Source organism: Pinus tabuliformis, chromosome J (genome assembly GCF_031772625.1).
Source record: "Pinus tabuliformis cultivar Carrire ecotype Pingquan chromosome J, CPIR1, whole genome shotgun sequence".
Lineage (NCBI taxonomy): Eukaryota > Viridiplantae > Streptophyta > Pinopsida > Pinales > Pinaceae > Pinus > Pinus tabuliformis.
This window is the reverse complement of record NC_142295.1, coordinates 130,286,342-130,358,430: the sequence shown is the minus strand read 5'-3', so window position 1 is coordinate 130,358,430 and position 72,089 is coordinate 130,286,342. Positions and strand designations below refer to the sequence as shown.

General features: G+C 36.3%; 1 protein-coding gene across 1 annotated transcript; it reads left to right on the top strand.

Moving 5' to 3' along the window:
• Positions 1-33,298: 33,298 nt before the first annotated feature.
• Positions 33,299-36,346, top strand: LOC149225962 (Galactose oxidase/kelch repeat superfamily protein). Its single transcript, XM_089377352.1, has 2 exons — positions 33,299-33,959; positions 34,493-36,346. Exon 2 carries the CDS (start codon positions 34,507-34,509, stop codon positions 35,803-35,805), a length of 1,299 nt encoding a protein of 432 aa, XP_089233478.1. The 5' UTR covers positions 33,299-33,959; positions 34,493-34,506; the 3' UTR covers positions 35,806-36,346.
• The last annotated feature ends 35,743 nt before the right edge of the window (positions 36,347-72,089 follow it).

Below are 72,089 nucleotides of genomic sequence, written 5' to 3'. Positions count from 1 at the left end.
CATTCTCTCTATCATCATCTGAAGAAGAAATATTTTCAGAAGTAGAAGGGATAGAGAGAGGTGGCACATCCGCCGAACTAGGCTCATAGGCCGATATATTTTCAGCAAACTTTACATCTCTTCTAATGATAACATTTTTGGACTTAAGTGGAATAAGTCTATAACCTTTTACATCTTAATAATATCCAACAAAAATACATTTTTCACTCTTAGGTTCTAAAGATTTATGTTACTCATCTAGAATATGGGCCCATGCTTCACTTCCAAAAACATGAAAGTGACTTACATCTCGTTTAATTGAGCTTCATGCTTCTTCTGGAGTGATATTCTTTAAAACCTTAGTAGGAGTGCGATTTACTATGTAATTTGCACAGTTAATTGCTTCTACCCAAAAATTAAGACTAAGTCCTTTAGATTGAAGCATACAATTAGCCATTTCCTTTAAGGTGTGATTCTTCCTTTCACCTACACCATTTTGTTGTGGAGTATATGGAACAATATGTTGCATTTGAATTCCATTCTCAGTGAAAAAGTTGATGGATTTTTTGTTAACATATTCTCCATCATTATTAGATCTTAGCTTAAGAATTTGATGTCCAGATTGTTTTTCAACAAAGGCCTTAAAGGACAAGAACATGTTAAATACTTCACTCTTGAGTTTTAAGAAGTATACCCAAGTGTGTTTGGAGAAATCATCAATGAAAGTTAAGAAATACATGTAGCTAGAGAATGAAACAACTAGAAGTGGACCACATAAATCACTATGCACAAGTTGTAAAGGGCTGAGGCGTGCCAAGAGGCACGTTTTTCAAAACTATCCCGATGATGTTTTCCCAGTACACATCTGGAACAAACACCATCTCTGCAAGATACCATTGGAAGACCTGTCACCATATTTTCTTTACATGGATTCTGAAGGGAGTGATAGTTTAAGTGACCAAATCGCTCATGACAAAGTTTGATCACTTCATCATTATGAGCAACAAATACTGAGGGAAGATTTGATGACCCAAATTTGTTAAACTTATACAACCTTGTAGAATCATCAGCAATGCCAGTAGCTAAAATCTATTTAGGATCTCTTAGGTCCTTAATTACAACATCGTGAGGTGAAAATTCAACGATTTTACCTTCACCTGAATGAGTTATCTGATATATAGATAGAAGGTTGCAGGATAAGGTTGGAACACATAATATATCATTAAATTGACCATTGTCTAGATGAACAGTTCCAATCCCTACAACACTAAGAGATCTATCATCACCAACATATATATTTTTGGTGTTACAATCATTTAAAGAAGAAAACATGGCTTTGTTTTTGGCCATGTGATAAGAAGATCCAGAATCAATGAGCCACTCATGAGAATGAGAAGAAGAAGATACATTTATTGCATAACCAGACCGAGATGCTTGACAACCACATGCAGAAAGTGATATTCCTGAAGATGAAGTTGAAGTTGAAGAGTGCTCCAAATGGATGTTATGCTTCTTCGTTGGCACTTCCAAGGCTTCCATCTTCTTAAAGCATTTGGATTCTAAGTGGCCATCTCGATTACAAAAGTGGCAATGTCTATCAGTCTTCTTCCCTTTGTTTTATTTGCCTTATCATTTTGCTGAAATGATTTTTCATTTTGAGACTGAAATTTCTTAGGACCCTTATTTGTTTTAGGACCATTTTTTTTAGGATACTGCTTCTTAGGATTCTTTGAATTTGGTTGCTGCTGGGCGGTTAAGGCTTTCTTAAAAGAGTTTCCAAGATTAAGAAGACCAAGATATAAGAGCTTTTCTTGTTCTCTTATTAAAGAATCACAAAAGGCATCAAAAGAGGGGGACTTGTAGTCTTGTCTTTGAGAAATAAAGGCTTCTCTAGTAGAATGGAAGGTGGAAACAAATGTAGAGTAGGTTGGTCCCAACTTAGTAAGAATGGAATAGATAAGGCTTCCATCTTATTTCTTAACCTTAACACCTTCCAAGAGAAGTCTAAGGGTCTTGACCTTGGACAAAAAATCTTCAATGGAAGAAAAATTATTGGGGTCTAATGTAAGCAACTCATTTTCGAGTTGATGGGCTCTAATTTCATTTTTTATTCCAAAAGCTTTAGTGAGTTGTTTCGTTGATTCATTAGGACTATTAAGTTCTGTGATATGTAATCTAAGGTCTAAAGAAATAGACATCCCTATCAACCCACGTGCTTGATCTTGCCTATTTTCCCATTTGGCTGCCTTATCTTCATCTTGAGGTTTGGTTTCTTGGCCTGAGGCTATTCTGTAAAGACCTTTACTTCTAAGTAAATCCACAATGTAGGACCACCATTAGAAGTAGTTGGTGTTGTCAAGAATAAATTGGCATGGACTTTCCATTTTAACAGAAACTGAAGTTGTAGATGCTGAAACTAAGTGTTTCAATGGAAAGATCTTGAAAAATTAGGCTGATTCAAAAAAGGCTCTGAAAACGGCTTCCGGATGAAGAAGTTATGGCTTTTTGAAGAAAAGTTGTTGAAGATGCCAACGAAGTGCGTGAATGTGTGGAAATGAATGATAATGTTATATTTCAAAAAATCCCCCCCCCCTCCAAACTTAATCTAATTAGCTCACTTTAAAAAAATATTTTGTGCGACTCACTTTATAAATAAGTGAAAGTCACTTTTACAATGGTACTTTATGAGCTACCCACTAAATTGTAACTTAAATAAAAGATAAAGAGACTTTAGAATTATAAGCGACTCACTTTTTATAATGGGTGAGAACACTTTTACATAAAGTAACTTTAAAGCATAAGCTACATGTGCTTTTTGAAAAAGTAACTCAACGAAAAGAAAGACTTGAACTCAAGACCTCTATTCTCATAAAGTAACTTTGGACCAAGTGAGCTAGTTTAAACGGTTAGTAATTTTTGGAAAAGAGGAAGGATTTTTTTTTTAGTCGCTGAAGCTTTGGGGTGCGTGCTTACTTGAAAAAGATCCTTTTTGCCTCCAGATCTTAAAAATGACGTAGCTAGGGCTACTGGGAACTTTTTTGCGTGAAACGAAAGGGGTTCCTCACTGGAACAGATGCTCCTAACACAATAGAGTAGTCCTCTCGGCTCGAAAGTAGTCAGAAACAGTAGATCTAGGAAACGATAGTCAGATGTAGTTGTACTGGCTTCAGATTTGGATCACCAATGGATGCGGCCCTCAAATAGCTCTGATACCATGTAGGAATTTACAGGGTAAGTTCCTCAGACAGAACACCAAAGGACACCGCTCACAAATAGATCATAGATCAATACACCAGTATTCTTAACGTGGTTAAAACCCTCAAAGAGAGAAACATTCCATGGCTTGAGCCAACACGGCCACTTCAGGCAGTTTATTAATAAAAGAATGAAAATTTACATAAGCTTCTCTCATGAACAGTTACCCTACAAATGACCCTTTGTGCTCTTTAAATAGAGATCATGGACCAATCGGGTATTAAGCCATGGATCAAGTGTCGGTGATACCGAGGAGAGAATGAACCGTCGGATCACTTCATGTCTAGAACATATCATGACCGTCAGATTGTAAGTTACAAAAGTACATAGTAAAGAAACACACGTTACCTCACTCTACACTAGACCAAGTTATACTTAACTATTTCCTATGTGTCGGTATATCCTAACAAATAGCTATATAAATGTTGATTGGTTATGGATGTTGGCAAATATTGAGAAGCATATAAAGGCTTTGAGTTTTAGATGGTTATCTCGCTTAGATAGACTGGTGCTCATAAATTCTACTCTAAAGGCAATTTCGGTCTTTTGGATGTCTTTGGCCTAGATTCCTAAAGGAATTCTTCAGTTGGTAATGAGATGTTGCAGTAGATTTTTGTGGAAAAGTTATCATGATGGTAGGAATTTTTCATGGGTAAATTGGGATAAGATTACTCTTCCTAAGAAGTGGTGGGGGTGGGCTCTTAAGAATCTCTTTGGTTTTTCTAAGGTGCATTCTGCAAAAGTGGGTTGGAGACTCATTTCCACAAGCATCTTATGGATAAAAGTAGCTTACAGGAAATACATGTTTTCATCCTCCCTAGAAGATTAGATTAGGAGTCTGCCAAGTGAAAATTCAATATATTTTTTCTCTGGAAAGCAGTGATTTATTCCTTCCTTGTCATTGAAAGTGGTTTGGCATGGAGGGTGGGCTTTAGGATGTGGGTAAAAATTGATCAGTATCCTTTTATCGGGTATGGGCCAAATTTTCAGTTTCCTCAAGACATGATAATTATTTTAGTAGAACAGGGTATCATAACCATAAGATAGGTGGTTGATCCAGGGACCACCTCAATTTTGGCTCAAGGCTGGTTATCACCTCAAGATTTTAACCTCCCTGAAGAATGGCACTATCTCTAGATTAACTACACTCGTGCCATTAATCTTTCCCATGTCAAAATTCAGGAGGAAGGGTATGAGATTCAATGGATTCACTCTCCTTCTGAAACCTATTATCCAAAGGAAGGTTATCTCGATATCTTCCCAGACAAGGAACCAAGGGAACCAGCTTGCCGATGTAAGCCTTTATGGAAGCTGAGGTGCCCTGCAAAAGTGTGCCTCTTTCAATGGTGTTAGTTGGAAAATAAAGTTCCCATGGGATAAAACCTCAAAAAACATATTTGTGTTGGCCCTAGATGTTGTCCCTTATGTAGGCAAGCAAAGTAATCAGTTGGTCATTTTTTTTTGTTCTATCCTATTTTTTTCTTTTATCTAATTGTGTAAGCTCAATTTCCCTTCAGGAGGATGGATTTTGAGGAAGGTCTTAAGTATTTGGGTTTTCATTTAAAACCTAATAGCTATAGAAATGTTGTTTGGTTATGGATGTTGGAAAAGATTGAGAAGTGTCTAAAGGTTTGGAGCTTTAAATCGTTATCTTGTGCAGGAATATTGGTGCTCATAAAATCTATTCTTGAGGCAATTCCGGTCTTTTGGATGTCTCTGTACTAGCTTTCTAAAGGAATTCTTCAGTTTGTAAGGATATGTTGCATTAGATTTTTGTGGAAAGGTTCTCATGATGGTAGGAATTTTTCATGGGTAAATTGGGATAAGATTACTCTTCTTAAGAAGTCGAGGGGGGGACGGGATCTTAAGAATCTCTTTGGATTTTCTAAGGCACGTGTTGCAAAAGTGGGTTGGAGACTCATTTCCACAAACATCTTATGGATAGAAGTAGCTTACAGGAAATACATTTTTCCATCCTCCCTAGAATATTGGATTAGGAGTCCACCAAGTGGAAATTCACTGATATATTTGTTCTCTGGAAAGCAGTCATTGATTCCTTCCCTGTCATTGAAAGTGGTTTGGCATGGAGGGTGGGCTTTGGCATGCGGGTAAAAATTGGTCAGGATCCTTTGACTGGGTGTGGGCCAAATTTTTGGCTTCCTCAAGATCTGATAATTTTTTTAGTAGAGGGGGGAATCAGAACTTTAAGTCAAGTGGTTGATCCAGAGACCACCTCAATTTTGGCTCAAGGTTGGTTATCGCCTCAAGCTTTGAACCTCCTTGAAGAATGGCACTATCTTTGGATTAACTACACTCGTTCCATTAATCGTTCCCATGTCAAAATTCACGAGGTAGGGTACAGGATTCAGCGGATTCACTCTCCTTCTAGAACCTATTCTCGAAAGGAAGGCTATCTATATATATTTGCAGACAAGGAACCAAGGGAACCATCTTGGTGGTGGAAACCTTTATGGAAGCTGAGGTGCCCTGCAAAAGCGTGCCTCTTCAATGGTATTTGTTAGAAAATAAAAGTTCCCACAGGAGAAAACCTCAAAAAATGTAATTTTGTTGGCTCTAGATGGTGTCCCTTATGCAGGTCAATAGAGGAATCAGTTGATCATTTGTTTTTGTTCTATCCTATTTCTGGTCAAATATGGAAATCAGTGGTTGTGGCTATAGATGTAAATCAGCATTGGTAGGGTATCTCCTTTTATGATGATTGGTCCTCTCGGTGGCAATCAATTTCAAAGCCAAAATTGAGGAACTTACCTCCTTTGATTAGTTGGGGTATTTGGATCGGGAGAAGTAACCTTATCTTCCAAGAAAAGGGTCTCTTTCTGGATCATATCATAGGTCAAGTGGTTGTTATTTATGAGTTGATTATGGAGGAAGTGGAAAGGATAAGGCCCCATATTATCAGGGAGGAACATATCGATAAATCAAGACCGTGGGCCTTTTTTATGGTTCTTCTCAAAGGGATGGTTCGTGTGGTGGAGGAGCGATCCCTTTTTTGTCAAAAAATCATTCCTTCATATTAAAATGTGGGTTGGGCAAAGGCTCAAACAATTACACTGAGCTTTTAAGCTTGAAACGTCTCCTTCTTTTTTCTCTTGAAAATGGGTGTCAATAGCTTCAAGTTTTTGGTGATTCCCGTGTGGTCGTCAATTGGTTTAATGAATCATTTGATTGTCACATGCACACACTTAAGCCTATTCTTGATGAAGTTCTTTTCATTAAGCGAAATTTGATCATATTTCACATCAAGATATTTACAGGGAGTGAAATTCCATCAATGATGCTCTTTCCAAGGAAGGCTTGCAGCAGGCTTGTGGTTCATGCAAGATTTATGAGCAGGTGAATGGTGACCATTATGAGTACTATCATCATCCTTTTATAAAGGGTATTCCATCTGACACTGAGCAAGGCTGAGATTCTTTTCCATAGCAGCACTCGAGGGTATATGGTTTGTGAATACATATGGTTTTGTTACAATAGCTTTGGTATATGCACAGTTTCTTATGCTCGCAGTTTTGGCTTTTCACAGCAGCACCTAACTATGTTTATCCTCTTTCAGGGGTTTTTTTTTAATGTATTTAGCTTATATGATATGTTTATTTTACTCAATCAGGTTGTATATAGCCTCCTATTAAGGACTATGTTATTTTTTAAACTTTGCTTTTTTTATATGCCTTTAGGCATCTTTAGTATGTATCCTAGACATTTTTTATATGCCTTCAAGCATCTATAGCATGTAATTTTCATTCCTTATTAATGGAAATTACAATTTTTCCATATATATATATATATATATATATATATATATATATATATATATATATATATATATATATATATATATATAATTGTGATGAGAATACTCGGATGCGGGTGCTCTCGAGGCTCATTCAATGCGGGCTCATGTCAAGCCGGCAGCTGGATATGCACCTAGCAATCCTGCACGGCCTTCAATCTCCTCCCGCGGATGATATGAATCACTCTCGGTACCGGCAGTTTGTCAAGCATTCGGTATTGAATGCGCTCCCTGTTCGAGACTCTTCGCAGGTTGTTATATTCATGGCTTCGTCTGTGGTTTCGGCTGTCATTCTTATCGGGTCTCTCTTCATCAGCCTGTCTTTATTCCTGCATCCCTGTGTTGCTCTGGTAGCTTGGTGGTTTCTCCGGTGTAAGCTCCTTACCTGGCTTGCCCACCTTCGTTCCTGTTCTGTCTGGTCCTGTTCATCTCTTCCCTCAGGTCTCTTTGTTCTCCTGAAGATGGTGCGCCGCCGTGGTTGCTCTCGCCGTGGAGGCACCAGTGGAAACCGCGGACGTTCTCAGCCTGCTCCCCAGAATATCATACCTCTGGCTTCGGCTTCCCCGTCCTCTGATCATGGTAAGCCCTTCCCGCATAATTCATTCCAAACCACCCGCTTTAAATTTCACAGTCGTCTCAACAGACCGATTCTCTCAGCTAGCATTACTGTCATTTTAGCTGAGGAAGAAGACAGGCCCAGTAGCTCGGTCCATACCTCACCCTCGCAGTCTCAGGATGACAGCGTGCTCCAGGGAGATGTGGTAGGAACTGTGTTTAATCATGATGATTTGCAGGTTGTGGGGAACGTTCCTGAGGTCCCTAAGCCTCCAGAAGATAATGCTCAGAACAATTTGACCGCGGTCGATCCGGCGCACCCATCTGATTGCAATCTGTGTTTGGTAGCTCCTCCAGGTGGCAGCGACACGGGCGCCGGGGACAATGTCGATGACATGTGGATGGGCTCTCCTTGCCGGGTGGAGAAGGATGCTTGGGACCCTTTGCAAAATGCATGATGCCTCCGGAACCGTGCCTACTGTTGCAGTTTCCCTTCTGGTTCTTCTATCCTATGTGTTATGCTATTTTGTATTTTGTTAACATGTTTTATATCAGGTATTGGCTAGGCATAGTTATCAGCTCTCATGGTCATATGCTCTGTATCAGGTCTTGGCTCGGCAAGTTTATCAGGCCCTTGTTTTTATTAAGTTTTTCATATGGTTATCATGGCAGCACAGAAATTATCATGGCCACAGTTCTCATATGCCCTGTAATGTTGTTTACCACCTTGGCCAGCATTTTTTGTATGTATGGATTCTGGGAATTATGTATTGGGTCATCTCAATCCCGGAATTGGGTTATCGGGTTATCTGGTCATCTAGTTATCTGGTCTTATGTTCTCTGGGTCAGTGTTGTTGGATGGCTTCGGCCTCCTCTGAGGTCTTGACCTCCTTGTAAATATTTTCTCTTTATTAATAGATTTAGCCTTTACTTAGAAAAAAAATTGTGATGAGAATGTTGTATTAAATCAAATTCATGCTTGGATTGCGGCCTATGCAGCAAGTGAGTACAATGAAAATCCTTCAAGGCCAATTATACTTGTAATCTCAAGAGGGTCTTTATTACCAATATCCATTAGCAACTTCACTATCCTAAAGGATATAGGGTCTTTGGAGGTGTAGATTTTCCAAAAGATCGGTAAATACAGACAAAATTTACATTGCATATCAAACTCATTGTTAAGGAATAGTTGCGAAGTAAGGAATATTGTTTCTCATTATGACTCTTGTGTCTAAGTTTACATCTTTATTGGTGAGATCATCTACAGCAAGAATTGTTCATTCTCAACACATGAAAGAAACTAATAATAGAGAAAGCTAGTTTCAAATTCCTATTTCAACCAATAATGCTTCGCAACTTGCAATCCTTAAGCAAAGATGCATAAACAAGGTGGTGGATAACCATATGAGAATTTCCCAACAATACCAAATCTTCAATGTTTATTTTTTGACAAAAAAATCTTGAACTAATCCATATACCTATATTACATTATTTGTGCTTTTTTCTGACTCTCAAATATATTCAATTTCAATTTTTCTCTAAAATTGAGAATAACCCCTCCTATAAATTATAATATTATATGCATGTGTCCATTCATAAAAATATATATATGTTATAAATATATATGGGTGATTATAAATATATTCATTTAAGTTATATATTTTTGTATGTTGAGATACTAAAAAGAAGATATTACAGTGGAATATAATTATATAAATGTATATATTATATATTTATGTATATTATATTTTTGAGAAAATTAATACAAGAGAATATTATAATAAACAAATTTAATGTAGTAATTTTTTTATTTTAATATAATAGTTAGATTTGTAAGTGGTAAATATAAATTTTATATTTAATGTATATTTACAATTGTATTTATTTATTTTTTAATTTAATTTAATGTATATATGTTTCATTCATATAACTTTTGATTTAATATTTAAATATAATAGAGATTATACAATATCACATTTGTTAATACAATCTTTATGATGTTTGTAAGTGAATGAGATTCTTTTCCTTTTATTTATTTTCATTTAACTGATAAGTTTGAGGTTGATCGAAGTTAAAGTCAAAGATTTAATAGAGATTATATTAATATCACTTTTTTTATATATAATCTTTTATAATGTTGATATGTGAATGGGATTTTCTTTAACTTTCGAAATTTTTATTTATTTCATTTAACCAATTAATTTAATTTGAGGCTGATAAAAGTTCAAATACAGTCAAATGTATTGTTTCTTTTAATTTGATTAAATATTTTGTTTTTCTTTATTTGAACTATCTAATTCTGGTCACCTCTTCACCTTCGTAGTAGTGTATGAAAGAGGAGGTAGCTATTTGATATATGCCCAACACATATTCACATTATCTCCGGTTGGGGTCATATTTTTTTGTTTTTTCCTTTTAACTTTTAATATTTTTATTTTAAATATACATTTTTATATAATATACATCTATTACCTAAATGATAAATAATAATTTATTGATTATATTATTATTTAAATTTTAATATATTAATAATTATAGAATAATTTAATATTTTAATTTTATAAATTTCTGTTTATACAAAATTATATATTTTTTATTTATGTCAAATTTTATATATATATATATATATATATAATGCAAAGTAACTAGATTTTTATTTATTTACCCGGATGCGGGTGATCCCTCTAGCGATCAATGAAAAACCACAACGGACAGACAGCTGGCCCCATGGATGGCAGGCCGGCGGACTGCATGGTACAGGCCGTAGGTAGATTTAACAGGTTCAAGGTGAGCGAATTAACTCTGTTGCAGCCTCGGAGTTGGCTCGAATTCATTTCGAGCATGGCGACTATGATAGCTCTCTGGTTCCGGGCTTTGGATCAGTGCAATGCCATTAATGCTTCAGGGTTTTATAGGGCTATGTCGCCTCAGTTCTGGAGCATTGTCATTTGGGTTTGGCTGCTTGATCGGCACTGGAGACGCCCTGAGATTTTCAGAGCTCTCTCTGCTCCTGGTCAACTTCATTTCATTTGTCTTCATTGGTTCTCTGCCCTCGCAACCATGCTGCGTAGAAGAGGCATCCCTCGTAGGGGAAGTAATTCAGGAAATAGAGGAGGTCGTGCTCGTCCCGTGCCTCAGATTGTTGATCCTATTACATCTGCTCCGCCCTCATCTCCGACGTCGGAACCGGATAGGTCTCGTCTGAACAACTCATTTCAGACCTCCAGCTTCTCCTTCCAGAGTCAGCTCAATAGACCCATTGTGACAATCAATTTCACAGTTTTTGTCTCTGAAGAGGAGGGTAATTCTTCTAGCTCGGCTCCTTCTGATTACGCTCCTTCACAAGACGACAGCGTCTTGCTCGGGGACCTATCAGGACCAGTTTATCATGTGGACCATAGGCAGGAAGTCGCCCCGACTCCGGAACAAACTTAACAACCGACTCCAGCTCAGGAAGACGTTTTAATTTGCAGACCCTCTCAACGAAATTCCGGAGTTCTGCACCTAGTTACTCATCCGGATGGCGAACCAGTTCTGGATGAAGATGGTTTCGTTACCTAGCTTGCCTCCACCAGCCAGGAAAAGGAGGACACGCCACCTTTGCCAAGACATGTCGGTTGAGCACAGTAACTTCTTGTCGGGAGGCTCTCTTGCTCATACGTTTTGTTTTTTTGTTCTTATGGTTTTGAGTCAGAAGTTAGTGGTTGATGACTGGTCTACTCTTTCATATGATTATGCCGGAGGTTTTTTTGTACTGGCCGTCAATGCAAGCCAAGAAAATTGTAAGTATGCTAAATCTAGTCAGCAGGACTACATTGTAATTTTGACTGAAGGGCTAAATTGTAAAATCCCTGTTTTTCTGGCTGAGGACTAGCTTAGGCCTCCTCTGAGGACTTAACCTTACTGTACATATTTTTTCACTTTCTTAATAGAATTAGCATTTACAGAGAAAAAAAAAAAACTAGATTTTTATTTATTTAAATATTTTTTTAATTATATATATAATCTTTATTTTTTAGTTTTGATAAATTATATTAGTTTTGGTAGACATTAGAAATATGGGTAAAAAAATATTATTCGTTTTAAAGTTTAAAATAATAATAATATATCTAATTAAAACTTACTCAGGTAGAATAGAAGATGACAAGGTGTTTTGTTAAGGCATCTCATGGCGTAAAAGGCACCATCAAAACCTTGTGGATAAAAATTCAGTGATTTTAAGGGCTAGTGTGGCCCGTGTTAAGTGTGACCCTCAGATGCTTTTGATAGCTTGGATGCTCAAACCACAGGATAAAAGTACCACTCATCTCATGATATATATATATATATATATATATATATATATAATTAAAAAACTAAACTTTAATTATATTAAAATTATATTAAAAAAAAATTGTAAGTCAATATTTTATTCATGGTTCCAAAAAGAGGTACATTAGAAGAAAATGCAGGTCGTTTCACCCCGACCAAGTTTGTTGACTACCACTAAAAGAAAATGACAATGAAACAAAAAAACATAAAGAGACACAATCCACAACTTAAGAGGCCATAGGCACCAGTAAACAGACAGAACATATAAAACACCTGTATCCATGCTAGTCGTCAGAAGTGATGGAGGTTGGGTTGTCTGGGGTTGTTCCAGGAGGCGGCGGAGGATGAAAGGAGCATTGGACATGCTCCTTGAAATGGGCCATCCAGGCCTCCAACTTCTCAACCTTCTTCGATAACAAATTCTGGCCTTGCCAGACCACCACTACACACTCTCGGACATGGCACTAGAAATAATGCATTTTATTCAAAGTTGTTATCAATTCAGTATGCTCCTCCTGTTGAACCCACTCCAAAGTCTCTAGACGCTCCAAAATTGACTGAATCAAGTCCCGACATCGCTCAACACAACAAACTTGTTGTTGACCACGACCACCATGACGTGCCAGCACACGACGCCCAGAAACACCACCACAAGCCGAGCCCCCTCGCTGCTGGACAGGCGAAGTGTGGCCACCTGACCCACGTCGAGCTGTCGTGCCTACCACCCCGAGCAGTAGGCCCTGCACGCCTAGAGCGCCTTGACCACCCACCTCCTCTACCCTCCAATGTCACGTGACTCGACCCACCACCGCTCCGACCACCCTGAACCGGGCCATCGCTGCCACTCACCATCTCGAGCCTAGAATTGGATGTGTCCGCACCAGAACTACCCAAATTGGGTTGCACTTGGGCAGAGGAATGCCCCAAGCAAGGAACAAGGCACATGGTTAGCTTCCTGACACCACTGGAATGAATAAAGGACCACCCGCTTGATATCACTCAAACTTCCCGCACATAAGGAGACACCACCAACCTCGGATGAACCTCCAAACCCCACGGTGCTGAGAACACGCGGTACATAAACCAACCACCCACCACGAACCAGAAACATGCACCTCCCCTTAAGCGACCACCCGCGAACCCCACTAACCAGAGCCCGAGATTTTCGCTCCAATGGCTCCACCCAGCAACATAGAAGTCTGAAAATGGACCAAAGAGGACCCCTACTACTTGCCTGTTCCAGAAAAAACTAGTTCCCACCCAACCTGGACTGAAACTGCGCAAGTTGAAATGGAAACAACAGAATACCACCTCAAATAGACAACCATACCCTACTTTCCTTGCACAGTCACAGTGACAAAGCTCAATTCAGCAATTAACAAGGACACACACCTGAAAGCAGGGTGGGAAACGTTGATGGCGATGTCGTCCCCTTGCCTGGATAGGGGAACCTCTGCAACTCCTGCTTCTTCCCATAATGCCCACACCACAGACACCAATACTTGTGCATACGCAAAATGCCCAATGAACACCCCTCCCCCCTCACCCTCCATAACGTTCAGACATTCACCACTACCCTCGAGACCCCTATACTCAAGGTGTTATGGGAAGGCAAGGAGGCCAGCCCGCCCACCTGAAACAATGTGCCTAACATGAATGTCCATGCATTCTCTCAAGAACACTATCCTCTCCGCTTATGACCCCATCAGGGAATATATTAAAATTATATAATTATACATAAATATTTTAATAAAAAGATTTAGTAACATTACATTAAAATTATATAATTATACATAAAAAAAAAAATTAATAAAAATTTTAATAATATTACATTAAAATTAATTTAAATAAAAATTAATATATTTGTTTAATCCATACTAAATACTTAGAAAGGTTATTCACTTAATTCATTACACTGTACACCCAGAAAGATGTATCAGTTTAATTCATGGTATCTTTACCTTTCACAACTTTAGTTAACTGTATTTTCAATTGTTGAGCCAACATACTTGACACATGAAGATAACTTCAAGGTTCTAGAAAATTCAATTGTATAATCAATATTTATTTATTAATACTGTATTTTTTCGAATGTTAAATACTAACTTTTTTCTTTGTGCCTTTGGGATATGCCCAGAATTGGAACCGCCTTGATACTTGATAGTTACTTTAATTTTTTATTTTTAAGTGGATTTCAGTTGGACTTGGATGTGATGTAAGTTTTTTAATATATTAATAACCATAAAATTTTGACACTGTTTATATATATAAACTTACTCAAAAAAAATGTTTAAATTTTATTTAATATTAAAAATATTAGCTATTAATTAATATATATAGGTTTTTTCCTTATGATATTTTTAATGAGTACTTTCTACTTTCTTTAATACATCTATATATTTTATTTGTGTGGTGCTCATTCTTACACTGCTATCATCAGGAGTAAAAGGGACTTGCAACTTAGATGATGTTGACTAGTGGCATAAAATTAGGGGTAAGTGGGTTAAACACTGATGGATGCATATGAGAATCAATATTGAAATTTTGATTAGAATTAAAATAAGGTTTAGACATGTTATCAATGAGTGATGGGAATATGTAACTGATTCTAAGGTCAACATAGATACTGTGATTGAGGAGACCAATCACACAACTTTACAGCTTGAAGGTTAACCATGACTGACATAGGAATCTATTGAAAGGAGAATATATTATAATTCAATTCCCTGTCTAAGTGATTCTTTTGAGTTAGGTGGCAGAAACATGTGGTTATTTTACACACAAAAATGGTGTAGACCCAATTCAAACCATATTATCATGTCCAACCACTTTTTTTGTTGTTTAGTTACTTGTGTTTAAAGACTTGGTGTGAAGGATGAGTTGTTACATCAGCGATGGAATGGTGCAGGATACTGTATTCCAAATAGTTTTCTTTTCTTTTTACTTTTTTTTTCCTGAAATATTAGATAATAAATTTGAAAAAAAAAAAAATAGTTCAAATTATGGTTTTATGAATTAAATATTGAGATATAGATTTTCCATATTTCCAAAATGGTTTTTAATCCACTTAAAATTTAAATAAATGAATAATTAAAAAAATATGAATATTATTATTATTATCTAATTTTTAAAGTCACAATTCAAGCCAAACATCAAATTGGTGTATGAGACTCTCTTGTTTGTGGGACAAGAGACCTATTTCCACGCAGGTATTTGACTTGCTAAGTCTATGAAGGCATACATACTCTACCTCTCTAGTTTTGACCATGTAACTTCTTAGAAAAAAACACATGCGCTTAACCATTAACCCCACTCAAACTATATAATTTATAATGCTAATTAAATTTCAGTTATTTATTTGATTGAATTTAAAAAAAAAGAAAATTTTAAAAATCATTTTAAATAAAAAATATATTTTCCATAATAAAATAGATTGTGCTTTTATGTAAAGATAAATTCATTTAGATGAAGTTATTTTATTATTAGTTTTAGTTTTTTTTTATAAATTTGTAAGGAAAGATCAATTTTCATATCAATATAATATAAATCCAAGAAATATATTTAAATTTTGTTTTTCCTAGGTTTTTTTTTAAATAAAATATAAAGTTAGTTTTGAACCACATCTATGTGCATATAAATATTGTTATGTATATTTTATATTTTTATCCATTACTATATGAATATTGTTATGTATATTTTATATTTTTATCCATTACTTAAATATTGTTATTTATATTTTATACTTTTATCCATTACTATATGAATATTGTTATGTATATTTTATATTTTTCTCCATTACTTACCAATATTTTATAGATAACTTAAAATAAAAATAAAAATAAAAAATAGTTTGACCTTTCTTAAAAGAATATGGGAATAGACTTTGATTTAGGTAAAGATAGATATATACCTTGGGAAATTATAATATAAACTTTAGTAAAATTATTCTCTATTTAGATTTTAAAAAATATATTTATATTAATTATTAGATTTCTATTTTTTATTTTTTATTTTTTATTTTTTATTAAATTGATATTAAATATATATTTCAAATTTATTTGTAAATTTAATAACTAAATTTTTAATCCTAATAAATATATATTTTGCAAAATTGACTTTTTTTTCTAATTTTTATATTTATAATATAAATAAGTTTTGATTTTTCTTTATTAAATTAATAATTATATCACTAATTATTTATATATATATATATATATATATAATGAAAGAAATCATTTTTTTTTAGTCCAAGGGTTAGAGCGAGGTTGTTGGTACTAGATTAATCCACATGTATACCAAGTTAAAGTTCACAAGGCTAGAAATCATGTTCATAGGTACGAAGTAATTACAACAATATTCATAGGTATCAAGACATTACAGCTCATCATGTCACTAGCAGAGATTTGAACTTGGGTGGGGAAGATAACAACAATTCCACCCAACCACCCATAACTCAAAATAACCCTAATTAAGAATTCTAATAAAAATATAAATAGATTTTGATTTTTCCTTACAAGATTACAAACTTTGTGTCATATTAACCTGTAATATATCACATTTTTATAATGTTATTGAAAATTTCATAACTTAAAGATTGATATCCACACCAAAATAATATGTAGTATATCAAAGAATATATGTTTAAAAAAAATAATAAATAAATAAAAATTGAATTTAAATTTTATTTTTATTTTTATTATATAAAATATTTACGAAATTGTTTATCGATAATGACGATTAGTGTTCATTGAGATCCGTATGGTATATCGAATCTTATGAAGGTAAGAGATTATTTGGAATTCTTTAGCATTATATTTCTATGCTCAGAAAACAATATGTGAAGTATTCATAGTTTTACAAACATAAAGGGTTAAGAAAGTTGGTAGTATGACAAATATTTTGAAAATTAGATTGAATGTGAAAATAAGATGGATAATCTAAGAGAAAGTGCTTTTCATCTTGAACCCTCTTAGGATAGAAAAGGTGACAAACTCTTTTATTCCATGGTGTTTTGGGAATTCACCAACACTCAATTTCACTATGAAAAGTTTATGAGAATTTGTTCTCATTTTAGTGTTGTTTATTTCCTTCTTAACAATAATCAAGACGAAGAGATGTTTTTTTATTGTTTATGAGAATTTGTTCTCATTTGAGTGTTGTTTATTTTCTTCTTAACAATAATCAAGACAAACAGATATTTTTTTATTTTCCAGATTGGGGTTGATCACCCTCTTATAATATCTTATTTTTGTACCCTCTAACTCTTTGTTTCTATCATGTCAAAAGAGGGAATAATCAATCAGCTGATGAGTTAGCCAATCAAGGGGCATGTTTGGAACAATGGGTGCTCCTTCAAGATCAAGGCGATCCCTTATTTCATTACATCCCATGAAAACTATTTGGATTAGAAAGGAGATCACAATAAGAAGCATGTCAAATCAAAGGAAATGGACCTCAAAGCCTATCATGAATTTAATTACCAAAGATAATGTGGTGGTAATCATGCCTATGGTTAGTTGTCTCTTGGTCTTTGTTGAATGCTTCTCTAGGTGGATGAAGAAGGAGGAAAATGTCACACCCAAGGACGGAATGTGTCATCCCGCATGCAGCACTAGGACTAGCCATAAATTTCTCAAGATGAGCATTGCCGTTCAAAACACAAATAGTAAATGTGAGTTTTCGGAGTGCAGGCTAAAGGATTTGGTGCAGAGATTAGGTAATCTGAGTAGGAAATTCACGCATATGAGCATTCAATGCAATTTTATGGGAGTTGGTAAGGAAATTGGAGACCAGCCTGGTTATAAATGGAGAAGAGTAATGACGGAGTTGCATTGTATCAAGGTGATGCTCTGACTATTTATCTCCATGAATTCTCCTCGTCATGAAGACCATGTAAATGCAGAGATGGTCCCAATTGCGGTTTCATCGAAGAATGGCTTGGTCAAAGGTGATGTGTATGAAGAGCAAGTTGTGCTTGAAGCTCACTCCCATTTTTCTTTGATTATCCAACAATTAGAGGAGATGCAAGAAGAAATGGAGCGTCTTTAGCTGTCATTAGATCACTTGGTTGCAAAAGTGGAAAATCTGGCTTCAAAAGTGGATGGCATTGAGGTAAAGGTAGAGTTAGTGTAGAAAATCTTGTAGATTCACAAGCTCATGCAATTTACTAAAGCACGGGACAAGAATCTACTTCTACTTCAACTACTGGAAGCCAATAGATCGATGAAAACCATATGAACAAGAATAAGATAAATCAATGGCACATAACACAAGATGTATCTGGGGAAAGCCACTGCGCAAAACCCCGCTATATGTATTGCATATATAAGAAATGTGAGTGAAGATACAAATCTTGTTCTCACTGGAACAATTCCGCACAAGTATGCTCAACTCTCTCAGCTCATAAGCTAGCTCTTGTCTAACACTTAGCCAATTCTACAGCTCTCCAAACCCCTAATCTCTTGCATAATTCCTATGATGAATAGCCTATATTTAAAGGGAATTCATGCTTCCAATGCTATGCAATCCAGACATAGGATTAATCTTTGATGCATGCATGATATTTACACTCCAGTAAATAATACCATTGATAGTACATTGTCCCGGCACTCTAGTCCCAACTGGGTCTTTCTCTGAACTGACATGCATGAGTTTCTCATGAGGGAATATTCAGTTAACTAGAGTAGCACTAGTGGATGCATTAGTGCACCAACTGACTATTAGTCCTCTATTAGTTCCTCAAACAATTTGGAACTAATTTAACTTAACTTAACTCAGTAGACTGAGTGATCTAATTTCCAACTCAATTTAAACTCATATTGGAACCCTAAAACTTAAAGGAACATATACATGACTACAGAAAGACTTCCGACTCGAAATTCTTAAGTTAATTAAGTTAATTAAACTTAATTAACTATTTACAAGTTGCTATGAGAATAGACTTCGATTTTAATTCTCAATTTAATTCAAGAACAAATTAAATTGGAATTTCTTGTTGCCATTTCTCAACACTCCCTCTCAACAAGAAAGGGATTATCAACTACCCTAATCATGTCTCTTTGAAACTCGAATTGAAATCTTGAGAATGCCTTTGTCAAAATGTTAGCATCTTGCTCCTCCATGGGAATGTACTCTAACAACATGATCTGCCTCAATACACAATCTCTGAGATGATGATATCGGATCTGAATATGCTTAGACCGTTCATGAAAAACTAGATTTTCAGATTTTGATACAACTCTAATTATCGCAGTAAATCACAGTTGGATCCATCTGTTGACCAAACAAACCAACCAGGATCTTCCTCATCCAAATGGCCTCACATGCTGCCTGACTCGTAGCCATGTACTCTGCCTCTGCCAAACTAAGTGCAACTGATCTCTATTTCCTATTGTACCAAGAAATTGTCGTTGATCCAATACTGAAGATCCCTCCTAATGTGATTTTCTTGTCGGATGGACTCCCTGCCCAATCTGCATCGGCGAAGCCTTGAAGCTTCACTCCCTCTGTCCGTCTATACCATAATCCATACTAAGAAGTAACCCTGAGGCATCTCAACACATGCTTTGCCGCCTGCCAATACAGCTTGGTAGGCCTAACCATCGCTTGACTAAGTTGGTTAACTGCATAGCACATATACAGTCGTGTGTTCACCAAGTACATGAGTGAACCCACAAACTGCCTATAAACAATAGCTTCCACTATTTCTCCCGTAGTAGCATCCTCCTTCCTCTAGTTACCTACTAGAGGAGTCTCCGTGGGTTTGCTGCTCTCCATGTGGAATCTCCAGAGTATCTCGTTGGCATACTTGCCCTGAGACAAAAACAACTCCCCATCTCCCTATCATACCTCCATGCCAAGAAAGTAATGCATAAGCCCCATGTCCTTCATCTCAAACTCTCTTGCAAGGTCCTCCTTACAAGACTTGATTAGCTTATCATCACCTATCAATATGATATCATCAACATAAAGTACAATGATCAAGATCTTACCTTCCACCACTATGTGGTACAAGTTCACATCCGCTTCACACTTTGTGAAGCCCAACCCGATGAAGTAGTTATCTATCATGGTTACCAAGCACAAGGTGCTTACTTCAGCCCATACAACGCTCTCTTGAGTCAGCACACATGCGAGTCATGGTCAAAGGTATCAAAACCTTCAAGCTGCTTATGTAAACCCCTTCCTCAATCGTGCCATTAAGGAAGGTTGTCTTTACACCCATCTGATGTATCTTCCACCCCAACTGTGCTGATAGTGCCAATATAGATTTGATTGACGAGTACCTTGCAATAGGAGAAAAGGTCTCATCATAGTCAATCCCCTCTACCTGTGAAAATCCACGAGCCATAAATCTAGCCTTATGCTTCTCCACACTACCATCTGCAGCTTGCTTTACCTTGTAAAGCCAACGGGAGCTCACCACTGACTTGTCCTTCGGTCTTGGGACCACATCCCAAACACTGTTACGAACTATGGAGTCATACTCCTCCACCATGGCATCAACCCAAACCGGCTACTACACTGCTTCCTTAAAGGAAGATGGCTCTGTCACAACACATTCGCCCATAAGAGCCATGTATCCAATGTACCTCTCAGGTGACCTCCTCTGCCTGCGCTGAGAAGTGGGTGCTCCCACATTCTCCTGTGCATCATCCAACAATCTGTCAGCCTCTTTGGTGCGCTTTATTCCCTCTCTGGAAGACTCTACCTAAGTGGATATCTCCACTCCCAGATCCTCTGCATGTGGATGCTCCACATCAATCTGAGGCTCCTCAACCTTAGGAGCTAAAAGCTCCTCATCCGCATGTAGCTCAAGCTACCTCTCAAGGGAAACTCGCATGGCCTTCTCCTCATCAAATCTAACATCCCTGTGAACCATTGTCATCCTGTTGGTCTGCAAGTACACCTGATAGTTGTGAGGTTTATCAGTGTACCCCACAAATATCCCCAACTCTGATGTTGGTTCAAGCTCCTTCTGTGCATATTTAGTCACATGGCAATACACTGATGACCCAAAAAATCCTGAAGTGACCAACATCTGGCTTCTTACTGGAATAAGCATCTTCTGGTATCTTCATCTCAAGTATCTGATGTGGGCTACGGTTCTAAACACAAACCATTGTGTTGCATTCCTTATCCCACAAGTGTAGTGGTAGGCCCTGATCATGCAACATCGCCCTTACTGCCCCTACTATGCTTATGTTCTTCCTCTCGGCCACCCCATTCTGCTGAGGGTTATGGGGTGTCATCAACTCTTTCTCCACCAATGTTTTAAACTCACAAAACTTTGTGAAAGTTTGATCCTTTTTCTACATGAAAAATATCCACCATTTATGAGAATGGTCATCAACAAATATAACATAGTACCTTTGTTTGGTCATGGATGCTGTCGAGAATGGTCCACGCACATCTGAATGGACTCACTCTAGAACAGCTTCTGCTCGACTATCTCTGTCGTAAAAGGAAGACTTGGCATATTTTCCCAAAGTGCACCCCTTGCATGTATCAACTTGCTCAAGTGTACCTTTGGGAATACCAGTAGATATTTGCTGCAATATCTTCAAAGCCTCATGATGCAAGTGACCCAATCGCCTATGCCACAACTCGCCAACATCTCGTCTCTGCACCCTTTCTACTTTTGTGCTCAAAGCAACACACTCCTCTACCTCCAGCTTATAGATATTCTTCACTTGAATCCCTATCTTCTTTACTTGACCCGTGGCTATGTGTCGAATGAACGCTTTTCCTTTCGAGAAGATCACAGCATAGCCTCCATCCTCAAGCATGGCAACAGAAACCAAGTTCTTCTTCAGTCTAGGCACATACATAACATTCTTCAAGACGAGTGGAGCCCCATGCTCCCTCTGAAAAGTAATCATACCCAATCCAGTAACACTATACTTCCCGTTGTCACCCATCTCGATATGCATCTGGAGATCTTTCTCCTCCAGGTCACTGAATAACTCTTTGTCACTAGTCATGTGAAATGAAGCTCCATTGTCTAAGTGTCATACACTTCCCATCATTGATGACACCATGCATGCAATGAGGGAAAAGTCCAATTTGAATTGAGAAGCCAAAGCCTCACCCATCACTCCTCCTGAGGACTTCTTCTTGGACTTCTTGAGTGGACAATTTGTAGCAAAATGGCCAAGCTCATGACAACGAAAGCGCTTAACTTTCATCATGTCTTTCTTCTTACCTCCATGATAAGAATCCGATTTGGAATGGAAAGCTTTCCTTTTGCCCTTCTTCACCTTAATCGCTAAGGCACAGTTCTCTTCATCATCATCCTTTGATGAAGAGTCATCCCTGGTGTTCCTCCTGATCTCCTCCTGCATCAAATCCGACCACAATCATTCTCAATCCGGCAACTTGTCCCGACCATTAACAGAGTCCTGATAACTATACCAACTCTTTAGGATTCCTAGAAAAGCAAGACTTACCATATCATCCTCGACAACCATGATTCCAACACTTCCAAGTTCATCACGACACGGAGTGAACTTGGTCAAATATTTTGGAATCGTCTCGCCTTTATCCATTTTGATTTTTCGAATTTTATCCTTCAGTGCCAATTTCCTTTGGTCACTTTTGTTCTGATACAAGTCCATCAATGTTTTCCACATAGCATACGAAGTTTCATTTCCATGGAGACTCAAGACAATGTGGTCTCGAACTCCTTCTAGGATTATCTGCCTCACCTTTGCCACACACTTCTTCCATTCGACCAAATTTTGTGCATCTGATGTTGTTGGCTTAGGAATTTCTTGATCAACGAATTCCTTCAATCCATTATCCTCTAGCACAACCTCCATTCTGTCCCTCCAGGCTATAAAATTTGAGTTTCCTTCCAAGGCATACTCAAGCCGCAAACCATAGAACGCCATCTGTCGATCCTGAAGTATGTATTGCAAATTCGAATTTCACCTATAACCCAAAACTCAAAACTTTGAAATCTCCTCTAGTATATTGTTCTCAGCTCTGATACCATGTAGAAAATCTTGTAGATTCACAAGCTCATGCAATTTACTAAAGCACAGGACAAGAATCTACTTCTACTTTCAACCAGTGGAAGCCAATAGATCGATGAAAACAATATGAACAAGAAGAAGATAAATCAATGGCACATAACACAAGATGTATTTGGGGAAAGCCACTGCTCAAAACCCCGCTATTTGTATTGCATATATCAGAAATATGAGTGAAGATACAAAGCTTGTTCTCACTAAAACAATTCCACACAAGTATGCTCAACTCTCTCAGCGCACAAGCTAGATTTTGGCCAACACTTAGCCAATTCTGCAACTCTCCAAGCCCCTAATCTCTTGTGTAATTCCTAAGATGAATAACCTATATTTAAAGGGAATTCATGCTTCCAAAATTGCGCAATCCAAACATAGGATCGATCTCTGATGCATGAATGATATTTACACTCCAATAAATAATACCATTGATAGTACAATGTCCCTGAATTCTAGTCTCAACTGGGTCTTTCTCTGAATTGACATGCATGAGTTTCTCATGAGGGAATCTTCAATTAACTAGAGTAGCACTAGTGGATGCATTAGTGCACTAACTGACTATTAGTCCTGTATTAGTTCCTCAAGCAGTTTGGAACTAATTTAACTTAACTTAACTCAATAAACTGGGTGATCTAATTTCCAACTCAATTTAAACTCATACTAGACCCCTAAAACTTAGGGAGAACATATACATGACTACAAAAAGACTTCCAACTTGAAATTCCTAAGCTAATTAAGTTAATTAAACTTAATTAACTATTTACAAGTTGCTATGAGAATAGAATTCGTTAAACTGGAATTTATTATTGCCACTTCTCAACACTTAGCCATGATTGGTGTCCTCAAATAGGTATTCGGTTTGCAAAACCTGTCGTAGCAGGTAGAAAAGCACTCAAGCGAGTCTATGAATCACACAATCGCAGAAGAGGCAACGCTAATGATGGATGAAGGAGACGATACAATGGATGAAAGCAAACCTCCAGGAATTTAGAGTCAAGTCCAATCCTCCCTTTTGTTTAATGTATTGTAAATATGCAGTATTTTGTGACGTCTTTTGGAGAATTTACAAATTTAATGTTGTCAAAAATATAATTGCTCATAAGCAAGAACATAGAAATATGTTTTTTTAACAATTCTAAACGTTAATAAAAAAAAATAAACAATATATGTAAGGATACTAGCCCATTTAACATATTAATTAATATAAACTAACCATTCCTTTTAAAAAATAAATAAACAAACAACATTTTACTCCCTCTAAACAACTAAACAAACAACATTTTAATCCCTCTATCAATGGATATCAAAATATCAAAACACAAACAAATTAGACATAATTATGAACAAAATCCCTCCATATTTCTTTAATCAAAATAATCAAAATAATGGTTAAATAACAATAAAATACCGAAACACAACACAAACAAATTAGACATAATAATGAACAAAATCCCTCAATATTTCTCTAATCAAAATTTTGATTAAATAACAATACACTACCAAAACACAAACAAATTAGACATAATTATGAACAAAATCCCTCAATATTTCTCTAATCAAAATAGTGATTAAATAACACTAGAAGTTAGACACGAAACCTCTTTCGGGAGTTTCCTTCCATCACTAACATGTAAGGAATAACAAACATAACCAAGGGTGCCAATACATGCATGTCAACATTAACCTATAGTCATGTGGAAAGTAAATTAATGTGTGAAAATGGCATGAATAAGTGGTGGTGGGCCATAGTTTGCCTAACGACATATATTATCAAAGTTAGAATGACACAAATAAATGAGGGCCCACCAAGGGCAATATCTTATTTATATTGAATATGCCTTTGAGCCTTGTCATTTTCTTTATCTCAATTATTGATTTATTGGACCGTTTTGGCAATACAAATTGTATAGTGGTTGGAGTGACCTTGTCCATGATTCCTTTCCCCGCTTTAATCACCAGGTAAAGCAAATATACCCCCATCTTTTCACCTTACCAATAACCTTTTACTTTTTTCCTTAAGAAGTGATTCTTACATAGATGCTCTTGAATAATAGCTTTAAGTGTATTGATTCTATGAAAATTGTATTATATTTATATTTATATATATATATATATATATATATAATTCAATTCAATTGATATTATATCATAATATATGATAAACATACATTTTAAAATATTATATTTAAACATTAATATAATATTAAATAATAATATGCATCAATCCAGAGAAGTATTAATATTATTTGAAACTATACTCAACCAGTAATAAATGTTTCAATATATCATGGGCTTAGGAGGTTTGGTTAAAAATAATATTAAAACCTTGTTTGTTTTGCACTAGAGAAGGCATTTTGCTTACATCCCTATCTCTTACAAACCCATGGGAACTCATTGTTTTGAAATCTTAATGATTTTAAAATGTATTTATTTTATGAATAATGTCTAAAACTTATATCTAATTTTAACTTTTGGAAATGGTTTAAAAGTTATTTGAAAATGTTTTTTAATCTATTTATATTATTAAAACTAGTAACTATTATTCTTAAAGTATAATTAAAATTCAAAAAACAAGCCAATACACATTAGAATACTAACTTAATATATGGATAATATAATATAAACATAAGTATAGAAAAATACAAGGCATTATACTCGAACATAAAACATAATATTAAACAACAACAACATGTACCATTCTAGCATTCAATAGAGGATGATTACAATCATTTGGAATTGGACCCCAATAAGTAGTAAGTGTTTCAATGTACTTAACCACAAATATTGATCACCATCCTTCATTTGTTGCCTTGAGAATCTCAGTTGTCTCAAAGATAACCAAGTTAATATTAGAAACTCATTTTTTTTGCACAAAAAGAGGGGACTAGCTATGCTTACATCACTACCTCTCACAACCTTGTTGGACAACCCAATAGAGTTATGATGATCATCATCATGTTGTGATTGTGTTGACTAGGTTAATAGGGAAAATACTATGTCGTTCCTTGCTCATGTTGGAAGCATCCCACTCCAAAACTTTAATAACTACTACAAAGGGGCCACCTCCATTTGAATTTTCCATACCTACAGTGAAATTTGCAAGGACAGACTCACGGTTTCACATTATTTAAAGCACTTTCTTACTACATGAAAGATCAAAAATGTTTTTTTTTTAAGATAGTTTAGTGTGTTTTTGAGAGATAAGGAAAAAAACCCAACTTTACCATAAACAAGTATCCAAACATAATGAAATTAAAATTCAAAAATAATCCCCTGATAAGATTCATTTTCAAGACATATGGAAGTTGAAAGTATTAACTACATAATACTAAAATTCAAGCATAATCCCCTAATAAGATTTCTTTTCAAGATGGGGGAGGCAGGAGCGGGAGGGGTTATATATAGCCCCAAAGAACTAGTGACAAAATTTTCTCGAGGCGTAGGATGGTCAACAAATAATCAAGCAGAGGCCTTAGCACTATGGAAAGGACTGAGTATTGCCATAGCAAAAGGAATTTGACAGCTTATTGTATTTGGGGATTCAATGATTATAATCCAAAACTTCCACAAAATTAAGAGCTCCCTTGGGAAAGATCAGACGCCATTAATTACAAGAATATGGATGTCGATTCAAAAGTTTGAAACTATTGTTTTTTACCATATTAAAAGGGAAAACAATTCAATTGTTAATGAACATGCCAACATAGGAGCAAACCTAGAAGAAGGTAGTCTTATTCAGGATCAAGGTGAGACTCTTATTATTCTCATCCCATGAAATCTTCCTTAGGGAGGTTAAGACCCATTAAAAATAGGAATAAGTGGATTTCGCAACCTATTAGTCTAATTAATATTGGCACTAATCTCGTCCATATGATTAGATCGGTGGTTCGCTCCTTGAGCAAGAAGATTTATTGGGAATGGCCTTACAGATGGGAAAACAGGGATATGGATCCCATGCCACATGAAGGTGGAGGTAGATTGTTAATTTGAGGATTAACAATCTACAAGCTAGTACCCCACTAGTGTTGATGCACTCTAGTACGCTTGCAATCGGAAGTTGGGTGAAGGATTCTGAACAAGGAAACTATGATACGATAATGCAAAATTGGGAGAAGGTCATTCAATGTGAAACGATGGTTGATGATGTGGCAGGAGAGGAAACTTTGCAATATAAAAGGATTATATTATTCTTGAAATACTCCATGATTTCTATTAGAGCCTCTGTGTCTGGTATTATGGCATCCCCGAGTCAAGAAGGTAGTGGAACAACAAGAAGGATCACCTGCTAACCATAATGGAAGAACAATCGGCTACTTTGTCAAATCTTGGTGAGCAAGTAACATTGGAAGCTCGATCACAGTTTTCTCAGCTCAATAGACAATTGGAAGACCTGGGAAAGGAATTGGAGTGTCTTCAACTCATGGTGATTAATTTGGTGAAGAAGGTTGATAATATGAGCCTTAAGGTGGACGGAATTGAAGTTACAGTGGAGACGACAACGGTTGGTGTTTTAAAGGAGGTCTACGGTCTCTCTGACCCTCCCCCTTCAAGTGCTCATGAAGATAATCTGCCCGACGAACCCCAGGAACAACCTCTGGAAGAACCACCCCCGCACCAGATGGACGAAGTGGAGGACGAGCAAGCTGACAACGAAAAGGTGGAAATGGAAGCAAGCGGTCAGATAATTGCACAATGTTTGAATGTTTTGTAATTTTGCTAAATATTGTGGGGATTTTTGGAGAATATATAAAATAAATGTTGTAAGAATCCTTGCATGGAAAAGACCAGGTAGAAACCAAATATTTAGTGAACAATTTTGGTCTACTGTTGAAGAAGAATCGTCTTTATACATAGGGTTCCGGCCGTACTCTAGCTGAATTAATCTAATTTATCTATTTCTTAAAAAAAAAAAAAAAAAAAAAAAATTCAAGATATGTGGAAGTTGAAAAGTATTAACTACATACTACTTTTGTCTAAGATCCAAAAAAATATAATAAGCAAGTTATAATTTTATAACATTACCAAAATTCCTATTAGGTATAATATTAATATTTAAATATATTATTTAATTATTATAAATTTTATTAATTTATCAAATAAAATTATTAAAATTCTCTCTATTAAAATTTAATTTTTGTGAAGATAATAATAATCTTCTATTTAATTTATTTTTTTGGGTAAACTTGGCAAGACTGTATCTTTATCATGTCCAATATATTACCCTGATCGAAGTGGGGAAATAAACCAACAAATTCACATCAAAGAGTGCCTTAACAAAACACCCAGTCACCATCTATCCAAAACCATAAACAATCTCTTACTTAAAATTAAATTTTCTATAAAAATAATAATATTCTTTCCACTAAAAATTATTTTTTCTAAAATAAATATTCTATATCTTAATATTGGACACATAATTAATTCATATGCATTTTCTCATTTTATGATTATTCGTGGCCATTATAGTTGAAACTTTCCCTTAACATGGCCACATCAGCCGAACATGACCACTCATGTTGTCCTAGGAGGAAAATTTTAAAGATAATATGACAATTTGATAGAAAAGGGAAGATGTGGAGAAGTCTCCATCTTAGAAGTTCATGATGTCCAATATGCATATCTTAATCAATATTATTCCTAAGGGAAAAAAAGTGCTTTTGCAATGTAGGTTGGCCAAGACTTTATGATGAAAAATGCATTGCTTCATTTAAGGGAAGGCACACCCTCTTTAGCCTTTAGCCTTAGTGTATAGCATGTACCAACAGAGACCCCACATCCCACTAATTATTAAGTGGTTCACAATTTTAAAACCAGCCCCACATGTATGCACATGGCCTGTACCTCCTAGTGTGAATTAATTAACCCTCACATCCAAACCTGTTAAACATTTTTTACTAATTACTTTGTCTTGTAACTGTAAGTTGTGCCCTAGACAATTGTGCCCCCTCGTGGCTAACCAACGATGGTTTAATTGTTTTTTCCAAAGTTGTTGCATTTAAGAGATGTAAATTCAAATTAAACAAAACGAATAAAAAAATATGTTTATGGCTTAGTGTTCAGCTCGATTTTAAAGTGTAAATTTATTATGTATTATTTTTTTATTTGGTCAAAAATGTTAAAAGATAAAGAGATTTTTTTGGGAAATTTAATATATTATTTTGTAATCTTATAGTGTAATTATGTATATTTGATATGCAATTTTAGAAGGGTTAAAAAGTCTTTATTTGATGTCTTTTTTTTTATAATGGGTATTATTTTTTTGTAAAGTGAAGAATAATATTTTTAATGTTATTAATAGATATAGATGAGGATAATATTAAATATAATAAATTAAAATTTCAATAATAAGATATGGGCGTATTTAATTTGTGGACAAAATAGTTTTTTTTACGATAATTTTTTCTGGTTAATTTTAATCAAATCTGACAAAGATTTTTAAAAACTTGAGTTTAACTTGTTTAATCTGCATAATTTGGGTGCCCTAAGGGTTTCTCAAGGTAGTGAATCCATTTGTGCATTCAAGAATGTAGTTTAAACAACAAAAAATCTTGAAGTTGTATTGTCAGATTTTGGTGGATTCCAGTGGAAAAGCTATTCCATCTATAATAAGTTAGACTATGCCTCAGATATGTGCAAAACACCATTATACATATTTTGATAATTATTATAGATTCTTCTAATTAAGAATATTAATTATCACCAAAAAATTGATGAGAATTCAACAACAATATGTGACATGTTAAGAAGAAAAACAATAATTCTATCCACAATTACAAAATTGAATCATCTTCAATTACTAAATTTTAATTTTATGAATAAAATGTAATTGTATATATTACTAAATCTTAATTTGATGAATAAATGTAGTTGTACATATAAAATATATACAATTTGAGTGATTAAGAGCATATGTTTTCTCTTAAAAAAATCACAGATTCAAATCTAAAATAAGAAAGTATATACACTTTTGTAAATTGTAACAATGAAATAGTTATATAAAAATATATCCTTATTTCACAAACAAAAATCTCATATATTAAATATTTAAATTCATACTAACCTTAAAATTAAATTATCATTAATATATTAAATATTAAATAATATTTTTGTTATTTATTAGATCTTATACAAAACAATTTTCCAAAATACAACTATTATATATTTCAAATATTTATAATTTTATTTATATTTATAATTAATTTTTTAATTTTAAATTTAGAGTTAATCATTTTCTTATTTTTTATAAACTTTTTCTTTAATTAAATTTAAATGTACTTGCTACTTCTTTTATCTTTTACAATAACTTTAAGTACCTTTTTTTAGTACATTCTCTTTTCCAATTCTTAATAATCAATTTTAATGACATATAAATTTATAAATATAATATAAAATTAATTAAAAAAAGGTAATCCAACATTATTAATAAACCTTTGTTGGAATCTGGTTGTTTGTTAGACATGTCACACTCTGCCCCATGTGTAATGGAGTGGAATTATACAATCTCCAATGCAACTGCTATAAACCCTAACTCTAAAAAATATTAATTATTTGATAATCGCACATAAATCAACATGATAACAAGCTTTTTAAGACACCATAAACTCACATCAGATGCCCAAAACAACCTTTAACCGACAAAGTTGTAATTTCAATGCTACATAAATTTCAATGACAAACAAAGTAAAGTTTAAGAAACAAAAAAGGGAAGAAAGCCAATGGTGATATGAAGTGGGGTGAAGTGATAATATAAATATATTTAAAATTTCAATATTTACATTGAGATAGTGTGGTTAATATTATTTTAAAAATATTTTTTTCAATAAAAATATTTCAAAATATTATATAAATTATATTATTATATTAATTTTTAATTATTATATATTATTTTTTCTAGAATCTATACCACTCAAAAGTTAGGAGGTTAAAGTGTAAATTAAGCAATCAACTTTAGCCCTATAATGTTAGCCATATAATGTAAGATATATATAGATTCATCCAACATGTAATAATATAAAAACATATTCATTCAATCATTGTTTAAATAAATACAAGTAGATGATTAAGATAGGAAACTCTAATTTTATACATTAGTAACATTATATATTTAAAGTTTAAGGTTTGATTTAATAAGTGGACAAATTCGATCTTTTTTAAAGTTTTATTTTTTGTGATAAGGTGAAGCTTTTGTCACTTTATCTATTTTTCCATAATTATGATGATTTCGATAATTTTAAAATGAATTAAAACCCCTCAAAATAAATTTTAGAATTAAAATTCTTATTAATTAAGTAGAATTATAACTTTTGACAAAATTCAATTAAAAAAGAGATTGAGTTTGTTTATTAATTTACTTCTATATTTAACACCATATCCAAGCAAATCTAATTAAATAACCAAAATAACAAATTCTAAATCTTGAATTACTACAATAATCGAAGCAACACCTTATAATAACCCAAGGTAGAAGACATCATCACATGTGACACCAATAAAGTAAGATAGGATAAAAGGTTCAATGTTTAGTGTTGTAATTGAAAAATAATATGAAAAACTTAAACTAGCATAAATTCATATTAATCTTGAATCTTTAAAGTAACGAGGTATTTCAACTAAAGCTCTTCTTATTAATCTTGATACTCAATAGATCTAGGGTGTCTATATTGGTGAATGTAATGGACAACATTGCGACATGCCTCATCTTAGCCTGGTGGGTTCGTTCAAGTGGTTGAGTGCATGAGTTTCATGTAGGTGGTGTTGAGGTCAATCCCCTAGGTTGGTTGTCATTGTTGCATACCTCACTTAATATTCCTACTAGTACAAATATTGTGAGTAGCATTGATGGGTTTGCACCAACTACCATCTATATAAAATGTGACCAAGTGCCCAATGGTTTCACATGAACAACCAAAATATAACCCTTAGCCTTTCTTCATCTAATTTTGTAGCAAACCCCCCTCTCTATATGATAATTTTATAGAATCTAACAATAAAATAATAATATTTGACAATGAAAACATGTTTATTTGCAAATTATGACACTATATATGGATTTCTAGACCTCGTTTAAAAAAAATCAACTCCATTTGCAATTTTAGCAACCAAAACTTGTAGCTACAATATTCAATCAATTTTTTGTTAGATTTATAACCAAAAAATACTCGGGGAAAAAAGGAATAAAGAATCCATTTGCTATAAAATTTGGTTATTCTCTTTCATTGTTTGAGGAAAAACATGCATTAACTAATCCAATGACTCAGCCATTTCAATGTCATATATCCAACACCTGTCAAGAAGTCATTTCAATGTCATATATCCAACACCTATCAAGAAGTGGGCCATTGTTTTTACACTAAATGGTGCTTTCACAATTACTTAAATAACACTCATCAACTAATCTATTGACTAAGTCTTTCTAATGTCTAATTCAACTGCTTATAATAAGGGGATATCAATTTTGCACTTAATGGTGTATGACCTTTCACTCCAATAAATGACCATGTTAACTTATATTATTCGATGATTCCCTTAAAAAACACAACAAATCACAAAAATAAACATATGAACTCAAAATCAAACTTTGATGAAGTAAAAACAAGGACCCATTCTATTATGCAGTAAAGAACTCTCTCTATCGAATAAATAGTTGGATTCTGATTAATTTATCATTTCAAAAAATTATTTAAAATTGTATTTCAAAATCCAAATAGTTACAGGAAAAAAGTTGTATTTACCATTTAATTGAGTTTATTCGAATAACAACCTTTATTTTACGGAATAAAGTTATTTCAATAATAATCTCTATCTCTATTCTGGGTTATAAACTTTTTCCAATAACATCTATTTCATAAACTTATTCTAATAACAACATCTTTTCCATACAATGAACTTATTCCAATAACATTTTTATTTTAATAGTGAACTTATTCCAATAACACCACCCTACTCTCATTCACCAACAAAACATAACCCATTTGGTACTAAGCCCTCCCACCAACTAAGATAATGGATCCACTAACAACACCTTCCTTTCATTCACCAACAAAACCCATTTGGCACTAAGCCCTCCTACCAACTAAGATAAGATAATGGTCACTCTCATGGATCAACCATAATCTAACTTATAGCTTATTACAATATTATTGTTAGATCACTTGAGGATTGTAAAAATCATGAAACGCTAACGACAGGGTCACAAAATCACAATAAATTAAAATATAAACAAAAATAGGCACTAAAACTTTTGTTTAGAATGTCAACGTCATGCCGGCGGCATCTAGTCGCCGGCTACCGTCCGTCAGAGAGAGTAACGTGAAAAAGTCACCGTTCACCCGCAGTAAAATCGGCCAGTAAGCGAGGAATGCACGTGAGGTTATTGTCCAAGGGCGAAAACCGTGCGCGTAACCGTGCGGTGGGGATTTGTGGGTCGACGGAGGATTGAAGGGGGGAGGAGGATGGCGTAATGGGCTCATCAGATCCACCCAGAGGAACCTCATACTGCATTTGATCGCTCGAGCTGAGGGTATTCAGTTCGATTGGTATCGGGAATAGGGTTTTCTGGGGGCAAAAAACGAAGGATTTTGGTCCCAGAACGAGGAGTTTTTGTGCATTTAAGTACAGGGGAAGCTCGGGCCTCTGTGCTTGTTGTTTTGATTCGTTTTAACGGCGGAAATCCGTCCAGAATAGGACTATAGGCTGTAACATCGTTTGTGAGTAGAGTTTTTGGGAGCAGTTTTGAGGTGTTTAGGTCTGTTTAGAGATACCCACTTTAGAAAAAAAATTAGAAAAAAAAAAAATAAATGTTTGGGGGATTGGTGGGGATAGCACAGAGGTATGTTCAGGGGATTCTGTTTAAAGATGTCCATTTGAAATAGCTCAAGTGTGGTTGTGAGAGAATTCTGTTGAGATTAGTGATCTGGAGATGCCCGTTTGAGAACGACTGTGGTATACGCAGAAAAATATATATATAAATATATATCGAGTTCGTTGATCTGAAGGAGAGCCAAGGAACAAAGAATTGGAGGGTATGGCCAATGATGGAGTTATAGGGCAATTTCAAGTGTTTCTGAATCGGTTTTCAAATACCCTTTTGATTAAAATTGTTTTTAATGTTGTATGAGAGGAATTTCAGGTGTTTATGGATCCATTTTGAAATGGCCATCTGATTGAAAAAAAAAAAAATAGAACTGTGTATAAATTTTTATGCAAGAAATTTCAGATGTGTCTGAATCCATTTTCAAGGACGCATTTCGTTATCAGTTTTTAAATTGTATTTATTATTTTACAAAAGAATTTTTTTATGTCTCTGGATCCATTTTCAGTAACCTATTTGGTTAAAAAATTTAGAATTGTATTTAAAGTTTTGTTCCAGAAATTTCAGATGTTTTTGAATTCGTTTTCAGGTATTTAAAAAAAATAGTCTTGTATTTGATATTTTATGAAGGAAATTTCGCATGTTTCTGATTCCATTTTCAAATAGCGGTTTGATTAAAAAAATTGAATTTTATTTTATGTTTTATGAAGGAAGAAACTGATAATCATGTTTATTGATCTGCAGGAAAATTGCGAGTCATGTTGGAGTCGGAGAGTTGCATTATGTCCGGTTTACCCGAACAAGAGCTGGTGAGGAAGAAGCATTACCAGCCGGCAGCATGTATCGAGGACTTAGACCACAATGAGAAAATGGAGAAAAGAATGATGTTCCAGGAGCCTCCGGGATTCGATCATAAGAAGATCAGGACTTCTGTGGACGTGAGGAAGGGTATTCTGAAGAGGGTCAGGTGCCAAGGTGAGCAATACGATGCTGAAAACCAAGGTGAGGGAACCCATGATTCTATGATTCCTGGTCTTCATGATGACTTAGGTTTGGATTGCCTTGCATTGACTTCTAGATCAGATTATGGATCATTGGCTTGTTTAAACAAGAGGTTTAATTACCTTGTCAGATGCGGTTATCTTTATCGCCTGAGAAGGAGGCTCGGCATAGTAGAGCAATGGATTTACCTGATGTGTAATTTGATAGGGTGGGAGGCTTTTGATCCCTATAGACAGCGGTGGATGAGGTTGCCTAGGATTCCATCTGATGAATGTTTTAATTATGCTGATAAGGAATCTCTAGCAGTTGGGACAGAACTGCTTGTTTTCGGTAGAGAAGTGTTTGGATTTGCTATATGGAGGTATAGCTTATTGACCCATAGTTGGGCCAGAGGACCAGGGATGGCTAGTCCTCGTTGTTTATTCGGTTCAAGCAGCTACGGAGAGGTAGCCATAGTTGCAGGTGGAAGTGATCAGAATGGTACTGTGCTCAAGTCTGCCGAGCTTTATAATTCCGAGCAAGGCACTTGGGAAACTCTGCCTGACATGCATTCTCCACGGAAACTCTGTTCAGGTTTTTTCATGGACGGGAAGTTTTATGTCATAGGAGGCATGTCAAGCCCCACAGTTTCCCTGACATGTGGAGAAGAGTATAATCTTCAAACAAGGACTTGGAGAAGGATACGTGACATGTTCCCTGGAGGGAACAGAGCGACACATGCTCCCCCATTAGTTGCTGTAGTCAATAATCAACTATATGCAGTTGAGTATTCTAGAAATGAAGTTAAGAAATATAACAAGGAGAATAACACATGGAGTGTTGTGGGTAGGTTGCCTGTGAGGGCAGATTCAACGAATGGTTGGGGTCTAGCATTCAAGGCCTGTGGTAATGAGATTATTGTAATTGGTGGGCAGAGAGGACCTGAAGGTGAATGCATTGTAGTGAATTCATGGAGGCCTACCTCTGATGCTGGGAGGCCAATAGACTGGAAAGTCCTTGCAGTCAAGCGGCACGCTGGAGTGTTTGTTTATAACTGTGCAGTAATGAGTTGTTGAGTTCGTCATGATTCTTGGTCTCGTCAATCTGTTGCTGTTCTGTATTTTTCGAAGCTTAGACTTGTAAGGGCTTGCAATCTCTTGCAAGGATTTACATTGTTGCTAGATAACTGGTAAGATTTTCATCTTTGTGTTAATGACAATACTGAGATCAGCTCAGCCAAGGAACGACCACAAGCTCAGAAAATTAACACTGCTTTAAGCTGCTTATTTCTCCACCGTTTCTCGAGATTGACGAGGCACCTTCCTTTCAAGGGTATTCTCCACTAGAACACTTCACTCTGCTAATTCTGTATTTTTTGACAAGTGACTACTCTGTTCTCTCTGCTTGTGGAAAATACAGAAAGCACAAGATAAGAGGTAGTATAGTAAGGGTTGATCATCTTTGCCCTCCATCTAAGAGGCTGCTCTAATGTTCTGTCAAGAGAAATCCCGTGCAAATATTAAATGAAAAAAATAGGGCTCTTATTTTTAGCCATATCAATACTATTACTCTGGCTTTTTCTGTGATACTTTTTTAAATCACAGAATTGATTTCAAATCAGGCTCATATCATCTATGTGGGGTTTCTTTATTTCTATTAATTAAAGTTACCGAATAAAGAAGTTCTTAGCATTACAAAATTGTAGCCCAACAGCCCAATTGGATGTTACATTTACTCTCACCTTTAATGGTTTCAATTGGTCTCTGACCACCAGGTATGAAGAGGAGCTTGTCCATAGGCTACCACCCATGGATGCAACTTAAACTGTTTATGCTATATGTCATTGAGCTCTGGATTATGTATAGACAGTTGTATTTAAGTTCAAAGCAAATCGTTTTCTTACGGTTTCATATGGATCCGTGTGTTTATTATCATATTGTTTTTTATTTTTGCCCCTTACTACTACTACCTTCTTTCTCATTGGACAAAGACATGTTAATGCTTGTCATTTCATGTTCTTTACTTTTGGATGTATTTGTACGGATAGTATGTTACCTGCTTTTACATGCTTAGCAATGGAAGTAATGAATTCAACTAAATGGATATTTAAGGCTTTGTTGATAGTTGAATTTGCACGTAGTTGGATTATATTTTCTTTGTGAACTTATCTGTTCTTCCATTCCATATACGACCACATTTTTTAATCCACGGTGTGCGTCAGGAATTTAACATCTATATGATTTGCGAGGAGATGGGCACCCGAGAGTTGCAGGTGTCATCCACTATTAATTCATTGATAAATTTTGGTTTGCATGTGGGGTAATAGACATTTAATGCTACTCTAAAATCAGAAATCTAACTTTATATGGTTTGGATCCTACTATTTTTTTTATTAACGACCCTATTTCCTTTACTGTCCTTTTAGAGTACATCATGTTCTATGTAATTCTATCCTTTTCCTTTTTAGTTGGATGATTTCCTGGAACCGAAAGTGATAAGATTCGTGCTTATAGTGAAGGGCAAAATTGTTTATGAAAATGTTCACCGTTCACTTTCATTGACATGATGAATCATTTGAAATGTAGATTCAGATTCAATACATACAGAAGTCAAAGAAGGAAAGTAAGAATGCGTTCGATTAATGTTTTTAAGAATGGGTTCTTCTGTTTCTTTTTCTCATTTCACTTGATGAATGCATAACCAAACTGATTGAAAACAGGTACGTGAACTTTAGGTCTGTATCTTAAAATCTTTGATTATTCATTTTTTTGTACTCATAAAATATTATTACGGCATTGTTATTTGACTTTTGCTTGTGGGTTGTTTTAGTGCATTTTCTTTCCAACTTATTACTTTGGTTATTATAGCTTTCTTTTTCTTTAATTTGCCTCTATGATCTTTGAACAGAGTCACAGACTGCTCTTACTGAATCCTTGTATAGAGCTCTGATATAAACCTGGTGTAAAACTTCAGTGTTAAGAGGGCGAGGAAATTTGGAAAGAACGGGTGTCGAATATAAGTTTAGGTTGTGATTGCGGCACCTGTAGACTAGTTCTAGAATTTGAAGACATCATCTGATGGGCTAGTCTGCGGTGTTTTCTTCTCATACTCACAATAGTCCAATTTGTATTGGTATGGTCTAATACAATCGTACTCTATTGGACTTAAGGCAGTTTATGTCACCTTATTTTTCTGTCATCTTCCCGTGCTCTTCCTGGCTTTTCATAGTTTATTATACATGAAGTTAAATATGTCTACTGTATTGTAACGTTTGCCTTCAGAGAAGTCTGATGTTTTCAAGAAAGTACCCATAATTTTTGCAGGTCACAGGTTCAAATCCAGAGGGGTAGAGCATGTACACCTCTATAGACTTTAGCAGTCAAATTAAGGTCCTTTCTTCTAGACAATAGGGCCTCATACATCAATTTGGTGTCTAGCTTGGCTGTAACCTTAAAATTAAATTATTATTATTATTATTAACTTGCACCTGAAAATGAGTTAAAAAATAATGGAAATGGTAAATACAAAATTGAATAAAATATAAAAACTGTTTTCTGTCCTTCGAGTTGTTTTCTTGGACAACTTTCTTGCATCTTTCACATTCTTTCTTGCATCTTTCACATTCTTAACACATTTATTTGCAGTGCCATCCATTCAAGCATTTTCTGACCTGAGACTGAATCTGTTCTATTGCATATTTCATTTTTCTTTGTTAACAATTTTCCATTTCCTTAATTCAGAAAATAAATACATCATAACGAGATGAAGTAATGGATTTATAGCTCAAATGTGTCAAAGCACTCTTATCATTCTTGAGGATTCCAAGTATTTTGACTCTCATGTATCACATCTCAAAAATTTGTCCCATACTGATATATGAACAGCTCCTACCATGATACACAATATAGCAAACCCATTTTTTATGAATCCATGAATGGACCTTTTGCTTCCACATAAACATGGATAATCTTGAGTTTTTCCACGTGGGCAAATATATGAACTTGAGGTTCCGGCAAGGAAGAAACTCTATTTTAGATGTCCTGTAGATTCATATGGGTTGGAACCACTGTATGCACACAATGTTATGAATGCAAATAACTAGCGGAGATTGCACCTCAAACTTCCACATCTTAAACTTTTCGGCATACAAGTGTACTGCCAAGCACTAAATATGAGAATAGGAAATGTTATAAATGCAAATAACTCGAGGAGATTACATCTCAAGCTTCCACATTGAAAACTCCTCGGCATACAAGTGTACTACCAAGCACTAATTATGAGAAAAGTTGTAACTATACACTTCATAATCTGCCAAGGACGCTTGCTATTCTCATATTAGTTGTAATTAAAACAAACTGCTTAATGAATAATGCATGATCTCTAGATAATCCTAACACTGTCAAGGGACAAACTCTTGATAATGGTGTGCTTGAAATGCGTCGTAGTGCTTGATAGTGATTATTGTATTTGCAGCAGGGACAAACTCTTCATAATGGTGTGCTTGAAATGCGTTGTAGTGCTTGAAACTCTGTAAACTGTTTGGGGTATATTCTCAACAGAATATAGTGGCTGTACATATGTATGTTCAGTTATGTCAAGTACTCTGAGTTCAATGTATGTTTCTGACAGAAGATTATGGAGTGAGTGTTGCTTTTGCAACAGGATATTATGGAATAAGTGTTGTGTGTTCACTCTTTCACGTTGCCAGAAAAAGCTTGTAATCTATTTTAGAAGGGAGATTGCTCCAAATGCTGACTGAAATGATTATACACGGCATAGAATGTTTGTCTACACATGGATTAACTCTCCTCAGCCATTTACAGGGTTTATAATGCTGACATCTTATGTGCCCTGTGAATACTGCATGAATTCTTTGCAGTAATTATTTTGCTAGAAACTGATGTCAGTATGGCCTGTATGTCAAGGCTTCTCTTCAAAATCCCCTTTGTGAAATGACGTAATACATTCGAAATATCAGTATATATTTTCCGTTACACATTTGCTTTTTCTATTTATGGAGTTGCAAACAAAAGGCAGTGTTCCAAATTGTTACGCTTCAGATTATGGAAAATTTTATTCTCATCCACGGCTTGTGTTACATTCGACTTTCTTTATATGAAATAAGTACAAAATATGGGTTCCTATATCAATTTATTGCCCACAACCTCTTGAAATGGCGAAGTCGGTATAACTACATCTTATGATTATGCAGATCATCTCGTGTATTTCCAATTCAATCATATTTCTAAAAGAGTGCTCTTTCTCTTTCATGCACACAAATCAGACCACTGTATTGGTATGCACACTGTAGCGTTGTAAAATATCAGAACCGCCGATGAGGTATTATTATTTAACACAAATATTATACACAGGCTCATGACAGGTGGAGAAAAAGGATTCAACTGAATATTGAAAAGAACGCTAGACTATGCCGCAGGAAACATCTAGTACAAGGTCATACGAGGCTCGCTTCCATAAGGAAACATGGAAACACGTGTGCTGCAACCTTGAAAATCATATTCAGCCATACAGATGATCCCATATGTGGGAAACGTGTTTCATATGGATAGAAACACATTTCGAAGCCATACTAGCATCTTTACGAAACGTTTCCAACATGAAATCTACCTATCTTGACTTGGTTTAATTCACAGTATGATTCAGTTTATTAATTATGATGGACCGAAGTGTTCGCAATAGCAAAAGCCGGCATTGCCTTTATCTTTCTCCCATTTAGGATTTTTGCTTAAATCTGTAACATTATCATTAATTGTTTCAGGGTGTTTGAGAGTGATTCCAATTTTATCAAAGTTTATATGGAGAAAGTAGAATTTCATATCCAATTCAAAATTTAATAGACTCACCAGTTTTCAAGATTTCAGTATTGGCAAGATTGTTACATTTTCAATTTGTTCCATCATGTATGAGGCTATAGGATTAAAATTTAATCAAGAACATCAAGCCCTTTATGTATCTTGCTGTTGATGGTGTTTATTGTTGAACTCCCTTATCATAGCCTTAGCAAAAATGTATCCTTCACCCAAGCCAAAATCATTGATTAGGCACGCTAAGTTTTTTCTACCATATATAAAACTTGGATTAGACAGAGTCGTCAAAATTAGATGGCGTCCATTGATGTCCCTAGAAGATCAAGGTATTGGTAAACAGAAATGCTAATGATAAAGATCCCAATATAAACGATAGGAGAACAATGCTTATCATTTATGTTTGTCATTTGTGCTCATTTATTAATGATGCTTTCTTTCAAAATTTCAATATAATGTACTAGTTATAAAAGACATACACATATATTGTGTTTCCCATCTCACATACACATATATTGTGTTTCCCATCTCAATTTTGAGAGGTCATGTTTCTAATGTGTTTCTGTTTTGAAAACTCAACTCATTTTCATGTATCATCATGTAACGTCGATGCTATATAACTTCAATATAAAATTTGTAAACTAAAGGATGTCTACTAGAATGAAGCCCTACTTGCATTCTATATGGATTTAATATTTCTTCCTAACATCTTGTCCAAGGGTTTCTTTCATATGCCCAGTGATCCTTGGAAGATTCTGGCTGGGAATTTAAGACTATGTTTTGTAATATTGCAAGCTCAAAAGGACGATTGTTTGTAAAGAATTCGGAGAATATCCATATATGAATAATTCAAAGATTCCCAGTTGTTGCAAGCATGAGGTCTACTCAGTCTAAGAATTGACAACGCATAGTTTGAAAGCTTTATTGAGGTAAATTGAAGTATTGTGGCAATGTTGAAGACAATCCCAGTTTAGCTTGTAATTTTAGGATCATTATCTTGACCAGTTGTCTCTGGCCAAGCTGATATTTGTGTTTTGTAGGACTTGTGGCGTGAAACAAAGCTTCGAAGCTCCATTTTTCTCCAAGGTCGATAGTTTGAATATTGGATGCTGGACTGGCAAAATTTTCATTTAACATTACTTGTCTTGTTATGGGCTAAAATTTGATCTCAAATTTTATTTTTACGCAACATAAATGGTACGTTAGCCTTTTGGCACTATGATTGTCCTTATGAAACTTGGGTGGAGATGATAACTAGACCTTGGCTTTTTTTCGCACTGAACAGTGTCCTAGTCCTGTGTTGCATGAATTTCATTGTTGCATGCGTCTAATTCTATATTCGTGCTTGTAGATTTAGAACGCATCAGTATGTTTGGGCTTGTTAGGCTGAGGTGTATACGCATCTTGTGTCTTATGCATGTACCGCCAGTTTTTTCAATACTAAAACCATCGTTACAATGAAACAAAACTGTGTAAGTGATCAGAAAGGGGAACTGTTATCCTCGTTTGAACAGCTAAGAGCATGAAAACGAACGTTACCAGTTCCTTATTAATGAATCTGGTTCCAGTCCTATTAGGACCCTTGACTCCTCACCAATTCTGGTTCTCAGGCCAGACCGTTGAGTTAGACAAGCAAGAGGAATTCGATGATAAATCTCGTCATCTAGATGCGATCTGAATTCTTAATCATTGCTTTTGGTGAATTTTGTTAAACAAAACAAAACTATTTTTGTTAAAATGCCCTGTATAAATATTTCTAAGTTGCACAAATTAATATTGAGATTCATTTTTTGTTAAATTTATTTAAAATAAGTCCCTGGGCAGCTCAATTGGTAATGATTATGAAAAGAAGTGTTATGTGTAAAGAGATTTGATATTCAAATCTCCGATTCACCTGTGCCTACAGATTGTGACTATGGAAGGGGCATATGTAGCCTGTAGACACCTAGAGGTTATAGTGGTAACAGTTGGAATCGACTACATATCACAAGAATATGAGACCAGCCCAGTTGTCAAATTCCTCCAAATACAAAAAAAAATATTAATATTTAACATATATATGTATATTCTGTTTTGATACTTAATTTGGCAAATTTTGAAATTTTAAAACTAAATTTGAAGAGATTCACTTAATCATCTTTACTTAATCATCTTTATTGAACTTAATAGTGATTTTTTATTTTATTTTGGCACAGATACTGTTTTGAGTTTTATTTTTGAGATTCCAAACACACAAATTAGGTGACCTAATCTGTCATCACATTAAAAGCCCCAACAAAACACAAAACAAAAATCTAAGATAATAGCAATCAAAATTAGCTATTATGGGCGTTCAAGTTTCAACATATTGGTTTCACTGTAATTTCTCTCTTAAGAGTATAATTTTTGTTTTTGATCTTCGGCATGTTTTACTACTTTGTAAACCAAGATCTTCAAGACTCTTAAATCGTGCTGCAGCATATTGGTTTATCACTCTAATTTCCCTCCTATTCAGTATAACTTTTGTTTTTGAACTTTCCCATGTTTTACTACTTTGTATACCTAGATCTTCAAGACCCTCAAAGCTTTCTTCCATTGATGTTGTACAACTTCAAATATCCAATGACGTAGACACCTCTCACAGACTACAAAAGTCCCACTTCAGATACGAGGACGCGAATGGGACCATCACAATATTGACATACCCACAAGCACATGCATAAGCATCACATGTCATTGAAGGGACTTGAGCCATATGGGGTCTATAACAGTCCCCTTCTTTCATCAATACAGAAAACCACCATTAATTTAAACTTAGTTTTAATCACATTTGGTTGTAAAACCATCACAATACTGACATGCCCACAAGCACACGCATAAGGATCACATGTCATTGAAGGGACTTGAGCCATAGTGGGGTCTATAACAGTCCCCTCCTTTCACCAATACAGAAAACCACCATTAATGAAAACTTAGTTTTAATTATATTTGATTGTAAACAGTGTTGCAAATATCGCAATTTTATCAACAAAAAAATCAGGAAATCGTGATTTTTTTTATATGGCCGACTTTTTCAAGGGTTAAAAAATCACGATTTTATCGTAAATTGAATGAAAAATTGCCCTTATTGAAAAAATCACCGGGCTATGAACCGTTGGTGATTTAAGTGAATTTTTTTTATTTTTCAAATTTTGTGGTTTTCTGAGCTGATATTTACCAATTTTTACTGATATTTTTCCAATTTTTATGATTTTTTTCACCAAAAAATCACGATTTTATTGTAAATTAAATGAAAAATTGCCCATATGGAAAATTTTCGTGGTTTTTTTACGGATATTTACCAATTTTTACTGATATTTTCCCAATTTTTATGATTTTTTTTTTTTCACCAAACTGATTTTATCCCAATACCAATGTCTTCTGACATTGGTTATAAATACAAAATTCTAGTACTTTGCTCCTCTCAACGTTAGCCTCTTAAATAAGAAGCAGATCATTGTATATGGCATCTCAGATTTAATTTCTGTGCTGTGCTACTTATATGAAATTACATGTATGAATGTGTGTATATATTTGTTGAAATTTCTTTAAATTATAATTGCCTGGGTATACTTGTATGCCCTCAGGGAATATCTGTACCCACCATCAGGATGGCCTGCTCCTTTACAAAGCAAGATTGTCATACTCCTATATTCATAGTTCAAAAGGTTTTCATCTTTATCAGACCTGCACACCTGTACCTCCACCCAAATGTACTCATGCAACATAGCCTTCGTAATATCGTATTTATTACATTGAAAATCACTGCTTGGTGCAGAAACAACAGAATGTTAGCTGGTTTCACATCAATTTCCACGAGCAAAGTCTGTTTTCTTCCAATGGTGTACTGACTTGCTTGATGGACTAGTCCTTTGGATTGGCTACAGAAACTGCATATGAAATGATACTGGATACTATTCACCGCTTTTTTGGAATAGAAAAGGTAGAAATCACCATAGCCCATGGTTGATTTTTAGCTTATGACATAATGGAAGTAAGTCCTGCCAACCTTTGTTCTGTTGCCCACGAACTGGAAATAAAATTTTGGTAGGTTTCCTTGTATGCCAGTTGTAAGATCGTTATTATTGCAATGATAGGATGTACAATTTTTTTCCTCATCTTTAGCAAAGTGATGAGGAAAACAATTGGTTTTGCAATAGGTGGTTAAATGGTCCCCACATGGATTCATGACCTTTTACCTGTAGATACAGATAACCTTTTACATTAAAAACCAAGTTGTTTGATCCATCCAATGGCTGGTCTAATCATCAACATGGTTGGAGCAAACAGCACCCCATTGATTAAGCTCGATGTGCAAGTTTTTTTAAAGTGGCCCCACAAGCTAAGACAAATCAATTTCATTTAATGTGTCAACAAGAAAAATTAAAGTTCTTGTTCACAAGTCAAAGTCAAAAAGATGGAGATAGCAATGGTAAGAAGCCCCACCTGCATATAATGACAAACGTATCTATTTCCCTTTTTTTGGATCTTTATGCAGTTTTTTTGGCTTGTAGTTCTCTCTTTGGGGCCCAGTTGCCCACCATATAGATGACATTAGCAAATTAAATTTCAACTTCATCTCTGGCAGGTTGAAGTTCCCTAATGGGTGTGAAATGAGGAGTCCTCAGGTTCAACATTTTTGGAGCATTTTTCATTTGTTTTTAAACATTTTTTTAAGTTTATCGAAGATCGAATCTGATTTTTTTTTACTACCCAGATTAAATTTTAATATGTTTATTAGAAGGAAATATCTAATTTTAATATCGCATTGGTTTCTTCGTGTTACTCACGGATCCAAGTCCATCCACCATGTTGTTGCTCAAATCAACACCCTCTTTTTTTAATGAAGTTCAATCATCTAAGCATTAAAATAAAGATAGAAAGTTTAACCTATTTAATTACATTTTTCCTAAAGTCATGATAGACTTTACCAGTCCACACCACCAACATTGAGAGATAAATAGAGAGTTGTTGTCGATTAAAGGCCAATTCGATACCTTCATACATGATAGAATCCAATTTCAAAACACTATAATCCTGAAATGCTGAAATCTTTTAAACTATTAAGTCTAATAAATTTTGTATAAAAATCTATAATGATGAAATTAAAACCACTCTAAACATCTTAGAACTATTAATAATAATATTAAAAATTGAAATAAAATAATAAAAAAACTATTAATAATAATGTCAAAAATTGAAATAAAATAATAATAAAAATAAAAAAATAACTTTTACTTTTACTTTGAAAATTTAATATTTTAACCCTTTTTTTCCAAAATGGTGCAATCCATGTTACAAATCAACCAGTATTAATAACACATTCTAAAAACCACGTCAGCACTGCAGAAGGGGTTACTTAATGCTCTGATTAGCCACAACTTAGACAAAGACTTCTCATATAAGTTTATGTAAACATCGTCCGATGCATCTTCTCTTTCAAGTTTTCTTGAACAATCTGCATAGACGATGTGATTTATATGTGCATTGAAATTGTCAACAAACATGTTTTCCTTCCTCTGTCTTAAAGAAATAAATCCAAACTTATGTTCACTGGGACGGCATGCTCAGTGAAAGCAAGGCAGTGTTAATGCCTCCATCAAACTTAAGTATGCCAATGTGTGTTAATAGCCCACGTTTAATTTAAAGTAAAAAATATTACAATTTTAAAATATAAATTAATATAAATTTATTTCAATTTATATAATTATTTTTAATAAATCTGAAAGAGTAAATTTTGAAGTAATGATTTTTTTGTTTGTTAAGTTGTTTATGATTTTTCAGGTTGGTTTTGTGGCTTGAGGAGCCATGACCTAGGGGTATCTAATCCGTCAAAGTCACGGGGATCACAACTGGCTTGGACCACACCAGCCCTAAGCTGACTGGATTTTTTAGCATGTCTCCTCCGCCTAACACAGACCACAACCATCACCATAAAGTTTGATCCTAGGTCGCCTTACTAACAAAGCCCATCCTCAACAAGTTGTATCAGTAAGACAACAAGTTGTACTAATAAGACTTAACAAGTAAAAATTCTTAAAAACATTAAATAAACCAATAAATTATTGAATGTATAGATATGATACTCTAACCATGTATAGTTAGTGGTTATTCAGTTTTCACTTAACAATCAACCCTTTAACTTGTTTAACTCAGAAGGTTGACTTGATTATGAAATGGATTTATTTAAGATTAAAGGTCGATATCAGTGAAAAATGACCTTATTAACGCAACAATAAGGTCAAGAAAGGTTAACCTGAAGTAAAAGGATTCATTCTCCCAACCTTTTAAAGAAATTTTGGTCAAACAAAAACATTTACAAGATGTATCTTTAAATTAAATATTTTATTTATAAAAAAAAATATTCCATTAATAAAAAAAAACGTTCCGGAGAAAAATATTTTTTCCATACAACCATTTTATATTTTATATATAGAGAAAAGGAAAACTAAGTATTCCATTAATAAAAAACCGTTCCGAGGAGAAAAATACGTAGGAAACAGTCAAAAGAGGATATAATAAAGAGTGCAAACTGTAGCCTGAACAATCTTGAAAATCTAAAAGTAATCTGCCATCAAAACAGCGAAAAAACTCGCTTTTGAAAAGCGGCGAGACAAAGCCCAATAAGACCATCGGCATTAATAAACTCTGCATATAACGACCAATATACAAAGGCCAGGAGGACCTCGCACAAAAAGACTTTCCAGAACCTCGGTCCATCCATACTATCGGTCATACCATACTTCTCACTACAAAGTGAGAGGAAGGGACATCGTATCCCCACCAAAGCCTCTTATCTTCTAACACTAAGTTTAACTGGAAGTGCAAGAGCTGAGGAAAGGATAAGACGCGAACAAAAGGATCTGTCAACAATGCACAGCTGAGGCTTTCGAGTTTGGAGAACCGGGGTCCAAAAAGGGGCATACTTAAATGAAGAAAAATATGAGATTCTAAGGAAACCCATCCGAACCCCTCGCTTCATCCACCTTAAGTTCTGGAAACATGACATCAAAATCACTGCATAAGGCCAGCGTAAAAGGTTTGGTATTCTCTATAATCTAGGGAACTTGCTCAACGTGTTGTTGACCACCAAATCCACTCCCAAGCGTAGAATTGCTACCTTCGACTCTACTTCCAGCACTATGTGGAAGAATAACCTCTCATCCAACCTGGAAGAAACCACAACACCAAAGGCTATCGTGCTCTGTTCTGGACTGGAATCAGTTTCCTTGGACTGCGTACCACCACATACTACACCCCACGTCTCCACCTCCCTTCCAGACACACTATTCCGAGTATCCCATAACAGGCTTTGACTGCTCCTCGATTTTGGGTTTGGTTTCAATTTCGAAACGATGGCTTCCATCTGATGTCTTATCAATCGGACTGCGTTAAACATCCTTGAGTCGCCCCTCAAGCCCTGGAATCTGCCTATACTCACCTTCGTGCCGACCAAATCGATAACCTCAATCGGATACCCCAAATTCTAGGATAGAATGCTTTTCTTCACGCAAATAGGGAGAACTTGCGTTTTCGATGCCACAGCTTCCATTTATGAATCTAATGGAGACGCTACTAAGGTCTCCTTAGGTGAGAGCTCGACATCCCCAGCTGTTTGTTCCATCAAACTTGAACCCATTGCCCCTTCCCACCATTAACTGCAGTCATTACTATGTCGCTCTGGCAAAAATATTCCATGGATCTTCTTGATGCCATCATCTCGTCCCCAAAAGAGTTAATTCTTTTACACTGGAATTTCCTCCGGCAATCGCGAAATACGTAACCGTGGGCTTGACAAAACCTACGGCAAATTGAGAAGATTTTTGTAGTCTACCTTCTGAACTCAAACCTGATCGCCCCATCCAAACACAATCTCTTCCGGAAGACCACCTGAAGGAGGGGTCAAAACCAGAATACCAGGAATACCCTTTACTTTCAACGGTTTCTTGAGCCACACCCCGACAATAACCTATCTTGTTTACCACTGTCCTTGGAATTTTTTGGTCCCAAAAATGCAGGGTAAACCAGGAAGATGAACCCGAGAAGGAATCTTCTCTTTTTGAGCTCGAATCCGATGGAAGGAATCATACTAAGATATACTAGATGATTCATAACTCCAGGGTTCCGTAGCAAAAATTGCCTGCTTATCTACCCCATTTTCAAAAAGAAATGTAAAGAAACCCCTTTTCAATTGGGTAAATCCTTAGATTACCTCTCGTCGCTACTGCCCACACCGAACTGATGTACCGAGAGATGTGGTTTGGACGACAAAAATATCCTCTCGCCGCCAAATCCTTCAACTATCCACCCAAAACGGGAATTCTAACCAAGCCAGGGGAAGGAATGCGCCATTTTATCCTCGAAGAAACCCTACCTTCTTCCTTTTCCACGTCTGCGACCTCCACTTCCTCCATCTTTTTTCAAAGTAAATAATCATAAACTTATATAACACATATATAACCCTGATTAAACTTATTAAACTTACAAACCCACATGTCTAATGGAGAACTCCTCACCCAAGTACCTTGTGTGTCCAAATACAGTGTAGCATGTAATTTAGGAGGAACATGCAGCTCCATGCGAAGGAAGGTATATGAAGCATACATAGAGTTTTGGAAGCTTTCTTCCGCCATTCCTCTTCCATTCTCAACAGAAAACTGAATGGTCCTCCAACCAGCAACTACCTTTAAACTTGTACAATGAACCATGAGCCTGAGCATTGTGTAAACCTGCAGTGACCAGGTGGTTTTACTGGATTGTGTAACGCTGTACTTGCTAGTTTCGATGGAAATTATGGTTGTCAGTGAAATTCGACAAGAGTTTGGAGAATCGCCATGGATCCGCTGCCACCTAGGTCAGTGAATTCGACACCCTTGGCTGAGTTAATAGCCTGACTGGGATGGATTCTTTCGAGGAATTAAATGAAAAAAAAAAAAGTACCTGGGAGAGTGGTGGCCTCGGCACTCAATCGGCCTCGGCCCTGATTGAGTGCTGAGGTTCTGGAATAAACTTCTAGTTGAGCCTTGCAGCAGTGTGGGAATTGGACCGAGAGATTCTAGGTTCTTCTTCACCATTGTGATCATATGGTCTAGCTTATGGCTGATATCCATGATACACATCTGTGATCGAGGGGTGATTCATGCATTTGCAGTTTGTTACGGGAAACTTTATGATCAAACTAAGTATTTATCTTTGTTATTGTCTTTTCCATCTCCGTTTTTGCTTTCTATTTGTTGATGGAATGAACGCTCTATGAATTGAGATGACTGTGTATGAAGTTAGATGTGGATTATGTTTTGAAATTTGAAACCAATGAATACAATCACTTGAATTTAGTTATGGATAAAATTTATGTACATAAAATAGTTGATGAATCCTTAGTATAAGATGGAAGGTGTAGAAATATTGTTATGGTTTTTATGATTGAATGATGTATTTATTGAAGTAATTGGTAAAGATTCGTTTGTCGTTATGCAATTGATATAGAAACAAATGAAGGAATTGTATAAGATTCTTCATGGGAATGCATGTATTAAAATGAGATTTATGCTAATGTATAACATTTAAATTTTGTATTTAGTTAGCATTTAGGATTCAGGAGTCTCATTTATTTCAAGAAGATTGGATCATTTGTTACTTAGAAGTTTTGTGGGATCATTTGTTATTCAGAAGTTTTGATGGGTTCTAGGGAGATGATTAAAAGTCGGCTTTTTCATTTTGGATAAAGTTGGTGATATCTTAATTTAATTGGTATAGTAAGAACTTTAAATCTTATTCTTAATCAAATCCCCATTTATTAAGAATTCCCATTTATCTTTGATGAATCTTCTGTTTTCCACATATGGGAAAAATATTCTTGTATATTTCTTAAATTTTTACAATTCTATAATCTAATCTCTAGACAGTAACAATACCTCTAACCCAAAATATTACAATATTTATTCTTAGTCAGAAACTATTACCTCACAACAATAAATTTTAGTATGCACATATTTAGATGGCCAATCCTCTCAGATGTTCATATTCTTTAATGAGCATCTAAAAAGTAAAACTTCTCTGGCAACTTGCCCAAACAGAGTGTCTAATTTATTCTTTAAATCTTATTATAGAAGGAGATGAAGTTATTATCATTTGAGAAGATAGATGGAAAGGTTTTGGCATGGAGGTTTTGGATTGAGAACCAAATCGTATAGATCAAGTAGTTATATTCCCAAAGAATAAAAACCAGATAGCATACTTTTAAGTTAGTGGAATTCCAAAGAAACCAGATGCAGCAGAGGTTAAGGTTTTTTAACGATGGGGAACTGAACTAAATAGACTTTGGTAAAAGGTATAATGAATCAAAATTCCTTCAGTCAGTATGAAAACCAAAATTATCTGATCTCTTCGGGTTAGTTTTCTCGTAATATAAAATACAAAACCCGGGATTTGAGGTGGAATAGAAATGGTGGGAGGATGTTAAGCCAGGAAATAACAAAATGCCACTAGCAAATAACAATGGGTCTATAGCGTTTTGGAATTTCCTTGTATTTTTTAATTTTTACAAGAAACAAGGGTTTACCGTTACATGCTCTCTATTCCATTTAACTAGCTTTGCGGGAAGATATTGGAGAACATTTGGGACGATGGCCAAGAACGGTAGATAGGTTCATGACACCTCGATTCACTCTATCTAGGGTATAAGAAAATATAATTTTGTCGAGCAATTCTGTTTACAGGTCTAAAAGATGGGGTATTTTTTTAGTTATTTAAAATTTATTTTGAAATGCATAAATGGATTGAACGCCTTGAAAAACTTTTGAAATACTTGGATTGTCCAGAGTTCATAGGTCAAACTTGTGATTCCAACAAATTCTTACTAAATTTCGGATAAATTTGATCAGAAAATATGACCAAAAAACCTCCAAAACATAGAACAATTAGACTATAACATCAAAAGCACCCATGAATGACACCATGGCTAGCCACACCAACCCTTAACATGGATATTTTTAGTGTCTCTTCCCAACCTTCCCTACTTTTATATAATAAAACCCTGTAAATCCAATTACAGTGACAAAATTTGACCAACAACCATTTTCTTTAAAAACTTTATATAATAATTTGTTTTAAACGGCCTATAATAATTGACTTTAACTCTTTCGACTTTTTTAGCGAAATTTGACCACCAATGATCTTCTTTGAAAAGCTTGTATAATACTCTTGTTTTTTACGGTATGTAATAATACTTCGGAGGGCATTTTCACAATGTTAAAATCACCTTGGATGACGGCCAAGTAGGGTAACTAGGGCTCATCTTTGATAAAACCCTGATTCACTCACTATAAAAGTACAAGAAAAATATAACTTTGTTTAACAATTCAGGTCGCAGGCCTAAAGGGATGGGGCAGCCGGCTTCAAACGCGGTTCATTGTGCCATATCTACCAAAGGTCTTCTTTGATAGGCATAGGCTTGTATAATGTTTTTTTCTTTTTCTTATACGGTCAATAATAATTTACCCTAATTCTTTAGGGCTTTTTCACAATATCAAAATTACCTAAAAGATTTGTTCTGGATTTATCCCTATTTACTCGTCATCAAATCATCTAAATTTTGCGTCCAACTTCTTCCCGTGCATTTGAAGATTTTGAACTAAAACAAACCTGATCACTTTATTTCTTGTGCCTTGACCACAGCCAGCCAGTAACATGGTTCACGACTCCCTACTCGTTCTTTAATGAAACATATTAAAAAAAAGATTTAATCACACCTCTGGATTTTTTTATAAAACACTAAATACAATACAGTTTCTTTCAATCAAATGGATACCTGATAACATATTCAGAAACATCCGAAGTCTCTTTTATAAAGCTTCAGACATAATTTTCAAATTTTGAACCAAGGGAAATTGAAAACGGATTCAAAAGCATCTCAGATTTCTTTCTTAAAGCAACCAATACAATTCCAAAATCATAATTAAATACCTACTTGAAAATGGATCCAAAAGCACCTGAAATTTTTTTCATAATAAACATTCAAATGGGTACTTGAAAATGGATTCAGAAAACGCTTTATTACTCCATCTTTGGCCACACTCACCATTCCTTTCTTCCTCGGTAGTGCTTCATCTTAACGAACTGGATATATATTCTGTATATATCACATTCATATACAATTCTGTGTGTACCGCCTTCGAGCTATTTCAAATTGGCATCTTTACACAGAATCCAAATCCCTGAACTTGCCCCTTGCTGTTCCCTACCAACCCTCAAAGTGATATTTTTTTTCTTGTTCCCCTTTTTAAAAGTGGAAATCTCTCAACAGACCTAAAACCCTCCCAAGCGCCCGGAGAAAATATTGCCACACAAGCTATATATGCCACCGCCAGGACGTTGACATTGTTGGAAAGTATTGGACGGTGTATTGATTTTGTGGCCCTTTTTAATGGGACAATAATTATGTCGCTTAGAGAAACTCGAAAAGAATGGTACATTCTATGCATTTTAGTTTTAATATTATAAAATTAATTTTATTTAAATTTATTAGAACTTGAGAAGAATTGCAATGCTTAATTTTAATATTATAAAAATAGTTTTATTTAAATTTATTAGAAATTGAGAAGAATTGCAATACATATATGATACAGATTTTTTCAAGAAGTTGAATTTATTTATGTATTTAAAAATGTAATTTGAATAGTTAAAAATTGCAATTTCACTATCAATTATATAGTTGTTTTTTTTGTTTTTTTTTTTTTCAGAATAAAAAGTTGTATAGAGTTACCTCCATAGGCATATCTATTTTGGAATAAAATTGTTTTAATTTAATGGCGTAGTCTAATTTATTGACAAAATAACTTTTTCCACAAATTTTTTTTTTATTGATTTTAATCAAAATCTGAAAAAAAATCAAATAAATAAAAATAAATAAAAATAAAAAAATAAAAATAAAAATAAAATAAAATAAAAAATAAATAAATAAATATATATATATATATATATATATATTTATATTTAAGTTTAAGTTGTTTAATCTATAAAATTCAAGTGCCCTAGAGGTTTTTTCGGTGTTGAATCTATTTATGCCTTCAAAAATGTATTTTAAACAATAACAAAAATCACAATTTTGCTTGAAATTGTATTTGTCAGGCTAGGAGGTAACTCCTCAAATCAATTGTGTTTATTCATTAGGATTCTTCATTGTTATATACACAAGGGAGTGACTCTTGGGTTTCACCTCTTGATGACTCTTTATTTTCCATTGTTTACAAGTGTTCACCCGATCCCCATGATTAGGTGTCAATGTTCCCCCCTTTAATCTGAAGGGATGTTGGTGAGTTCAAGCATCATTCTGATTCTTTCAAGCTTTTCTCTTCCAAACGCTTTGGTGAAGATGTCTGCAATCTGCTCATTAGTGGAACAATGGCGTAGACGAATTGTCTTGGCCTCAACATGATGTCGAATCAGATGGTATTTTGTATTGATGTGCTTCGTTCGATCGTGGAACTTTGAGTTCTTGGCCAACTTTATTGCAGAGGTGTTGTCAATCATGAGTGGAGTTGAATGTACTTGTTTTACCTGCAAATCTTCCAGAATTTTCTTGAGCCACACAATTTCCTTTATTGCCACATATTCTGCCTATGTTGTGGAATCTACTGGAATTGATTGTTTGCGTGATCTCCAGGAGACAACTCCTGATCCAAGACTCATAGCATAACCAAAAGTAGGTACCCCAGATTATTTGTCTCCGTTGAAGTCTGAATCAGAGTATCCAATCAAGTTGAAGTCGCCCACCTGTGTATACTTGAGTCCAAAGTCTTGAGTTCCCTTCAAGTACTTTAGAACTCTTTTTGCAGCAGACCAATGTCCCTCACAAGGCTTTTGCATAAACTTGGAGAGGATTCCAAAAGCAAACGAAATGTTTGGTCTGGTAGTAGTCAGGTAGTTGAGACTTCCTACAAACTGTCTATACTTAGTTGCATCCTCAAATTATTTTCCTTCAATGGATGTGAGCTTTAAGTTTTGTTCCATTGGAGTAGTCAAAGGATTGCACTCAGCCATGCCAAATCTATTCAACAAATCTGCAACGTACTTATTTTCAGAGAGGAATATAGACTTCAGATGTTGAGTTACTTCAATACCAAGATAGTAGTGAACATAGCCTAAGTCAGTCATTTCAAAACCTTTCCTCAATTCCTTCTTTATGGATGCAATGTAGCTCTCATTGTTCCCTGTCATCAAAAGATCATCTACATATACCACAAGATATACAACTGTTTTTCCAACTTTCTTGACAAACAAATTTGCATCATCAAGATCATAATGTTTGAAGTTGAGTTTTAGAAGATGCTCAATTAACTTTTCATACCAGGCTCGCGGTGCTTGCTTGAGGCCATACAAGGATTTCATAAGTTTGCATACTTTATGTTCATGTCCCTTCACAACAAATCCTTCAGGTTGGGACATAAAAACATTCTCTTTCATATCTCCATTCAAGAAAGCAGTTTTACATCCATTTGATGGACTTTCCAACCATTCTGAGTTGCTAGGGCAAAGAGTGTCCGGATGGTAGGCCATTTTGTTGTGGGGGCAAAAGTCTCCTCATAATCGACCCCTTCCTTTTGTGCAAAACCTTTTGCCACAAGCCTAGCTTTGTGCTTGTCAAGTGAGCCATCGGCTTTATACTTGTTCTTGTAGACTCACTTGCAACCAATTGGTTTGGTTCCCAATGGAGGATCAACCAACTTCCAAGTGCCATTCTTTATCAAGGCATCATAATCCTTTTGCATCGCTTCTTTCCATTCATCATGAGAAGCACCTTCTTTGAAGGAAGTTGGTTCAACATCTGTAAACAAATTCAGTTCACAATCATAAGGAACATCCATATCAACAGGTGAATCATAATCATCTACACCACCTCCATTTTTCCTGGTTGAATTTCTTATTCCTGTCTTTCCAACCTCGTCAGGATGAACACTTTCAAGTGTCTTTGTCAGCCACTTTGGGGGACCTTTATGAGATGGTCCAAGCTTCTCAGTTGATTGAGTTGGGACTGAATCAAGATTGAGTCTCCCAATTCTATCGATCACATCACTCAAAGTATCATCAGTGGTTGGAGTTTCATGCAAGGGAGAGAGTGCTTTTGAAGAAGATTCCACGGATTGATCCAGTATAGGAATCCCCCCTTCAACATGTGGAATCTGATTATCAAATTCTTGAAATGATTTTGCATTTTCGAATCTATCCAAGCGATCAAGTTGCCTCTCAACAACATTGTCAGCTTTGGAAGATTCAAGAAAGATTACATCTCTAGATACAACAAACTTTTTATTAACTTCGTCACAGGGACGGTTTGCTTTGGAGGTATTTGAATACCCTAAGAATATACACTTATGACTCCTTGCACCAAGTTTATTTCTATGTATTTTTGGTATCAAGGCATAATAGGTGGAACCAAAGACCCTGAGATGCTTTACCGAAGGAATGTGGCTATACCACATTTCATAAGGAGACTTGTTTCTAATAGCATTAGACGGACATCTATTCTTTACATATATAGCATATAGAACTGCATCAGCCAAAAACATCAAGTTTACATTCTTGAAAAACATCATGGAATGTATCATATTTAAGATTGTCCTATTCATTCTTTTAGCTACTCTGTTATGTTGGGGATTATAAGGCACAAATGATTTGAGGAGTTACCTCCTGGTCTGACATGTGTAATCATGGCACACGTTTTCTATGTACTCTAGAGTGTGAATCATGAAAATATTGTTTTCTATGCTTTCCTAGAATACAAGCATCACATTGCTTAAGTTTCCTAGGAATTGTAGGCAAACCAGTAACACCATTTTTCTTCAGCAAGCGAAGGTTGTCATAGTTCAAGTGTCAAAATCTAGCATGCCATAAAAGACTTGATGGAAATGTACCTTCATCATAATGAGAACTATATGAGAAATTTTGTGCACGAGCAGAGGTACCTTGGCAGCTTGAGAAGCCTTTCTTCTTATATCCCCATCATGACAAGTGAGTGATCTGATGCTTTTATCACCTTAATCTTGGCATCAAACATATGAATGGAGTGTCCTTGCTGGCATATGTGGACTAAGGATAGCAAGTTTCTCCTTAGCCGTGGGAGAAATAAAACATCATGCAAAAGAAAGTCTGGAAGACCAGGCAATTTGAGCCTGATTGTGCCAAGCCCTAATGGCTTGAGTTTTGATTTGTCTGCAAAGTATACTACTCCATCAACATTGTCAGTAAATTCTTCAAAAAAATATCTTCTAAAAGTCATGTGGCAATTTGCTCTTGAATCAAGCAACCAATCATTTTTCCAAGAAGTAAGTGAGGCGTTAAACAAGTCTTCATTTACTCCAATATTACAATGTGCCGCAACATAGTGAGCAGATTTAGGTGCTTTACCTTTCTCTTTGTCATGTGTTTTACCTTTGGGTTGATTTCTTTCCTGCTCAATTCTGTCCCAAGGCAACTTGCATGTGGATGCATCATGTGATCCATTTCTATTGCAACATACGCAATGAAGATCAAACTTTTCTCCTTGAGAGTGTCCACCCCCCCTGCCTTTGAAATTTCTTCTTCCTCTTCCTCTTCGACCACCTCTTCCTCTAGAAGAATCTTGAGCATGATTCTTCTCTCTATGTGCAAGAAATACAACTTCTTCAGAAGACTGAGGAGTTATCTTTTTCCCAAAATCTTTCTCTCTCTCAGCAAATTTATTCACAAGGGAGTCAAAGGTAATTTCTTTGAGGTTTCCATTTGCTTGCAATGACTCAAGATAATTTGAATAAGTGGGATAAAGTGTCTTGACAAAAGTTATCAGAGGAATGTCTAGTTCAACATTAGTGACTTTGATATCATGCATAATAGATTTTACTTCTGATGCAAGAGCAAGAGGATCATCATTTTGTAATTCAAGGCTGAACAATTTAATCATCAGTTGAACAACTTCAAGCGCAAAGTGTGAGTCATAGAGTTCCTTCAATTTTTGTAAGGCTTCAAAAGCATTCGAAAATGGTGAAATATGGCGACTCACCTCTTCATTTACAGATGTTGCAATCAAGGCATAGGCCTTGTTGTTCTTGTTTTCCCAAATGGTGAATTCCTTGTCTAAGGTAGGCTTTGCTGGTTCATTGTCTCCTTCTCCAACACAAACTCCTTTCCACAACTCATTAAAAATGAGAGTGTGTTTGATCTTCCACGACCACTCAGGATAGTTCTCCTTCCCGATGAGAACCACTCCCACAATAGATATCAATGAATGCATTTTAAAATTTGTGTACTGTAAAAAAAAAATACTTCTGCTGCCAACAAACTGTAAGAAATTGTGCCTTTGTTGGTAATATGTGTAAAAAAATGCACTATGATATATTAAAACATAGGTATTATTTGGGGGCGTGGGTTTATGGGTGAGGGTAAATTTGGGGGAGGGAGTATTTGAGGGAGGTTTATATGAGGGATCGTGGTGTATTAACAGGACAACTTGGAGGTGGGAATGCTTCGCTGGAGTGGTTTGGTAACGAGCCCATGGAGGGTGGTTTAGGGACAGAGAAAGCGTGTATTGTATACATAATCCACTCTCAACACAATACACCACTGCATTCATACGCCACTCAATATGCCATTCAATACGCCACTCAACGATTTATATATGCCATAAAAACTTCAACGCATATACCAATCTCGGACTATTAGTTCAATACAAAAGGACGAACTGCCAATTCAACGAATTCTAACGAATTTGCAAAGATGGGCCATAAAAAACTCACCGCAACATTTAATCAAACACAATCATGTTCCCATCACAACGTTCAATTTTGGCAACGTTCACCATGGTTCTCAGCAGAGTTTCAAGAATGCATCCTTCGGCGCAGCCATCAAATATACTCATGATTTTGATGCAGAGAAAGCGAAGTCCACTATCTTTGAATGTGTTAGCTTCTCTGTTAATTTTAGGTATGTTCTATGCTTAGAGCAATTTATTTCAATTTTCACAGTTAGCTCAATATCTTTTCCAAATTAGCAATCACATCAACATTAAAGTAAACTATAGATAGAACATAAACATAAATCCTCTAAGACAAGCCAAGACAAGAGGACATAAGATGTGGCGCTAGCCAAGGACAAACCCCAATGTGGGGAAACCTTTGATCAATTATTCTTATATGTTCTTCAATAGTTCAGCAGAGAGAGAGAGATAGTACGTTTACGACAGAAGTCGACACTTTGACTTATCTAGATAAGAGCATAGATCATCTCTAAGAAGATTATACATGAGATCAGTTGAAGACATGCTGCTTCAACTGATTCTCCAAAGTGACTACTTCACCTATCGTTGTGCTGCATTTTGTCATCATGCTGCACCCATCATCACTATGCTGCATCTCATCCTGCTTCATTAATCATGACTGTACCCATCACTGTATTGCATTATGTACCATTGCTACACCATGTTGCCATACTGACCTATGTGTTGGCTGCATCTTGCTTGCTTGTTGTCCCTAGCATGCTTGTTGTCCTTTGCATGCTTGTTGTTGCATGCTAGTTCGGCAGTTCCCGATAGTTCTGGCTTCTGCCCTCTGCGTCAGCTTTCCTGGCAGTTCTGGTTGTTCCCAACTATTCCCGCAGTTCCGACAGTTCCGGCAATTCTGGCTATTCCCGACAGTTCCCGACAATTCCGACAATTTCGACTATTCTCAGCATTTCCGGTAGTTTCGACAGTTCCGACAATTCTGGCTATTCCCGGTAGTTCCGACAATTTCAGTTATTCCCAACAGTTCCGACTTTTCCCGAAAGTTGGCAGTTCTGGCTTTTCCCGGCAATTCCGGCAGTTCTGACTTTTTCGAGCAATTTTGGCTTTTCCCGGCAGTTCCGACAGTTTCGACTTTTCCCGGCAGTTCCAGCAGTTCCGGCAGTTCCCGGCAGTTCCGGCTTTTCCCGACAGTTCCGGCTTCTGCCCTCTAGATTAGGGCAGCGTTATCCCTTAGGATCTCTCCTCCTACTAAAACCCAAAGACAAGTAGAGAGGAAGAGATCCCAAGTGTGTTGAAATGACTTGAAGGCCACCTCTATTTATACTAAAACGTTGAGCACAAGTGGGGTTTATTTGGTTGTTGGTTGACCTTCATTGTCCCATAACACAAATAAATTCATATCTCCATGAATACTTGTCAAAATCGAATGATCTTTAGATCAATCCTACACCTCTCGATGAGAGGGATCCAAGAAAAATATCAACTTCCATTAATAAGATGATCCACATGCAGTTTGGCCGGAGTTGCCAATTTTAACACTCCCTATCAACTAGGGAGAGCTCCATCCGCTGATCCATATGTCTGACTGTACTATCTCTACCATCAGTGCCCTGCACTTCTCTACTCTATTGAGCTCTGCTTTGCTCTACTCTGCTATGTTGTGTTGTGCTCTGCTAAACTATGAAGAAGAAGAATTGATCGAGAATGTCTCATACCATTCTCTACTGACCCGAAGTCAGTTTCATCTGAAGAGAGTGTGTCACATCACTCTTACTGGCCCAAAGTCAGTTTTATTGATCCAAGGTCAATATCATAAGAGAGTGTCTCAAACCACTCATATTGATCCCAGATCAGTTTCATTGATCCCAAATCAATGGAGGTCATCCTAGCATAGGGAGTATGGTAGATACATCGATGCGTCCATCGATAGTACTACTATGGTCACTAACCCCATTTCCCTTCTCATTGATCAAATGAGAGGTACTTTTCATGAGTCCCAGACTGCATGGGTAGGATGCCTCAACAGGAGAACTAATCATCTTGTCCATAGGAAAACGAATCATCCTGCCCCACAATCGCCATGGGAGAACTAATCATCCTGACCCATAGGAGAACTAATCATCCTATTTCACAGTTGCCACGGGAGAACTAATCATCTCAGCCCACAGGAGAACTAATCATCCTGTTCCACAGTTGCCACGGGAGAACTAATCATCCCAGCCCACAGGAAAACTAATCATCATGTTCCATAGTTGCCATGGGAGAACTAATCATCTTGTTCCACAGTTTCCACGGGAGAACTAATCATCCTGGCCCACAGGAGAACTAATCATCCTGTTCCACAGTTTCCACGGGAGAACTAATCATCACGGCCCACAAGAGAACTAATCATCCTGCTCCACAGTTGCCACGGGAGAACTAATCATCCCGGCCCACAGGAGAACTAATCATCCTGTTCCACAGTCACCACAAGGTATCACAAGGGAAGGTTGAACTTTTCATCTTGTACATAGCGCACCACCAGGGGAGGGTGAGTCACCCTGTGGTCGTATGTTGCTCGAGTAAGTACCCCAAGCCCCCCAGAGCTCCCAGAGCTCAATGAATGCAACATGCAGGACCCTTATAAGAAGGTCTCTCAATGACTCCAAGTCGTTCGGGAAAGTCACAGATTTGACCTTTCCCCGGGGCTTTGACAAAATGTATGTGACCTGTACATCAGTCTCAATGCAATGGAGCCTCCTCGCTCATCGACTTACCATATCCCAGATAAGACAATATCTGATGTCTATTTGCTGGAGCAATCATCGAATACGAGATTCCTCAATAATCGAATCCCCCCTCTGGTTGTCACAGAGAATCACAGTGGTATTCATCATGTGTACAAACAACTCACTTAAGAGCTTCTGCAACCATGCAGCTTCACACGAGATCATACTCGTAGCTATGTATTCGGTCTTGGCGGTGCTTATAGCAACCGACTTCTGCTTCCTGCTCTTCCATGATATTGAAGCAGAATCCAAAGATAACCAACATTGATAAGTGCTCTAGTGATCCTCCACACTACCTGCCCAGTCAACATTCAAATAATCATGCAGTTTCATATTTCCGGCAGTGTATCTCAATCCATGAGAGATTGTGCCCCGAAGATATCTTAGAAGATTCTTGGCACCAATACAGTGAGGCTCAACCAAATATGAGCTCACCATGATAATTGCAAAACATATGTCCAGACGGAAGTTCACCAAGACATCAACGTGAATGAGTTTATGAAACTCAGACGCATTTCCCAAATCTGGTCCAACATCACTACCATATAACTTCTGAAAGTTAAGATCCTCGAGGTAGTCACAAGATTGCAGTTTATCATTCCACATCTGGAATCCAACTCCCTCTTACTTCTTCAAACGAGAGGGTCTACACATGTCAGAAATAGGTCGTCCTCATAAGGTGTCGTATGAGAGGTCTATCATCCACAACCTTCGGGTAATGGTTTGGATCGGTTTCACTCCTAATGAACCTCAACTTCATCAGATAGCTGTCAATCCTCTCATACTACGCCTGGGGTGTTTTGCTTCAAGCCATAGAGGGCTTTCTTCCACCTGATACATGAGATCTCGAATCATGAATCTCAAACTCCTCGGGTTTCTCCAAACCTATGGACCTGCTGCATGAGGGGAATGGTCCCCTTATAAGATTTTCCTTCGATACTTCTCAGACATGTACCTTCATGTTCTTCTTGAATTCAGGCATCCCTATCACCATCTGACTCACATCAGGTGGGGCCCCATAGGTAGACCTCCGGTGTTATAGATGCGATATGTCAATTGACATGATCCCCAATGGACCATCCTACAACTTGATACAAATTTCCAACCCTGAACCTGTGAGAAAAAGCATCTTTGAAAATTCTATTTTTTTAACACGTACCTTTCCATCGATGAATGCCAACCTGAAACCTTTTACTTCCATTTCCGAGATGGACACCAGGTTCTTCTTGCGATTAGGCACATAAAATATATTCTTGTAAATTAATAGAGTTACCCTCATTCAATTGAGGGGTAACATTCCCAACACCCTTTCCAGGATTGGTGGCATCGACTCCAAGTATAATCCCACAATTGTTTCCGTCTCTACCAAATTTGAGAGAGCACCCTTCTATCTGATGAGGTGCCTTGAAGCACTACGATCAATAAGCCAGATTCCCAAAGAATCTAAAGGAGAGGGCCAATACAAGATAACGCTGCTTTATCTTATCAAAAACAACATTTGATTCTTCATACCTGGGGTTCCTTACTTTCTTTGAAGAGTCGGCCATTTCCTTGATGACCTGCATTACCTGTCATTCCTTTGATCATTGAAGATGTCCCTGGAATGATTTTTATCTTCATCAAGAGAAGTGTCTCTCCTATTCAGACACTCCTTCACATAATGGCCAAACTTATTGCAACCAAGGAATCTGCCTTTCCTTCCACCCTTAGATCCGGACTTCCCAAGCCAAGACAAGAGGACAGAAGATGTGGCGCTAGCCAGGGACAAACCCTAATGTGGGGAAATCCTTGATCAATTCTTCTTATATGTTCTTCAATAGTTCAGCAGAGAGAGAGAGATAGTACGTTTACGACAGAATTCAACACTTTGACTTATCTAGATAAGAGCATAGATCATCTCTAAGAAGATGATACATGAGATCAGTTGAAGACATGCTGCTTCAATTGATTCTCGAAGGTGACTCCTTCACCTATCGTTGTGTTGCATTTCGTCATCATGCTGCACCCATCATCACTATGCTGCATCTCATCATGCTTCATTAATCATGACTGTACCCATCATTGTACTGCATTATGTGCCATTGCTGCACCATGTTGCCATACTGACCTCTGTGCTAGTTGCATCTGCTTGCTTGTTGTCCTTAGCTTGCTTGTTGTCCCTAGCATGCTTTTTGTCCTTTACATGCTTGCTGTTGCATGCTAGTTCGGCAATTCCCGGTAGCTCCGGCTTCTGCCCTCTGTGTCAGCTTTCTCGGCTGTTTCGGCAATTTTAGCTATTCCCGACAGTTCCGACAATTCTGGCAGTTTCGACAATTTCGGCTATTCCTGATAGTTCGCCAGTTCTAGCTTTTCTCGGCAGTTCCGACAATTCCCGACAGTTCTGGCTTTTCCTGACAGTTCCCAGCAATTCCGACTTTTCTCGGTAGTTTCGGTAGTTCTAGCTTTTCCTGACAGTTCTGGCTTTTCCCGGCAGTTCTGGATTTTCCCGGCAGTTCCAGCAGTTTCGGTAGTTCCGGCAGTTCCAGCTTTTCCCGACAGTCCGGCACTTCCGGCCTCTGCCCTCTGGATTATGGCAGCGTTATCCCTTAGGATCTCTCCTCCTACTAAAACCCAAAGACAAGTAGAGAGGAAGAGATCCCAAGTGTGTTGAAATGACTTGAAGGCCACCTCTATTTATACTAAAACTTTGAGCACAAGTGGGGTTTATTTGGTTGTTGGCCGACCTTGACGAATTGTCCCATAACACAAATAAATTCATATCTCCATGAATACTTATCAGAATCGGATGATCTTTAGATCAATCCTACACCTCTCGATGAGAGGGATCCAATAAAAATATTAGTTTCCATTAATAAGATGACCCACATGGAGTTTGGGCCTAGTTTCCAATTTTAACTTTCTCATATATATATATATATATATATATATATATATATATATATATATATGCAGTGGGGTATTAAACGCTTGAGAATGGTGTCGACTGTGACAAGGGCGCAAGGGAATTGTGGTATGGAAACATTAATATACAGTTGTAGTGAATATAGGAGCATGTAAGGAGGAAATTGTTGCACAATGAGGAGATATCGGGAGCCTGTATGGAGGAAATCGTGGAAAAATGAGGAACATATGGACTGGGGTCGAGGTGTGGCATCATTTTAAAAACAGGAGTCGATGGCAACGTTATGACAATGTTTAACAATGGATGGGTATACCATAGTGGATGGTGCAGCGATTTGGGAGCGCATAGTAAAAAAACGAAAACCAATGACTGTGGTCAGCGAATATGACAACATTCAAAACAAAATCTTGCAGAAAATATGGTAGGGAATATAGGAATAGAATATGCAGAGAACTGACAGGAGTTACAACACATAAACTAATTTGGTAGCTGGCTCTGATACCATGTCACGCCAGGAAGTAACTCCTCAAATCAACTATGTTTATTCATTAGGATTCTTCATTGTTATATACACAAGGGAGTGACTCTTGGGTTTCATCTCTCGATGACTCTTCATTTTCCATTATTTATTATTTACATTATTTACAAGTGTTCACCCAATCCCCATGATTAGATGTCAACATTATTGTTAGATTTCAATGGAAAGGCCATTACCCCTAATTTAATTATCAATAATTATTAAGTGGATGGTTGGAATTTAACCTATATAGAATATTCTTGAATATTCTTGGTAGTATACACAAATTAAAGGTTGAGATTTATCTCCAAAGTAGTTATGTTATTTTTTCTCTTTTAATTGAATTGATTAATTAAAAAAAAGGGGTCGTATGAACAAGTGCGAGATGAAATGAGTTAGGGAATTTTGTGCTTGTGGTATTGTTGAGGAATGGTATTGGAGATGGTATTGTAACAAAGTATATTTATATATTAAGAATCTCCATGGTAAAGTGGGGTAAATTTTCATGAACAAGAATCTTTTTCCATGTTTTTTCAAATGTATATATATTTAACTTTTATATTATTATTTTTAATTATTAATAATAATAGTAAATTTAAAATAAAGTAATATTTTAATTAGTTTAATGATTTTTTTTTAATTTTAACAACCTAATATATATTATGAAGTAAGTGTTTTGATATTTATCGTCGATTGATACATATCAACATTTACCAGTCATTTAATTTATATGACTACGCTAGTTAAATTTTTATGATGGTTACTAAAAAAAAATTAAAAGGTAGAATGCTTATCTAAAGAAATTAATTTAGCAAGTTGATGAAACCATGTCAATTTTTGTCTATCATAACTATTTATCTTCGTTATCATATTTGCATGCAAACAATCCATTTGCATGTGTGTGTTTGCGGCATTAACTTATGTGTTGCTTCCCCTCACTCTCCATGTTACATATTTGTAACAACCTCAAGTTAAAAGTTCATGTAATAAAATTTAATAAATGAAAAATTAGACCAAGGTCATGGGACACTTATTCCAAGCTAAATGTTGGGCAAAATATCCTAGTGGGCATCACTTGTTGCGTATTATGGCTAAGGAGAAATTGACAAAGGCATTGAAAAGGCGAAGAGACATTAATTGGCATTTTATTTATGAAAATAAAGGAAATTAGGAAAAAAATAAGGTGAAAGGTCACAGGTTGCATGTGAGGAGGAAATTGGAGGAAAATTGAAGAAAAATGAAGAAATTAGAGGCATCAATAATAAAAAGACATAAGAGCATCAGTTTGTAGCTTTTTGTCATTTCAGTTTTGGAGCTAGTCTCAGAGAGGAGAGGAGCACGAAGAGGAGAAGGAAAAGAAAGCAAGGGCAAGGAAAGAAAGGATCAAGCAAGGAAAGGTTGGATCAAGTAGCTTCATTAGGAATAGGAATACTGCAGGTAACAGGTTGCATGTATGATTTCCTAGTTGGTTTTGGCATGCATGGTATATACATGTGTGTATTTGGTTTCTTTGTTGTCGGTGGCATGGATTTTGTCGGGTTTTGACATTGGTTTTTAGCCTTGCCTTGCCATTTCGGGATAGCCATGGTGTGATGGGACTCTTTCTTGGATAGATTTGTATTGTCAGAAGATTTTGGATCCAAGTGAGGTGGTCTCAGGAAAATCCCAAGGGTTGGGGGTGGAGATGGTTTTCTCCAGAAAGTCCTCAACAGGTGGGAGGAGACAGGAAAATTCCTCAAGGGATGGTGAAGGAATTCAGAGGTATCCAAGCTTGGTTTGGTTTTGTGATCTCGGAACTGGTTTAGGTGAGATCACAGTCTGGTGAGGGTGGAGGTGGTTTAACCCCTGGATTCCCTTGGTTGTTTCTAGATTGGTTTACCCCATGAGATTCAACATTCATGCTTGGAATATGGCACGGGGGTGATTGGTTGAAAGAAATATTTGGTTCAGCCCAATCTATGGTCGGGTGGTACGTGGAAGTCCTTAACTTGGTTGGCTTTAATGGTTGTTTTAAACCAGTACATGTACTTGTTATTTTGTGGCTTTAATGGTTGTTATATCATTGCTATCTATTTGGTTATATGTTGGTTATAAGCATGGTTATATGATAGATCTAAGTATGGCTCTTATCACATTGCATTCAATGAATGTCTGGTTAATGAATGCAGGACTCAATTGGTGTTATGACAACTATTGTGAGAATACCTAGATCCTTCTTGTTAAACCTTAGATAAGTTTTCAGATCCTTATGTTCATATATGCATTCATGACTTGTAGGTTGCATGTTCATCATGTGTTTGACAGAATGTCATCCCTGGTTGGGAGAGGTCAGGTCAAGTACTGGTTTAAGTTTTGGTTTGGAAGACTTGTTCCTATGCAATTCATCATTTCTGGAATTTTCATTGAGTTCTCGGCAAAGGCCTGAGTCATGGCCCTAAAAAAGTGGCTCAAAATTTAAGTTCTCTGGCATAGAACTGTCTGGAAAATTCCACAGTCGCTGGCAGCACTGCCTATGGGAGTGAATGGAGGCTTGGAGTCACTTGCATGCCTTGGCAAGCGAGTGGTTGAGGCTCTAGGTTAGTGAAAAAGAGAGTTATCTTAGGGGCTAGACACTTGGAGGGGTTAGGTTTCTCCTGAAGGTCTTGTAGCACCTGAGGGAAGTCAGTGTTGAAAATGCAATAAGAAAATCTTAATTTAATTTTGTCCTTGAATTAAATTAGGAATAAAATTGTAATTCCACATCACAAGACAACTTGTACGAGTTAACTAAGTTAATTTGACTTAGTTGGCTTAGTTAATTCGAGTTGAGGGTCTGACTTGAGTCATGTAGAGTGTCTCCTATCTAATAGGAGCCATGGTTGAGTTTATTTTGAGTTGTAATTAATTAATTCAGTTTAACTGAGTTAAAGTTAGTTAAACTAGTTCCAATTGATGGAGGAAGTAGTAGGAGGTCTAACAGTGGGGTGTTTCTTCATGTGTTCAACCAGTTTATTGATAATTCAGTCGTAAATAACTCATGCATGTCAAATCTGAGAGTTACCCAGTGGAGATTGGAGTCCAAGGGCAATGTACTATCAGGTGTATAATCATATGAATTGTACAGGTGGTGCATGCAGTCATAGGAAGGCCTATGAGGATTGCACAATTCATATTGAGCAATTTCCCTAATTAATAGGGGGCTAATTCCCAAGAAAACATCGCAAGGAAATAGGCACTTGGGTAAGCATAAAATTGGTTAAGTATTGGCCTAGGCTTGTCTAGGAAGTTGCGAGACAGATAGAGATGATGCAACTAGGCTTGTCTAGGTAGTTGTGAGACAAATAGAGATGATGAAAAGGTTGCTCGACTTGAGAAAAGCACTGTAATCTTCTCATATTTTATTACTAAAGCAATATATAGATATCAGGGGTTTTTAGTTGTGGTTTTCCCCAAGAAATCATTCTGTAATGTGTTGATTGAATTCTTTTTCTTGTATACTTCGTGATTTCACAATCGATTAATTTTTTCCGTTGATGAGTAAAGTAGATTCAAGTCTTTTGTTTTACCAAATTACATAAGCAATTTTAATATACAAGGAATTTCTATAGTCAGTAAGGTCTTAAGTAGTCGACTCAATTTCCTTAAGGTCATATAAGAGGTTGAGTCTTATCACAGTGACCCTCAACTCATGTTTACCCTGGGCAAGCTAGTGAAAGTGGGTAAATGTGGGAGGAGGTGGTTATAAGATGGTATCAGAGTGGGTTGCGCTCTCTTTGGGTAAAATCTGATTGTCAAGGTTATGGTTGTCATGCATGGGGTCACGGTATACAATTGGTATTGTCATGCATGATGTTATCTTGATATGATTATGATTATATATGTATCATGTTAATGTGGACTGATTTTTCAGATGAGATAAGCCTTCCCTGAACATCATGATGTATGGTTTTGATTTTGGTATCTATTTGATTTATCTGACATGGTACACTTGCAAGAAGAAGAAAATCAGAGATGATGAGCAAAATGGTAGACTATAGTTCACGTGACTCTCCCTATAGTTCAGTTGGGTAGCAAGGAGATGAGTATTCTCTTGAGGATTTTGAGGGCAAAGATAAGAAGTTGCAAAGAAGACAATGACAGGTTCATTGAGGCTCAGGAAAGACTTGCAAGGGCCCAGGAAAAGTAGGTAGAAGTCAATGCATCAATTCTTCAGAGCTTGTCAGATTTGCAGAGACAGGGACAATTGAGGATAAGTCAAGAGCAGGAAGATAAAACTAATGGAGAATATGGTACCAGGTCTCGGTCTAGATACAGGTTGAATAAAGGGGATACATTTAGAGGTGGCAGATCACTGGATACACTTGATAGGATGACTAGTATGTATGGGCATCATTCTAGTTCCTCATCCAGGAGACATTATCACCATCATCATCATCATCATCATCATCCTTATAGGAGGAGTGAGTACTTGCCTGAGGAGTTCAAGAAAGTCAAGCCTCTTACATTCAATGGAGAGATGAAGAAGTCAGAATATGCAGAGACATGGTTTCTTGGGATGAAGAAATTATTCAGATTGCATAACTACTCAGAGAACATGAAAGCCAAAATAGGCACCTTCTTTCTCAAAGGGAAAGCAGATATATGGTGGGAAGATGTGAAGAATGTTATAAGCATTCGAGAGGAAGAGTTTATTTGGGATGAGTTCAAGAGACTCTTCAAGAAGAAGTACCTATCAGAGAGATACTATTGTGACAAATCTAAGGAGTTATATGAGTTGCAGATGGGTTTTCTGACAAATGATGAGTATACTAGAAGATTCCTGGAGTTGTTGAGGTATATGCCTTACCTCAAGGATGAGAAGGCTAAGATTCAGAGATTCATCAGTGGATTTTCAACAACATATAGAGAATGGATTGAGTTTTATGAGCCTAAATTATTGGAGAAGGCCATCCAGAAGTTGAAGCATTGTTATGAGTAGTCAAAGTTCAAAGCTGAGCCTAAGCGTGATTTGAAAGGAAATGAGAAAGTTAAAGAGAAGTGGCCACCAAAGCAGGGAAGACCTTAGGATGCAAGTGAGAAAGAGAATGTGGTTCCTTACAAGAAGTTCAATGCAGTTGAGAAGGGACATGGGTCACAACCTGTAGAGAAATAGAATAAAGGTGATGGTAGGGGACCATTGCAATTTTGGATATATGGCAAGATCATCAGAAAAAGGATTGTCAATTGTACCATGGTGGTAGGCCTCAAATATATAGTGCTCAGGAGGCGAAAAGTTGGGGATGTTGGTCATATCATTCCTCAGATTTATGCAGTTGTGGACGACAAGCAGGCAGATCATCAGGGATCCATTATTGAGATGGAAGGTAAGCTCCGTGGTCGAGTTGTTTCTATTTTGATTGTTCATGGATCTAATTATAGTTATGTTAATCCTAACCTGGTGGATAAGTGTGGCTTGAGAAAAGAAGTGCATGCAAAGTCTTGGTTGGTGTAGTTGGCTACATGTACTAAGAAGAGAGTTCATCATTGGGTAAGAGCTTGTGCATTTTAGCTTAATCATATGCCTACAACAACACATTGAATGTACTGCCATTGGGATAACATAGTATGCTTTTTGGTATGGACTGGTTGTATCTTGACAAGACCAAAGTAGATTGTTATGAAAAGGTTATTGAGTGTCTGGATGATAATGGGGAAAATAGATTTTTTCAAGGAAAGAAGAAGCCTACATCAGTGAGGATGGTCACAACTATGTAGGTTAAGCTCAATTGCAAGAAGGGGTGTGTACTATTTGCAGTCCATATTTCCAGTGACAAGGGTAAGGATGTTGAGGATACAGAAATATTCAAGAGATACCCTGTATTACAACAGTTTCAGGATGTGTTTGCAGCAGAGATTCCTGAGTTTCCTCGCCATAAGGAAGTGAACTTTTATATTGAGTTGGTACTAGGGGGAGCACCAACATCAAAGGCATCGTATAGGATGAGCACTCCAGAGTTAGTAGAGTTGAATTTGCAGTTGAAGGAAATGTTTGATAAAGCATACATTAGGCCAAGTGTATCGCCTTGGGGTGCACCAGTTTTGTTCGTTAAGAAGAAGGATGGTACCCTCGAGTTGTAAATTGATTATAGACAGCTAAACAAGGTGACGATCAAGAACAAGTATTTGTTGTCGAGGATTGATGACTTGTTTGATCAGTTGAACAAAGAAGCAGTGTTCTCAAAGATTGATTTGAGATTAATATACCATCAAGTACGCATCAAAGAAGAGGACATCTACAAGACTACTTTCAGGACCAAGTATTGACACTATGAGTTTGCTGTAGTTTCTTTTGGTTTGACTAATGCCCTAACTATTTTTATGTGCTTGATGAATAGAGTATTGCGTCCTTATCCGGACAAGTTTGTTATTTTTTTTTTTTTTTTTCTCAGTAAGACTACTCTAGGGAATTATATTATATACAGGAATAAAGTACAAGTAGAGAAACAAGTTTTCCATGGCCAACTATGGCTCTGTGGTAAAGCAGCTGAGAATTGCAAGCGTTGTGCATTGCCTGCCCCAAAACTACCTCAAAAAACAGAGTTTAACTTTGACAGTGCCCACGCAGGGGCCGAGACTGAAGCAGAACGACCCACGCAGGGGTGACCTTGAGTATTAGCGAACTCCCAGATTAAACTGAAAGACTTAATAACAAACAGAGCATGACCTTTAAAGAGATGACCAGACCCACTCTCAAGACTCGAACAAGATAGAGAATTATAGGACATGACCAGACGACCGAGACCCAAAATCATCAAAATGAACCTGGCATGGGGATGACTAGAGAAATTAGTCTGCGGGCTCCATTTCTTCCGGCTCCATCTCCACAATCGGGTATCCAAAGCCCACCAGCTCCTCGTTCGGGTCCTCTCTAGCTTTAGACGTCGATGCTTCCTGCGCCTGTGCGTGAATTGGCTCCTTTCCCTTTGCTTCCTCCATTTGTTCCTTTGCCTTATTCTCCAGATTTGCAGAGGTTGGAACTCTGCTGTCATTTCCTTCGTGTTCCTCCTCTGCATCTTTAACAAAGAGAATTGAAATGTGGACATTGAGATTTCCCAGCCTAAAGATGGTTGAGCCAAAAGCCGGAAGCACCGGTGGCCTTGGCGGTTGTTCAGTCGGGTCGACAGAGTCCAAGAACATGGATGCTTGCAGGTGGGGAATTCCAGCTCTGCGGAAACAATAACGACAACAACAATGGTGATGTGCCTCTGCTGCTGCAGGAGGGCGACCTGGTGCTCCGCGACCCGGCCCTCTTCGGCATGGTTGCCTCTCTCTGGTTCTGGCCATGAGGATGTAGAAAACCGGAATTTCCGCTTCCCCAAGCCAATTCCTAATCTCCAAAATCGCCAGGGGACAGAGAATGTTCCAGCACTGAGCTTGCTGAGAATGTCGCCCCCCAAACCAGTCTGCCATCTTAAATTCCATGGCCTGCTCTTGAAACCTGAGCGCCATGAATGCTCTCTGCAATCACCGTCTACCCGCATTAATGCGATTGAACCCAGGAGCGATGGCTCCTGTATTAAAACCTTCGGCCTGACATGCCTCGTCCCGCAGTCGGTTGGC

Excerpts from the sequence above, each read along its gene's own strand:
- LOC149225962 (XM_089377352.1), top strand. The coding sequence starts at position 34,507 with ATGTTGGAGTCGGAGAGTTGCATTATGTCCGGTTTACCCGAACAAGAG.